The sequence below is a fragment of the Phyllostomus hastatus genome, unplaced genomic scaffold (assembly GCF_019186645.2).
Source record: "Phyllostomus hastatus isolate PE091 unplaced genomic scaffold, TTU_PhHast_1.1 phas_scaffold_755, whole genome shotgun sequence".
In the NCBI taxonomy this organism is placed as follows: domain Eukaryota; kingdom Metazoa; phylum Chordata; class Mammalia; order Chiroptera; family Phyllostomidae; genus Phyllostomus; species Phyllostomus hastatus.
The window spans coordinates 9,823,811-9,895,899 of NW_025334039.1; the positions used below are offsets into that span (position 1 = coordinate 9,823,811).

The 72,089-nt window shown below is 37.6% G+C and overlaps 1 long non-coding RNA gene across 1 annotated transcript; it reads right to left on the bottom strand.

Moving 5' to 3' along the window:
• Positions 1–44,842: 44,842 nt before the first annotated feature.
• On the bottom strand, positions 44,843–55,316 carry LOC123810730. Its single transcript, XR_006784302.1, has 4 exons — positions 55,063–55,316; positions 52,990–53,105; positions 48,894–48,987; positions 44,843–45,138 (listed from the first exon to the last, which is right to left on the bottom strand). It is a non-coding gene; the product is annotated as an uncharacterized LOC123810730 (long non-coding RNA).
• Between the last annotated feature and the right edge of the window lie 16,773 nt (positions 55,317–72,089).

Here is a 72,089-nt window from a genome sequence, read left to right on the forward strand (position 1 = left end):
TGAAATGGATTGTACTGCACTGAATTATCAGGATTAAAGTAACATGAAGACAAAACCCTGAATTCAAATCTTTCTAGCACTTTGAAAGCTGCAGCCTTTAAAAAAATAGATCTTAAGCCCTGGCTGGCGTAGCTCAGTGGATTGAGCTCGGGCTGAGAACCAAAGTGTCACAGGTTCGATTCCCAGTCAGGGCACATGCCTGGGTTGCGGGCCATGACCCCAGCAACTGCACATTGATGTCTCTCTCTCTCTCTCTCTCTCTCTCTCTCTCTCTCTCTCTCTCTCTCTCTCTCTCTTTCTCCCTCCCTTCCCTCTCTAAAAATAAATAAATAAAATCTCTAAAAAAATAGATCTCGGTCTCCAAGGTTGCTTGTTTATACAGATTATCCTATTCTTATACCATGTTCATACTTTTAAAAACTACTTCCCTGAACTGAACATATAAGCACATCTGGTGGGAGGCAAGGTACATTTCACGTCCCCATTATGTACAAGGAGTATACACCCCCCAGGTGACTTGCTTGTCGCTTGAAAGATACACCATTCTCGTTATTTTTTTATTAAAAACTGCTCACGTGAAACTATTTTTGTAAATGTCACCACATGGAATTTCTTCTAAAGATCAACAGCATCATCATACAACACACCAAAAATGGAATGATGTTATTCATGTTATCACTTATAGCCACTGACAAACTAAGTCCACTGCCAACCAGCAAAACAGAAGACTTAAAAAACTTAAAAAAAGAAAAAAAAACCCTTTTGACCAAAATGGGTTATTCCCTTAGCATATTTTCAAACATCTTTTTTTGTTTCTACATTCAAATTGATATGCAATATCCCCCAATTTGCTGATATGAATTCAAGAGCGAGCCAAAGGTTTTATCTTCACAGTGACAAAACAACCAGTTAATCCAGAGAAAATGAAATCTTCAACCGACCCAACTGATTGGAACTGTGTGGAGAAACTGGCTGATTAAACATTTCCCTTTCCAACTGCATGTGGTGTCTTCTTATGGCAAATCGCAGAGGCTAAATATTGTTCTCCATTGTGCACCCAGGTGGCAGTGAGACACCAACAATTACACACTGTGGCTAAGTGCCAAGGTTCATGCCTGAAATTAGTGTCAAAGTGAAAGGACCATCAAAAGTTAGGGTTAAAGGGGAGACGAGCTCATCCTCCGTGTTTTACTGACATCAACACAGCATGCAATAAGCATTTGGGGCACAGTTTCCGTTTTGGAACTCGCGTGGACGGTTCAATGCTACTATTACAATACAAGCTGCAGAAATATGGCTTGTTTCTTAAAAGCAGAAGATAGCTCCAAGCCTCTGAGCCAAAGCTTCATCCCCACTTATCACAACTAGCAGGTAGAAATTCCCACAGGATGGGGCTACTTCCACAAATACTCCCATATAAATGAGTGCACACAGGCTACATTCACTGCTTTAGGGTGTGAGCTTTCTAGCTCATTTCACCCAGGACAATGAGTACATGTTGCATATATAGAAAGTATTGGTAGTAGTTTCTTTTTTTTTAAAGATTTTATTTATTTATTTTTAGAGAGGGAAGGGAGGGAGATAGAGAGAGAAACATCACTGTGCGATTGCTGGGGGTCATGGCCTGCAACCCTGGCATGTACCCAGACTGGGAATCGAACCTGGGACACTTTGGTTCCCAGCCCACGCTCAATCCACTGAGCTACACCAGCCAGGGGGTAGTAGTTTCTTGATATAAGTCCTATGTTTATATCTATGTATACAAGTCATGGTCTGCACAGCCAGTAAAATACCTCTATAGCAGAGATCTGATGTAGTAGTTGCTTTAAGAAATACCTAGATTTTCCTATGAAATAAAATTTCCACCTTAATTTTACCTTAAGCTCTGGGTTTAAGAATCATATAAACCTATTTTTTTCTTGAGATTTCAAGACTACACTTTTGCATACAATTGAGCAAAAAACATAAGTAAAATTAACCAAAAGAGCTACTTGTTAACAGAAGAGATTTGCACTAGGATTTTAAATGTTAAATTGCCTTTTTATTGAAAGAAATTAATCATTAAGTATTAACTAATAAAACTTTATGATGGTTAAGAAGATGGCTCTTTTGAGCGAGAGTGTGGTCAGTAACTTCTATGATACTGAACAATGTCTAAAGGGGTAGAGAAATAATTGTGTATGGCATAAAATAATAAAACTAATTTAGGGTCAGCTACCTCATGGACAAGAAGAGCGATGGTGAACATATACAAATATAATATAACTGCACTTAGGAAAACAAGAAAGCTTATTCTATGTGTAATCTATTAATATTGATGAATGACAATTTATTCCCAGAAGAAGCAAAACTATGTTTGAAAGTAAAGATTATTGTGTTTAACTATTCCTTAATAGAATCTCCAATTCTAAATAAATATTTAAAGATCTGTGAAAGTCCTGGGCTATTAATTTAGGAACATTAGTTTCTTTCCCTGCTAAGCTTCCTCCTGTTGTCCGGCTCCCCCCTCCTCCCCACCTGTCTTCCCCTCTTCCCAGCCTCAAATGTACATTAACTGAATACTCTATGCCAGACACTGGGGTAGGCAGTGGGGCTCTTGCTTGCAAACCCTCCAGTCTTACTTTTGTTACGCTCTTCTTTTATTTTCCTGAACTCTTGGCGAACGTGCGAGTCAGGCACATCTACAAACACCGAAGCAGTCGGGACACAGGAACTGGGTGGAACATTACCTAGCCTGACATCACGTCTGCTGCTGCAAATGTCATGGGGCAACTGATCAACGCAGATGAAAGAATTTTAGGGTTTCATTTCTGAAATGGGCTTTGTAGGAGCTATGGGCATTGACCCAGACACTGAAGGATGGGAGGCCTTGAGAAAGCAGCAGCAAAGGTTTTCAGGGGCAGCAGTGATCAGAGAAGCTCACCCTCAGCATTTTGGGGGAAAGCAGGGGAAAACATAAGATAATCCTCATGAGGGCAATGAACAGATCAGCCTTCCTGCACAGAAAATTCCTATTTAGAAATCAGCAATAATGCAGGTGAAAAGATGAAAGCCAAATGGTGAGGAGTTCAATGAAGTTCTCGAATTTAAAATGTTTATACTATTGGCTCTGGGGAATACATAGATGCAAAAAGAGGAAGAACATATTGAAAGTATCAAGGTTTGTCTGTGAGCTCATCGTCTAAGGGCAAAGGCTTCCTGTTACAGCCACTGCTTTATTCTGGACACCTCGAATGGGCCTAGGACAGTACAGAGGCTCAAAGATATTTGTTGAATGACTAGAAGGATGAATGGGACCTGAAAGGCCTGGGAATTGAGTCATCTCAGAATGCTTAGTAGCTCAGATGCTTAACTCCCCTCAAAGGAGTTACTTAACTTCTTAAAGCCTCAGTTTCCTCATCTACAAATAAGGATAGTGTTACTGTCTTTCTCATAACGTAATTGAAAGGACTGAATTAGAAAACAAAGGTGAAGCACTTAGCCCATTGCCTGGCATATAGGGAATAAATGTTAGTCATTAATAATTAGAATTAGAGGTCCCTTAAGTATAAGAAGTATAAGAAGCATCAGAAGGAAGCACAAAAACAGTAAAACCAACTTAGTGTCTGCTGCATTATGGGCCTGAATAGTGAGGGAAAATGCGCGATAAATTTAGACATTTCTAAATACACATTAATAAGATAACGTCTTAAAACGCATTCTGTTTTATCAGTGTATTTTTTTAAATCGGTATTTATTCCTAAAATATATTTAGAGCCATTTAAACAATAAACAAGAGAAATACAAGTTCCAAACATATATGGATTGTGATGTGATTAGTTGATGATGTACGAATAACTGGTGAGACTCCTATAATCTGCAAAATCAGGCCATGATGAATATTGAATTGATGGTGACTATTCAATTAAGAGTCACAAAAATAATGTCTAGCACAGGGTAGGCACTTAATAGAAATGTTTGTTGAGTGAATGAATGCATTTTTCTAAATCTATATGGCAGCACGTCTTTATAATAATTTATTTGATTTCCATGTTTCAAATTTAGCTAGCAAATTGAATTCGTCGAATATTTCCAGAAAATTCAGAAACTTCAATAATGCCTGAAGTAAACTGCGTTAAAACCTTTGAGACTGTGGTAATTAATGAAACACCATATGTTCCTGACCTCGGTATGCTACCTTGCCTTCCTTTCTCCAAGGAAACTCCCAGCCTTATGGTATATTTTGGTCTTTGCAGTGGGATTGTGAATTCAACTGTCAGAAAAGTATAGGAAATTCAAGGATTTATGAATCACAAGTACATGTGCCTAAATAATGCCAAGCAACATTAAGAATATAAATGATGGCTTAGATGTTATTAAGGATGTAAAAAGTTTCTGTTCTCTATATGGTGTAAGATCATAAAGTCTAGCAAACTTTAGAAGGACTCGGGGTCTTTACCAGTCTACACAGGCCATCTCTTGATTAAAAGAATAATAAATCATGAGCCCCATTAAGCAAACTACAATCTTCACATTTAAAATTATGAACAAAATTTTAACTGTTTCAATTAATCATTAGTGAATGCCAGAGCATATAATTAAGCTCTTTAGCATAACTTCTATTTTCTTAAGTTACTCTGACATTGTTTAAATGAAAGTATCAGACTGATGGCCATGCAAATTAAAATCTGCTGTTGGATCTCAGAGGTGATTAAAACACGAAACAGCAGTAGATAAAACTTTACCATGCCTCCTGACAACATGCTAGAGTAGTAATTTGGGGGGATACCTTCACTAGCTACCTAAGAGGGAGGTCCTCCCCTGACAGTTCTTTCTCTGTGTGAAATTTTCTAGATGGTGCTTCATATAAATCCAGAGTTTGCCACTTGGCAAACTATTCTGTGTGAAATAAATGAAGGCCGCTGCAAGACTTTATTGAATTAGGCAAGTAACTTGCTATTACCAAGAAAATTCTATATCCTAATACCAACCCAAGGCCAACTCAAACTTCTCAGCATTTAATGCACAATTTCTAATGACACAAGTTTGGGGATTCCCCCCAGACTCAGGCCAGTAGGTCGGACACACAGCTTCAAAGTCAATACAACTTTCTAGGTGAGAGAGAATGTTGGCACACTGAAAAGACAAAAACCAAAAGTACAGTAGCCAGAAAGAAATTGAGAGTAACCAATTGTCCTGCCACACTAGTATCTGGAAAAGAATATTAATTACAAAAAGAAAGTGAACTTGGAGAAACTTAGGAAACATATTAGAAGAGGAAAAGAATTGGATACTAGAGCTTAATTTTACTTTTATAAAAATTTGCTGAATTAACACACGATCAGTGATTAACACACTGATCATGTGTTAATTCAGCCATAATATTATATCCTGACTTTAAATGTTCATTACAATCAAGTTAAATTGCATAAAATATTTTCTAATTAGCGAGTTTAGAACATCGCAGCTAGGGCATTAATGGTTTTGTATAATTTGCACAGAAAGACTGATTTAAGGATTTCATTTTGACTTACATAAATTGATCTAATGTCACAACTCTAGTTCCCCAAAGATTTGATTCTTTAAAAGCTATGTGAGTAACTTCTGTGTCTACAGCTCCTGCAAGGACTGAGGTGCAAAAATCTTCCTGGTATCATTGGCTGCAATCATGTTACCTTTATATATCTGCGCTTACCCATTCCATAAAGATGGATGTAATAACTAGATATTTACATACATATGTATTACTTCTCAGGCCGATTTTAAATTTTAAAAAGTAAATGGCATCCGAAAGCACTGTCAATGTTGTGATAGTTTATAGTATTTATTCCTTCTGTTTTCCCAGCCTTCCCTTGACTTGTATGCCTCTTTAGTTTTCCTCATTAAACCACAAACTAGCATATCTAATATTCATCCTTTTAAGATATACCTAATTCTTGTGAGGAAGTACTAAATTAAAATAGGAGGACTCTGGAAATACCATTTTATCTCAAGTTTAATGCAATTGCTTCAGCTGAGATAAATGCATGAAGACTTTTATGAAATAACTTTTACATAAGGATAAAATGACTTCTATGTAAGAAACAATTACCAGCCAACATTATCATCACCAGAAAATTGTAAGCTAGAATGAGCAATAAAAACATTGTATTTGAAATGAGATATTAGAGAATAGCTATTAAAATATTTTACTCAATTTCTATTACACCTTAAAATGAAAGTCATCAAAATGTCATTACAGGCCTTTCCCCCAGATTCTTCAGAGACTGAATTTAATCATTTCAGGAAATTGAGCACTATCCGACATTCACTTAAATCTTTTGAAATAACAGTGAGGCAAAACACAATGTTAAATGTATACATTTCATATGAAAATATGATCACATACATATATAGATACATACCACAGATCGGGGAATATCTGTCTTCTTCGGACACCTAGAATTAAATATTTCTTTGGACATTAACCACTTAAATAAAGTATTATCTTTAAGAAGACCTGAAGATACCCAAGTTAAGGAGACACAACTGAGCTTTGCAAAACCCCAGTTTTAATAAAGCGTTAAAGAAGCAGTTTTCAAAAAAAAATACCTTCAAAAATTAATTGTTTGGAAATTACTTCCATTCACAATGATTACCTGTACAACAGAGCATGGCACTTTTTACTGCTGCTCAGGTAAAGGGCCAAACAGTAGTTGAATATGTGTGGTTATGTTAATAAAAGCATCGCCATGCATTCTTTCTGAAAACTGGTACTCTATCAAGAATTTTCAGGGTGTAAGAGACCTTCCACATCACCTACTCTTGGTTTTTATTTACCAGTTTTTGGAAAAAAATCTATACACAATAAAGATTATTTTATTGATCCCCCAAATTATCATTTTCTCTAAAATACGAAAATCTGCTTATTTTCAAGACTAAAAGTAAACAAGATACCTGATTGTAATTTGTCAATAAAAGCTAGGCAATTTTAGCAAATCACTAACAATAAAATTCCCAAAGATACTCTCTTCCTTAAACCTTTAACGTGAAATAGAATGGTTTAAATTTTAAACAGTTTTCTTTAGAAAGCAGTTTTCTAATGCTATTGGCAAGAAGTACATGAAATGGTTTCTAAAACGGCACTTTAAAAAAACGTTTAATTTTTACCTTTCAATTCGAGGAGGATGTCACTTCTTATGGAACCCATTTTTCCTGAAGATGCTCAGAGCTGACCAATTTAGAATAAAAACCATTAGCACAGTCCTATTAAAAGAAAAAACTACACTACAAAGCCACGATCTCTGAAGGAAGCTGATGGTGTTCCTAAGCAATAAATGCCTTTCCTGACACCTTCTCTGCCACCATCATCTTATCAGCAGAGTGTATGCTCCCTGCAGAATCAAATAAGCAGTTTTTAAGGGAATGGAGAAATGTATGACGGCTCCTCTGCTGAATCCGGCTGCAGCCTCCACAGCCTCTTAATCACCACGATTCCTTTCTATAGAGGTTCTAGAATCCAAGGACGTCCTGGGACGCCTAAGCGTTAGTAGCACACCAGCAGAACATTCCTGGGAGTCGCCACAATTGGACAGAACTTTCCCTCAAACCATCAGCGTGAGACCGAAAGCAGCAAAGCCACAGAACACCTGCCCGCTTGTGCCTCAGCACTCGGTGCTTGGGAACCAAAGACCAACCCCAACGCAGAAACTCCTCCTGAGTTCTCAGCGTCCCGGCAGAATCCGGGCACACGCAGCCCCAGCTAGAAAGAAAGTACAGGGAGGTTACCCTCTCATCCTCGATCCACCGATCCACCTAAAGCCGCGCCGGCTGACTCACAAATAAAATGCTAATGCACGAGAAAATGAAAGCCAATTTCCTCCACTTTGCTCCAAGTTCCAGAGGCCCCTCCACAATAAAAGATAGCTGTTTGTGGAGGCTGCCTTGTTCCGTACCATTAACTCAGAACAAAACATATTTTTAGTGGGACAGCGGTGTTTACTTGTAAGAACTGTTGAATTGTTCGGCACCATTTATCACTCGCAGACAAAGACGTTCAGCCACAATTTTGGACACAAATCAAGGTACATGCTCCTCATTAAAAAAAAAAAAAAGGAGAAGAAGAAGACAACGACGAAGAACAAGAAACTGCTTAAGTCCCCAAAACTATAGAGATTGAGGTCAGACTGGCCATAGCAACCAAGAACAGGACTCGGGTCTCCAGAAGGACCTAGCAACCGATAAATGAGTTCAGATCTCTTTTCATCTCCACTGGTGTGAAAGCCAAAATTAAAAAGATTAGATCACCCTGCACCCATTACAAAAGGTGCCACAATGAAAAAGTCATTTCCAGCCTTTGAATCACATCAAATAAATAACATTCATCCCTTCTATAATGAACAACTTTCAAAGTAAATTGAATCTCCATAGGACTGCTTTCCCTGGCTGCACAGTATTTACATGACAATATATCACAGGAAGCTCAGAATGGGTCTTGTAAATGGGGAACTCGGGATAAAAAGCATCTTTAGCCCCGATTACTGTATACTCAGACTGCTTTTCAATCCCCCGCATTGAAACAATGTGTTGTATCAGGAACATAAACAATGTCTTTAAATTGTGGGAAATGAAAGTTTGGGGCACATTCTTAAATGTCTGGACTCACCCCTTTTGAAGGGCACTAAGAATGTAGAAATCACTTAACCTCCTAAATCCATGCCCTGGATTCATTTTTGTGACAAAGAATTCTCATCTATGGGCACACTTGTTTCTTTGTTTGTGCCAGCAATTTTTCACCCTAAATATCTCCTGAATTTTTATTATCTTACTTATGCTGAAAGCACATTGCAGATATTTTTGAGCATGTAGCTCATTCATTATTTGTGATTTCCTCGAAAGTAGAAGGTATTCTCCATTATAATAATAATGTCTCTTAAGTTTTAACAATGTCTCTATACAAAATAATCATTTTCTACAGTCTAATTTTCACAACATTTCTCCAGGTCATTAAAAATTTTTTTAAGGGCTAATATTCTCAAATACCTAGGCTTCCATAAACTAATATACAACTCATGCATTTCAGATGGAGATGTTCAAAATGATACAGTTAAGTCTAAGTTTAAAATATACCAGCATAATCTTATCTTTTTGTGGCAGCTCACATAGACATTAGTATTTGAACTCCACAGGGAAGCTCATTAATTTTTAAAACTCTCTGACCTCAGTACAGTTGAGTGTAAAAATAATTACAAATTAAGAATGAAAGAGCATCGCTTGAATTCTACACGGCCATATGCTCTATGCTGCACAAAACATTGCTAACTATCATCAAACAGAATTTTTTCCAGATATGACTTTAAACAGCATGATAAATGCCACCAGGCAGACATAAAAAGCAGCTCACCCTTTCACCCAGCGCCGCTCACACCTCACCTCCAAGGATTCTAGTAACACAAAGCCCCGAGAACACAGGTTTGCAGGCAAGGGGCAGCAGAGACGATACCCTCACGAATATATTTCCCTTCCGAGACTCGCTCTCAGCCACAGGGAAGCAAAAATACAAGAATCGAGGCAGACAGATTTTCTTACCTAAAACTTGTCAGAAGGGCGGTCCTTTGAGTCCTTGTCATTGTTGTCACCTCCGGTGTCCCCTCTCGCCATCGTGGAAATTGGCTCCACTGTGTTTATTGCTCTGTGCCTCAGTTACAGCTGTGGCACTCATCTGCCTGCATAGAACCTAGGAGGGGAAATGAGAGAGAGAGAGAGAGAGAGAGAGAGAGAGAGAGAGAGAGAGAGAGAGGGAGAGAATAATATGTGTATGTGTATGTCTCTGTGTGTCAGAGAGAGAGAGGGAGAGAGGGAATGTGTGTATGTGTGTCAAAGAGAGACAGAGAGAATGAGAGAGAGAGGGAGAGAGAGAGAGAGAGAGAGAGAGAGAGAGAGAGAGAGAGAGAGAGAGAGAGTAAAAGGGAGAGACTGCTGACTTGAGACTAAGAACCTAAAACCTCCGGCCAAGACAAGCTTGAATAAAAATGATCAAAGCCCTGTCCTTCATCAAGGGAATAGACAGATATTTTTTTCTCCTCCACTGAGAAGTGGAGCTGTCATTGGGGATTCTCACCAGGAAAGCGCAGACAGAGGCAGACCTTCTCCAGAGTGTCAGCGCTGCCCAGCAGTCCGTGCAGAATACAGGTACCTATTGTTCCAGAGACAGATATGTAGCCAGCCAGTCAGACTCTGACAGATCTCAGCAAACCAGTGAGCCTGCCTTCAATTTAACTCCTTATTTACTAGGGCTTTTTGGTCAAATGCAAAGGTCTCCTCATCACCCTGGAGAAATAAATGGAGATGATGCAGATGAGCTCATGGTAGGAACTAATCCTGTATCTTTCACAAAGAGGGACTTGTCACTACTATTATTGAAATGCTACATTTAATGCAAATATCTTATTTTTTTTCTGGGAAGAAATAAAGCATTAGCTTACATGGGGAAGACAGCAAGTAAAAGAAAACCTTGACATCCAGGATGAATGGCGCAGCCAATTATAAAAGGATGACAGAAATTGGGTTTTTTTTTCAAAGCATCTTGGATATAAATACATATTCTTCAAAACATGAATGGGGTTCCCTAAGCCAAATGAGTCCCAGTCTTTTGCATAGGGGTGTGGCACACTGAATACTTTCCACACAGAAAGCTACCCCCTCCCCGTGTTTCTAGGGGCTGGTGTCATTTTGGTCTCTCTCTTTCTAGACCCCACTGCGTTCTCAAGCACCCCCAAAACATTGCACTTCCACGAAGCCTCACTAGTGTCTAAGTTATGCCTAGGGCAGTAAAAACAAAATTAAGGAAGCCCAGAGAAAACTAACTTGTTCTACATTCTCCTGCTGAATCCTGAGCTCCAGAAGGTACATTTCGTTCTTTAAATTCCTGGACCTTTCTAGATGACGGTGGGTTTCCAACCTTCATCTTTGCGTATTAATTGAATAATTTTCCTGTATGGAGGGAAAGAAGGCAAAATGCCTTGCATTCGATTGTTCAGCACTATCAGATGACGGGGAATATGAAAACAATAGGAAAGGGAAAAAGAAAAAGTAGCTTCTCGTTGAGTCAAAACAAGATGGACTTGTGCTCCCCCAAACACTTGATGTACAAGCACGTTGGCCTTTTTTTCTAGACCAAACGTCAGTTTCATTAATTGTTACTACTTTCCCAAGAAATGCTGCATATTCTGCAATAGTAGGTGTGTTGCAGAGTCTATGAAATGGTTATAAAATTTCTTTGTAAAACCTACACCCAGACATCACTTTACAAAGCCAGAGGGAAAATACTCAGCACAGTCGTGGGAGGTTTAACCATGCGTGGCTGTTAATGGTAATGAGAAAGGCAGCATATATCTACTCCCTAACCAACATCTTCTAAAAATCTAGGGTACGTTTTATTTTTTTTTGAACACCTAATAAGAGATTTCATCATGACTTTTCAAAACTCCATGAAAAAAAGGACCTAGAAAATATCGCTCCCTCCTTTCACTACTGTCTCTTGTCTTAAACCCCCAGCATTTTGAAGACAGTTCAGGTCATGCTGATTTCACTAGAAATCTGTCCATTTAAGGTAGGCTCTGGAAACTCTTTTTGAAATTAAAAGTGCTTGAATTGGTGACTTCTGAAAGTCTACTTAGTGTAGACTTTGTATTCAGGGAGAGCTTCTATTACACCCTGAAGGGAAAGGATGTCAAAAGACTTTACCTGGACAGGGAAAATGTATACAAGGTTTCTCATTAAACTCATCTTAACCTATGAGCCAGCAACAAAACAAAGGGATCTCATAGCCTATTTAATCTAAGTGGATAAACTGATTTTTTTTCAAACCTGGTTTAAGGAACATGCATATCTTTGTAAGCTATAGGGTTAACATCATTTATCATGACCTTTAATGGCAAAATAGCAGAAGCCCATCCAACGAAAGAAAGTAGAGGACAGAGCTGGATCACAGCAGGCGTGACTGTTCCCAGCCAAGGCTCCCCTGACTGCCTCCAATGCTGCAGTTAGAAAGGGGCTTTGAAGCTCCCACTCCTGAGCACGTGATAAGACTGAGGTGTAAGTACATTTAATTAGAACATTATCAAGGCCCCATCCAGATGTCATTATTTTTTACGGTGCTTTTGCTTTCCTTTCTTTTTTATTCTTTGATCTTTCTTTCCAACTTCTGTTGTCTTCAAAAAACCAAGCTTGGTGTGCCAAACAGATTTTAAATATTCAGCTCTTAACACATTTGAATACAGACAGTTCTCACAGTTGGGGTCCATTATTTTTGGAGGCATGTGCAGAGGGTTATCAACATTAATGAGAGTCACGTGCCCATGTAAATAAAAAACAGGATACAGTCCTACAAAGTGTGTGTGTGTGTGTGTGTGTGTGTGTGTGTGTGTGTGTGTGCACACACGTATGCACGCACATATAAATGACTACTGGCATTGGGGCAAGGTACACATTTTTTGTTGTTTCGTGAGCAGGGAAAAAGATTGTTTTTTCTCAATAAAGTTTTTTGGTGGAATCCCCATGAAGATGTTTTTGTCCAAGAGCTCCCCTTAAGCCTATTATGCAGCCTGAAGTTTATCAGTTACACTTCAGTCCCCAATTTGCCAAATAATTCATGTCAAGCATAAGTCCAACCTAAAGTGTCAACTATTTCTTGAAAAAAATAAACACACACAAAAAAAACACAAAAAACTCCACTGTTTCATGGGCTGGGTTTTTCAGGAATAAACGCATGAAGCTGGGGGCACCACTCATGACCAGTAGTGAGGGGCAGACCACTCCCCCGGGCACTCCTTTGGGTATTTATCTCGTTTCACCCACAGAGTTTGAACTAAGAAACATGAAATTAGGTTTCCCAGAAGCAATGTGAATTACAGAATATTGCAGAATAGGCCAGTGTTTATAATCTCCCCCCAGGACCTGCTGCAGACACAGCCAGTTACTCATTCACACAATAAACTTCACGCTGATAGAACTTCTAAGAGACTCTCCGGGAACATTGCAGGTAACCCGACTCCAGGAAAGTTAAAAATAGTCTCTCCACCAAATTAAACATTATCTAAGTTCTCCACACAGTTATTAAACACAGAGAAGATCACCTCTGTGCATAATCTATAAATGGCTTGGATTACATATTAAAATTCTAATTAAAAGTGTTTGTGTCATCTCAGTTGGGCCATTTGAGATTGGAGACTAAATTCTGGTTCAGAGTGAAAGCCCATGTGGAAGCGAGATTTCCGAGGGCTGCAAATTAGAAACTCAAGGCAGTGTTACAATGTAATTCTAACAGAAAGAAAATAATGCAAAACCAGGAACTGCTTTCAAGACCCTGGTCAGACCGTGTGTATTTCATGCCAACGAAGAGATTCCCTTTCTGTGGAAGAGTGACTCAGGCCATAGAACTTTACTTTCTGGAGAGTTGGAGAGAGAGAGACAAGAGAGATGAGATTTCTGCTGAGTGTGAGAAGGGAGTATTAGCACGATTGCATTCAAAACTCAAATCTCATAAGCCTGATGGTGCAACTTCACTAATTGGAAAATACATCGTGAAATATATAAACAAAAGCTTTTCCATATTTAAGATCCAAAATGAGGTGTGCTGCTTGGGTTTATATTTAATCCACTAAGTAAGTGAAAACATTACTTCTGACAGCACTGTTCAGAAAAGTCAGTGAAAATTTAATGGAAAATATTAGGGGCTATTTTACACCATCCAAACCCCTGCAATATCTAATAGTTTGGTCATTTTATAATTAATAAAAGAAAAAGTATGTATTTTCCCCAATGATCCCCTCATTGCAGTATTATTTTATATATATATATATATACACAGACACACATATATACATATATACATACAGTATATATATACATATATGCATATGCATATATACATAATAGCATATGTATATATAGTGTATACATATGCATGAGTATATATATAGTATGTGTATATATATATTTGGTTTCAGAAAAACTCAATGAAATCTTTTACTTATCAATTAGTAAGTAATCAGATTTTTTTTAGTTAATGGTATGTTGTCTTTCTTATTCTAGAAGAGCTCTGAAAGTCAGTTCTGAGAACGTGCATACAGAAAATAGAATGCCAATATTCTGAACAGTAACAAAGGGAAAGTTTTTGCATTGTTGCATGCATAAATGAAACAATATGTTTTCCATGTTCCCATAAATGTCTTCTTAAGTGGTCTCAGACTTAAAGCACAATGAAAAAAATTAACATGGAGCTGATTTATGAAAGTTGATATTCAAAGCATTTCATGGACTTTGGGAATCTCCCTGAAGGGAATTAAGCAGAAAAGTTGGTAAAGATTTCCTTACATTTATTTTGTACAGCATTTTAAACATCACAGAATATTTCAGAACATGAATATTCCCTTCACAATCTACAGTTTGAAAGCAAGTTTTGTTAGTAGACATGTATAACCCTGTTCCCCACTCTTTGAGTGAATTAAGACCTACCTGTCTTCTCCAACAGCGGTCTCCAGAGCTTCCTGGGGACTGGGAGAGTGGTCTGCTACACACAAACCTCCAGCTGAAAGTGCCCTTCTCTCTGCCTTCTGTTGTGGGCAGTCTTCTCCATCCAAATCTTTTGATAAAAGTCAGGATAAAGCATGATTTATTAATATAGCAGAGTCATTCCAATCCTGAGCTAAAACGTTATTGGAGCTTTCCCTAGCTACCGCTGTTTAAGAAAGTCTTTAAAAACCAATTTAATTTCCTTCCACCCAGTCAAGTTTTCTCCACAGATAATTGGTTTTTATTATATGCACAAAAGCATCAGTGAAGTCTGTATGTGTGAGGCATTTAAATATTTCCAAAGGGAAATATGCTTGTATTTATGTTCATGTGCCCAAACATACACTTCCATTCAACTCTGCATCACTGACCATTAACACTCTTCTAACGTGAGAGAACGCACTGGAAATTGTAAAGGCTGCACAAATAGCCAAGTTAGTCTTTAGTAGCAGTAGAAGTTCAATAAAGTTAGTATAGTGGTTGTCATGTTCTTCTATTTTAAAGCAAAACATCGTCCCTGTTAAATGTGCTGAATTTTTGCAAGCTTGCTTCCAGAATACCTGTGTTTTTAGTTTCAAAGCCTTAATCATTCCACTGGGGGGGAAAAAAAACTCATCTTTTTCCAATCATCATTTACACAACAGCCCTTCTAGGATTTATAAAACCTATCTCAGTGTATTATTAGCATCAAAAGTGTGTTTGAGATGTTAGAGCAGAATTGCTAATTGTTCATAAGTACCCTGAAACATTAGATTAGCAATGTTTATAATTGTCTAAATACAGCATGACGATATAAATCAATTACCATGCACATCCGTCTTTGACAATTCAATGCATCTAACTGTGGTGAAGTTGCCATAAACTTAAAAAAAAATAGAAAGCCACAGTTTTTACTGCCTGAAAATCTATCTAATGAAGTTGTATTCAATTGTAAACACTGCAGAAATAGGTGCAGTGGCAGGAAACTGGTCTACTTACTTGAATATTCATGTTCCTCAGAATTAAGGCTGTCCTTCACTTTGCAGAATTTCTCGCATTGGAGAATTTTTCTGTGTCCTCTTGACCCCACAGCCCGTCCTCCACAGGTGAACGATTAACAAATAGAAAGCTCCCTATTTCAACAACCATGTGCTGTCTTTTAAAAGTCACTTAACTTCTGAGAACAGATGATTTATCCCGAAACTTCTCCAGTGACACAGGTGTCTGTGGCTGTCTGCCTTCTGATCAGATCCATCAGAGCTCATGGAGTCCCGGGTCACCTTCACTGTGTTCCTCCTGGGGGTCCAGGGTGCTGAAGTGAGAATGACTTCTCCCTGGTATTTATTTGTTTTTTGATTGAAGGAAGAGGGTTATCATTTCAGTTTTTGTTCTTTTTTCCTCCCTTCAATTCAAAGTCAAAGGCAGACATAATTTTCTAAGTTGAATTTAGGTCTGAGATATGCTTCATTTCTGAATGAAAAACAAACCAAAATAAAACACAAAGCAGAACAATGCTGTGTGCCTGATTCCATCAAGTCACCGTGATATAAAAGAAAAAGACAATCAAGTGAGAAAAGAAAGGAAACATTCTAAGCAAATTAGTTCCTTCGCTCACTCCCGCACTATCCCCTGAAGCCCCCGACCTCTCTGCCGACCACGTCCTCCTCCTGTTGAATACTAACTCTTTCTGAATAGATCGCACTTAATGAAGCTAAGGTCAGGCGGCTTCCAGTTGGCATTTGCAGTGATAACAAATCAGAAATGATAGCATCATACAGATTTATGAATTTTTTACCCCTGCAGACACAAACATCAGACGTTTACTTTATAAAGAGAGCTTTTAGATCCTTCCTGCAGTTTCCATAGTGATTTCATTTTTTTCCCTTTTATCACAGATTGGCTGAAGAGCTGCTCCCCTTTGCACGTTAAAAGGCTTGTGCTACCAACTGTCGATGTAAAAGGTGGCTGAGGCAGAGACGCAATATATACTTCCAAAAGGAATTCAAACACAGGCATGTTGGTGAAAGGTTCCAGAAGAATTTTTTTTTCGTCTGTATCACTGTGATAGTGCAGGAGAAAATAATTTTGCCTGAATTCTTGTAATTACTTTGAGTTAAATGTAGTTGTGTTTTACGCCGTGTAGCATACTTATATTAAAACACTCATCATACAAAACATAATCCTTTCATAAAAGGGTTTAATATAGCTTACACTGTTCCAAGTGTCTGGGCTTGTTAAACATAAAAGTTCATTATGAAATCATTTTCACTCCAGTTACTTTAGTTTCGGCTGCAATGTTTATTTCAATGTTTATTCTTCTGTTCTTATGTCTCAGTTGATTCACTTTTATTTTTTTTCTGTTAGGAAAAACTGTACTTCATTTTAAAATTCATTTTAAAATTAATCTAGACTGTCCACAGCAAAACAGCAAAAGCTCATAGAAGACATCTGTGCGTTTCTATCTAGTACTTAATCAAGTTAGGGCTCAGTACTTAATTTACTTCTATGCTGTTTTCTGTACTTCTCCTTATTAAAATCGAGCATTTGAGTGAATTTTAAATATTATACTGATTTTTCTGTCAACTCTTGTATCATTTAATAATGTTAGCACCTGAATAATCCTCATCATAGGTTGTTATAATCCTGAAAGAAATGTCTGTTCTCTAATTACTTCTTAAATACAGGGAGGGGCAAAAGTAGGTTTAGAGTTGTGAGTACCTGGGACACAGAGTTTATTCTTGTATTGTTATTTATTAATTATTGTATTATTTCCATAAAAATAACTGTAAAACTAGTTATGTCCCTGCCTCTGTATTTTGAATTCTTGTCTTGATGTAGATGTTTTACAAGTAAACTTTTAGCTCTGAATGTTTTTTTAAGACTGTGAGGAAAATAACACCACTGCCAATTAGCACTAAAGTTCATGTTCTATTTATATATTTTAAATTAATGAAATGAGAATTCATATCAAAATAATTGTCATTTTAGAAGAAACATTTCCATGAAAGTACTTAAGAAATATTATTATATATTTCATATTAAAACCTTTAAATTTCTGTAAAATACAGGGATCTATGGGCTCTACCTTATTCTACCTCATGCTTTATTTCTTAATTTCCAAAGAATATATAGCCTAAATAGACTAGCTATTTCTTTTTTTATTCAGTGAGAAGAAAATTATGTATCATAATAAGGTTTCTTCTTCCCCTTTTCATTATACTTCCATCAGAGAAAATAAGCTATATATAAAGTGGCTTTTGAATGAGAAAAATATAAATTGACTTAATATGGTGAGAATTCCAAGAGATGGTGAGGTAGGAGACACATAAAAATACACTATTTTAGTCAAGTTCTTTGGAGGTCAAGGAAGAAGGATTCTTTTGATTTACCTTGGCTAATGGCATAGTTAAGTGTAAGAAGACATGAATTAATAATTAACATGGAAATCTCATACCAATTTACAGAATCATACTTCTAAACCTCACAGAGAGAAAAATGGGATTCAGTGAGGCACAAGAGACCTTGTCCGCAGCTAAAATTTACGAATTCAGTCATTGAACAAATTCCTATTGAACATGTCACATACCAGACACTTTGGTATGAGGCGTATCTCCACTATGCACGAAAGGCATTATCCTTGTCTTCATGGAGCTTCTAGTCTGGGGAGGAGATGGGGAAAAAAGAAGTAGTAAGCAGATAAAGTATATAATTGTGTTAGAGAAGATAATAACATCTCTGAGAAAAACATCTGTAATCTCAGACCTGAAGAACAAAGCTGCCGGACACAGGCTGTGTGGGAGGGGTGTTCCAGACACAGCAAGATCACTCTACGTTTGAAGAGTAACAGGAGGCCAGAGTGAGCGCAGCGGGGTGAGCAAGAATGCTGACAGCTTAGGAGTGAGTGAAAGAGGGCATAAATTGTGGCTGGAGGTCAATTTATTTGTAAGCATAAGGGAGTATCATTGTAGGGTTTTAAACCAAGAAGTGATACGATCAAATTTTATTTTTTAAGATCATTCGGGATGCGAGTAAAATAGATCGATCTAGATAAATGAAGAAACAAGGAAATAAGTTAGGAGATTACTATGCAGACCTCGTAAAGAGATGCCAATGGCATGGAATGGGAGGGAAAGGGTCGCTGCTAAGATGAGAAGGGGGAGATTTGAATACATAGTGGAAGTAGTATTATCAGCACGTGGGTGGTGAGTCAGAAGGAGGAGCCTACATTTTCCTGGTTGGAATGGGGAACATGGACAGAGAATACAGAGGAAGGGAAATGCTTGACAGGATAAGAAAAGCAAGAGTTAAATTCTATACATTGCAGATTTTAAACACGTACGGATGTCTCAGAGATAGGGTGTAGAATGAGAACAGAAATTAGTGAGTTGTCAGTGTATAGACAGCATTTAAAGACATTTCCTTCTTTTCTAGAAAAACAAATCACCTAGGAAAAATCTGTATGGAAAGAAAATGAGTCCTAAGCTAGAGATCTGAGCAATGTCAACATTTCAAGGTATGACAAAAAGAGAAATTGAAACATAACCAAAGAAGTTGCAAAGAAAAAAAGATCATGGTGCCTCAGAATCTGAGGAAAGAGGATATTGGGTAAAGGAGAAAAGGGCAGACTGTGCAGAATGTTGTTTAGAATGAAATACAAACAGAAAAAGAGTATGTTCAATTAAGTAGGAACAATGAAGTGTTCACTGGCGACATAATGGAATGTTGGAATTAGAAGTTACATTAGAATGGGCTGAGAGATGATTGGGAGGTTAGAATGTGGAGAACTCATGTTTAGATGAATCTTTGAGAAGTTTGGCCATGAAAGAAAGTATATGACACCAAAGCTTTGGGGATGACATGGAGCCAAGGGAGATATGTATGTATGTATGTATGTATGTATGTATGTATGTATGATATGGAAAATTCTGGAGCACGCATTAATGGTCATGAGATTAATTTACTCATAAAGAAGGGTTTATTGGTTCAGGAGAGAGAGAATGAGGAAGAAGTGAACTTTTTGACAAGGGAACAAGGGATGAGATTTGGAGCATCAGTGGGAGGCCTGACTTCTAGGAAAGAGACATTGTTACCACTGCAACAGGAAAGAAGAAAGAGGGGACAGGTGAAGAAGCGGGAGGTATGCACATTGGGTGGAGAGAGGGGAGTGAGTTTTGAGTGACCCAGAGCTTATATATTCTAGATGAAGCGTGAGTCAAGGTGATCAGCTAAGAATGAGGGGAGAAGAGAGGATGTAGAAGTTTGAAAAGGAAGTGTGAAATATGTCACCTGGTGTCAAAAAAATATATGACTTGTTAAAATATGACTAAATATATGGCTTTATTTGAGAGGGACTACTGAAATAGGGGTTTTCAGCAGGGAAGAGAGATCTGCTCACCTCAGAGTCCAACAAGGACAAGTGGGGATTTATAGCCAAGTATCAGGGTTGTGATCAGCAGATGGAAAATTACTAAGAAGAAACATCAAGAGTAAGGGGCACTTTGGCTAAATCAACTTGACAGGATCCTTGCTGAAGGCAAGCCAGGGTGGTAAGGTATCAAGCAGGGAGGGATGAGGGATTTGATCAGATATTGAATGTGATCATATACCAACGGTGCTGAATTTTTGCTAAACTGACTCAGCAAGGTTCTTCCAAAAACTAGACTAATGAGACGAGAAGAGAGCACAAGGTCACAACTTAGTCATGAAAGGGCTCAGAGAAGCCTGTCCTGAGTGAGTTTCATCATGAAGAGTGTCCTTGGCATTGGTGGAGTAGAAATGTGAGCTTACTGGGTAAGTATTAGAAGGATTGTCAGGCAGATCTGAAGTTTATGATCTTTAATTTAAAAGGAAACAAAATTCTGGATGCACATTTGAATTTTTTTTTCCTCATGAACTTTAACTGTTTGATTTGTGAAGGTTCCAGCCTAGGGCTTGACCAAGAAAAACAACAAAGAGAATTTCATAAAATGAATTGGGACCAATTGTTAGACCATGGTTCTATTAATGTATTGTGGAATCCTGTCTTGGGAAAGAGGGAGCAGAAGCCTTCTCTCTCTCCTCAGGAATGAGAATGGTTAGGGTCCATGAATTGCATGTCTTGACAGAGCTGCAGATTGAATGCAGATTTGCGATGGAAGGGTGGGAGATGGAGGTCTGAAAATGAGATATTTAGAATTGAGATGTCAGAGGTAGGATGTTCTCCATCAAGGTTAAACGTGATGACCATGAGAGTGCATAACTGAAGCTGAGTGCGCAAATAGGCCACGAGCAACAGGGAAGTTAAGGACTTTACAGGTATATGAGATCAAGGAACAGCGTTGGCTTCCTGGAACATGATAAACATTTCCTGAATAAAGGACTCTTGGTAAAGAATAATGTGTTCTGTAAACAATGTTCTTAGCAGACACTTTCTGACCAAATCACATTATAAAGAGAGAAAAAAAAAGCCCTGGCTGGTATGGCTCAATGGGACTGAGTGCTGGCCTGTGAATCAAAGGGTCAATACCCAGTCAGGGCACATACCTGGGTTGCAGGTCAGGTTCCCAGTCGGAGGAACATGAGAGGCAAACATATATTGATGGTTTCTCTCTCTCTCTTTCTCCCTCCCTTCCCTTCATTCTACAAATAAATAAAAATATTTTTAAAAAAAGAAAGAGGAAAAAAACCCAAAATTGTAAAGAAAATCTATTTATGCCTAATAGTGAACAGTAGGAAAGAGGTACTTAAGTTCTCAAGTAACAGGAAATGTATCACAAATAAATGTACTTTCCAATAAGTAGAAGTCAATGAGCAATATTTGGAAAATGGAGCATTCAACCAAGGAAGAAAGTGTTATTCTGAAGGACTCCTGGCGTTTGATGTGTTAGCAATCATGATTAGACTATGACAGTGAAAAGGTGTGCTTTGTTCAAAATCAATAGATTTAAGGAAAGTGAAAGTAAAACACAGTATTGTCAAGAAAGGCGATGCCAGTAGAGAGCTGCATCCACCTGCAGGGAGAAATGACTCAAATGAAGACGAGAGAGGAGAGGAAGAAAAGAACCATGCCACTGGGTGTCCTGCAGATTTTCTCTCTGGAAAGCACGATTTATAAAATAAATAATGACAGAGGGAAGACACATGATGACGACTGACTCCAATGACCTGGACTTGTTCAGAAAGTCTCCTTCCACTCACAACAGAACAACCTGAGAATTTATAGTCAATCCTTACAACATTTTACCTCTCAGAGGACGGAATAAGCCATGACTGGGGCTGACTCCTTGAATTTCATACTGATCTATAAGGAAGCATTGAATTCTTTAAAAACAAATGGTTTTGAGATGTTATTATGTGTTTTACTGGAAACCAAAAGTGGACCTTAAGAGCCAAAGGGACTGTTTGGGGGAGGATTAAAATGATGGTAGCCTAGGAAGAGCATCCCTGTTTCCTGTGGTTTGCAGTAGCCACAGAAAGAAAGTGTGTACCTCATGCATGCAGATTTCAGAGTGCTTCAAGGAAACACAGACAGGAGTCTTCACGCTGTACACAGAAGGGAAGAGTGAAGATGTCTCAAGGGTGATGAGAAATCCTTAGAACCTCAATTCTGGCAAAAAAAATGAAGAAGAAAAATCAATACAAAGTTGAAGAAAGCAGTATTGCTTGACAGTGTACAATTTAAAAGTGCTTAACTGGATAAAAGCATTCAGGGATAGGCAAAAGTAGATTTACAGCTGTGAGTATGTGAAACAGTTTATTCTTGTGTTAGTGTTTATTAATAATTATATTCTTTATTTGTATGACAACTAACTATAAGCCTACTTTTTCCCATCCTTGTATATAAAGGGAAAAAAAAGCATTTATCCTTAACTAAACTGTTCAATATCACATAATTTATATAGAAGGGGCAGGGTTTAAATCCAAGATGCCAACCTATAAAATTCACAAATCTCTTATCAGAAACTCTTAGAGCCAGATAGATTTTAGAATTCAGAAACTTTTGGACTTAGAAATAAAAGACAATGTGCACACTTTTATTTCATAACATCCCCAGTATAATATGGGGCAGAGATTATGGTAAATTTATTACTCGTTTTGTAGTAAAACATAATAGTTTAATGATAAATGAATAATAAATAAAGATGATAAACTCCATAAATCAGTTCAGTTTAAGATTTATGCTCCAATGAGTTTTTAGTATAAGTTAAAAGAAAGAAAGAGGGAAAAAAAGAAAGGAGAGAGAAAGGAAAGAGGAAGGAAGGAAGGAAGGAAGGAAGGAAGGAAGGAAGGAAGGAAGGAAGGAAGGAAGGAAGGGAGGGAGGGAGGGAGGGAGGGAGGGAGGGAAGAAAGAAAGGAAAGAAAGAAAGAAAGAAAGAAAGAAAGAAAGAAAGAAAGAAAGAAAGAAAGAGAGGGAGGGAGGGAGGGAGGGAAGGAGGGAGGGAGGGAGGGAGGAAAAGGGAGGAAAGGAAAGGAAAGGAAAGGAAAGGAAAGGAAAGGAAAGGAAAGGAAAGGAAAGGAAAGGAAAGGAAAGGAAAGGAAAGGAAAGGAAAGGAAAGGAAAGGAAAGGAAAGGAAAGGAAAGGAAAGGAAAGGAAAGGAAAGGAAAGGAAAGGAAAGGAAAGGAAAGGAAAGGAAAGGAAAGGAAAGGAAAGGAAAGGAAAGGAAAGGAAGAATCTTGGTTTTCAAGTTTTGGAATCATGGATAAAGTATTGTGGACCCATATTCTACATAAACCACAGAGGGATGAAATGGGTGAAATTAAATAGATTAAACAACAGTATAGCTGGGGCACATGCCAGTCAAAATGGAAAGACTAGAAACTAGCATTGGGGTGGAATCCTAAAGTCCCCTGCCAAATCAATGTTTAATGTTTTAGTTGTTACATTTTAAGAAAAGTCCAAAGAATATTAGAGATGGGATTGAGGTTGTCAAGGAGACAATAAGTGGAAACACTGTGTGGAAAGGTGACCTTGAGACAACAGCTCTTTTAAACAAATCATAAGAAAGATTTCAACTTAGTATCTTGGAGATAGAATATTACATTATATCATTTCCGCATTGGCTGTCATAAATATACACATAGAGTGCTATAGCAAAGAGAAGGAACATCTAGTACATGGGAGTGGTTATAGAGGGCAGGAAAAGGGCAGATAATATTTTGTCTTTGCACATACTTTAATAAAAATGATAGCAAACACTGAGATCTTATACATGCAAATCATATTCTAAATACTTTATATTCATTAACACTTTAATCTTTACATAAACTCTGTAAGGGGGAATACTATTATTGTCCCCAGTTCACAGGTAAGTAAACTGAAGCACAGAGCAATTTAAAAATGTTTTGTGTGCTAAACGGTCCCTGGGTGTTGGGTCAAGGGTTTGAACTTATGCAGTCTCTGGCTCCTGAGTCCATGTGCAAAACCACTGTACGCACCTCACTGTATACATTAAGTGCAGCTTTACATATCACTTCCTCACACTACCCCGAGGGTCTGAGATTGGGACCAGGTTTTCTTCATTTCCATGTCCTCTGCACAGTGCCTAGGTCACAGTAGGTGAACAGAAACAGTGTTTGTTGTTGCTGCTATTGTATGAAATGATGTTGGAAAGATTCTGAACAGTTAAGAGAAGTAGAGGAAAGGATTCTAGTCCAAGAGCACAGTTGAGCAAAGTTAGGAAATCTTTGGCAGCATCTCCTTTTGTGATTCCTTCTTCACTACGAAGGAACATAATCTTCAAGTAGAAAGGGGTAGAAAGAACAGGGGCTGCAACCTCAGCACACTTCATGGACCACTCCAGTAGTGTACCAGTAGTAGTGTACACTATAAGCAGTAGTGTAGTGTAGTGTAAACGCTAAGTTAAAAATGTAGAAAGATTAATGAGGGTTGGGTGCACTGGAGAGTGAATGCTCCATCCAAAGGCATTCACATTCAGGCTTCCTGAAGGACTAGTTTTGCATTCTTTGACTTGAAGCGATTTAGAGATAATTTTTAAAAGGGCATGTAGGTACTTTGAGAAAGATTGAAGTCAGGAAAATGATGAACAGGACCATTTTTGGTCGTCTTCCTATAAATAGATGAGTGGAGGAAAATCCAGAGTATAGACGAAAGGTAAACAGTGTACTCACACCCAAGAAAACGGAGGGAAGTTGGATTTCTGAGCTTACACATCAATGAGTCTGATGTCAATTTCTAGGGAACATTCTGGTAGAGATGATGGACTACATAAGTTATGAGTGATTAGCAAAGGCGATGAAAATAATTGGAAGCACCCTCAATTCTTTTTTTAAAAATGAGTTATCCTGAACAAAAATACATTTTCTCATTTGGTAAGAGCTTTCCAGTATAGCAGATCATTGTCTTAAGACCTCTTGAGGACAAGATAGAGAACTTGAGATAGATCTCTAGCTAAGAAACTTTGCCCTCCATCCTCTGCCCTGGGAAAGTTCTATAAAGAGTATTATGCACTCCTGGCTGGCATGGCTCAGTGGATTGAGTGCCATCCTACAGACCAAAGTGTTGCTGGTTTGATTCTCAGCCAGGGAACATGCCTGGATTGTGGATCAGGTCCCCATCTGGAGGCGTGCAAGAGGCAATGGATGGACATTTCTCTTGCATATTGATGTCTTTCTCCCTCTCTCATTCCTTTCCCATCTCTCTAAAAATAAATAAATAAATCTTTTAAAAAAGAGCATTATGCTAAAGTCAACGAATCTCACTGACAAGGGGACCATGAGCAGTGGGAGTTTAATCAGAGGACACAACAGTTTTGGGAAAACAACTTGAAATCATATCAGTATGTAGAGTAATAAGGATATTTGGCCTAGAATAGACAAGAGTGTGGACAGGGGACCGAATAATGTCTTTAAAAGCTTTAAGGTGGTTGTGGGTTCAATCCCCAGTCAGGGCACATATAAAAGTCAACCAGTGAATGCATAAATAAGTAGAACAACAAATTGATGTTTCTCTCTCTCCTCTCCTTCCTCTCTCTATTTCTAAAATCAGTAAATAAAATAATTTAATACAAAATAAAAGCTTTAAGATGAGTTATGTGAAAGAAAAGTATAACATGTAAATAAATGTATTGTAGATTACCTTTTGGACAATGAGATCCAGATGCTGGACCACTATGGCTGTTGGCGAAATATCTTTCTAGTAAGTACAGCAGACTCAGAATTTTATTCCTATAGTGAGAGTCTACCTCCAGGTCTATGATTTTATTAATTAGAAAACTGAGAGTGGATGGTGATAAGTGGTTTTGTCCAACGTCATATAGTGCTAGAAGAAAACCTATGATTCTGAGACTTTAGTTCAATGGTTTTTCAACAAAACTCGGGTACCTGGAGTCTAATTCAGTTCCTTCTTTATGGTTCTGGCTACTAGATGAAGACAGTGTTAATTATCCCACGAAATTCTACTGCCTTTCCCCAAGGCTGCAGGGTTCTACATAGAAAATGTCAGAATGTACAGGCTTGAAACAATATTTCAGCTTGAAGTGGCATATTCTTCAAGTGTCATGTAGCAATTGCTTTCTTTTGAAGAATTTAATCTGCTTCATAAGGCAGACTAAATTTGACTTGCTGGTTTGTACTAAAAATCTGTGATTTTCTGGTTGATAGTCAAATCTATTAAACTGACAGAACTTTCAACCTAATATGCAAATGCTCTCCATCAATACATTAACAAAAGTTTGGTGTGCCAGCAAGCAGCAATTTTCAATCACAAGAGCATGCATGTTTTCTTGTCATTTACAGCAGCAATCACTATAGGGGTCATTTTATAAGTACTCAGTGCAAAAAATTTCTCAATACATGTTCCATGTCAGGTAACACTGACATGAAATATGGTGCCTTCCTGAGAGGTCTCAAATTGCCTGTCTCTGTAGGATGCAAAGCAAAATTTTACTCAAGCTGACCTGAGTGGCTCCAGTAGTTTTAGAAGAAAGGGAAATTAAGATTTATCACAGAGCCTTTATATGCCAGGCACTGTTGTATCATCTATGCCTCATAGCAATTTGTGAAGTATTTTATTTATTAAAAGCATATGTATCTGCATACAGACTTACCAGAATTATTTCCGGTAGCCTATGAAACATGTAGTAATATTTTAATTTTGCAAATAAAGACACCAAATTCCAAGTGTAAGTAATGTGCCCAAGGTTTTAACTACTAAGTGGAGGAGCCAAGAATTGAGTATACATATGTTTATGCCCAAGCTCCATGAGCTCCTTCTGCTGTATAGGGACCATATGGATGAAAAGTGGTACCTCCTATATGATATAGCAAGACAAAAATTGAAATGATTTTATGTTATTATATGGTGTCTATATGTAAAACCCATGCATTTTCAAGATGTGATTTATTTCATCATTTCATTTTCAAGCCAAATCAATGAGAAAACCAGTTCTGATGTACAAGTAAGGTTCAAGTCTTTCTCCTGGCCAAGTGTGGTGGGAAGTGGACTTTGGGGAGCATGGAAACCAGAGTTCTCACCACTTTTCTAACACATGTGCTTTCCAGCTAGCCATTTCTTCATCTGTAAAAGGAGAGGCATTGAGCAGATCATTTCTGCAGCCCTTTCTATCTCTAATTCTGTAATTCTTAATTTCTTCACTTTCTTCTCTTAAAACTCCAAGTAGCTCTGTGTGGAAGCATGCCCAGTAGGCACTACAAAGTAGAATAAATATGAGAAATTAAAAATCAAAACCCAAGCGAACAACTGCTCATTAGATTCCAAAGACAAAGGCCTAAATTACAATGCATTTTAAAAATGTATCTCCCCCTTGCTACCTTGAGCTTTCTGATTTATTATATGATCAAGGGTAGAAGTAAGAAATGTGTGGAAAAATTTGATCCGCTTGTAATTTTAATCCAATTACAAGCAGAAAATGCCAAATATATCTTCTAAAAACCTATCATTAGAATCCTTGCTCATTTTTATAAGCTTAAGAGTTTAAATCGTTTTGATGCAAATTCTAGACTCCTGGGTACCTTTCATATTCAACCAATGTAAGCAGTAAATATGTAAAGCTTTATAAGATCAAAATTCTTCCTCAAAGACACTTAATTAGATTCATCTCCTTCCTTCCTTCTTTCTTCCTTTCTTCCTTCCTTCCTTTCTTTCTTCCTTTCTTTCTTTCTTTCTTTCTTTCTTTCTTTCTTTCTTTCTTTCTTTCTTTCTCTGTCTTTCTTTTTTCTTTGTTTCACTTCATATTTTCTAAAAGACAGATCTATTCTTGTGATGAGATAACACAGATGCCTGAAATAAAGTGAGCACTCAATAAATGCTAAATATAATTATCAGTTCTTTCAACAAGTATCTATAAAGTGTCTACAATGTCCTAGGGACTGTGATAAGCACTGGGAATAAAATATTGTGCAAAAACAGCCATGCTCATGGACTTAGCAGCTTGTGGAGGAGACAAGAAGATTGCAAAGGAAAGGTGTAGGTATAGATTCTTTAGAAGATATAATAGGGCATCTAATCAGGGATGCCAGGGAAAGCTTCCTGGAAGAGAAGACACCTAGGCTAAGATCTAAAGCATGAGTATTGGTTAAATAGGCAAAAATGAGTTGCATGTTTCTGCTGGGAGAGGGAAGAGCAGGTGCAAAGACCCTGGGATGAGAAAACACACACTAAGTATGAGGGAGGGAAGTAAAGATTTTCTCTCTAGAAAAAGCAATGTAGAGTTATGATGTCAGAGGAAGTAGGTAAGCGTCAAGCCACAGGGAGGTTTGCTTGTTATGAAGTGTTTTGATTTTCATTCTAAGAGGAATGGAAAACCATTCAGTAGTTTTAAGAACCAGGGTGGGTGGGAGAAGGAATGCGATAGATTGTCTTTTCTGAATTTGTTATTATAATTTGATATTATTTCTGAGAATTCTTTTCAGGTTTTCCCCTTTATTTTCAATTCATATAATTTAGGAAGAATTTTTTATTAGAGTCTCTTCAATTAGACATGACTCTCCAAACAAAATTAATCATTATGATGGACTTGTTAATTTCATGCATTGATGATGCTGATCTAACCATATGCTCATCTCATATAGCCATAAACTCTTTTGACTAACAGACTCAGAAACCAGGTAGGTTATCAAACACTGTAATTCTAAGGTACTATATTTCTTCTCCTTTTACTAAGAGAAGAAAAACACACTTGAAAATTAGTGTTTAATCCTCTCAATCTTGGGGACCATTAGTTTCTATTCTGCTTTTGAAATAATAGGTTGAAATATGTGCTTTATAAGGCAAAAGCCTGTTTTACTTATTCAAGCATTACTGAGAAGAGTCCCAAAGAATGTATTGATCATTTAAACTGGTTGAAAAAGGGATCAGAATAACTGTTTAGTTAATGAAAACATTGTCAATTTGGGTTCTGCAAGATCTGGTTATTTCTGATCAAAATGAAAAGACATGGTTGAAATACTTTAAACAAGTGTTTGAGTCAAAACTACCAAAGTAGCAGTATTTCTGGTTTTAATAATGGTGATATAATTAGTACTTTCCCAGATGGAAATCTCTCTCCCTCAAAAAAATTAGGTGAATAAGAATTTTTAGCTCCATTGCTAATAAAATTCAATTACAACTGAAACCTTAAATCAGAAAATGGATAGAGTGGTTGCAAACAGTGGCATAGATCATATGGCATTACATGCAGGAGGATGAAAAAGAGAGGTCCCTCAGGTGCAGAAATCAGAGAGAGCTATTAATTTTTTCCCCAGGCTCAAGGTAAAAACCTAAATACTTGCTCCACTACTGTATGAGTGATCTGCATCAGTTGGAGACAGGCATTCCTTCAGATCTGACTTGGTCCTGGAAAGCAAAAGAATCCCAGATGAAGAAGAATAGCAGAGAAAAGATTACTTTTGCAAGAAGCAGCCTGTGGCACTGGGGAGAAAAGATAATTTGCATCCTAAACTACCTGACAACTGGCTGTCGCTGGTAGCTGGGGAGACTTAAAGGCTAAATAAAGTCCTGTAACATTGACTTGGGTCAAAAAGAAAATTCCAACAAAACTAAAGCATGGCCTTGGGTCTACCCTACCTATACATAGAAACCACCTGCAAATGGTGGGTTCAGGAAAAAAAATCTACTTCATGATGAAGAATCAAAAAGGAACAGGGAAGGAAATTTTATAGAGATACAACAATAAAGAAAATAGAATCACAAATATAATGATACAAAAAGAACACTCACCAGAAAAAAACTTGTACATGTTTTAATGCAGCAAATGAAAACTTTGACAAATATTTATTGTGAATTAAATACTACTACTAAGAATACTATGGTAATCGCCTCTCCAAAGCAAGAAAACAACCTAGAACATAGGATCCCAGGGAAGAGATGGTTAGGAAACAGGAGATGAAATCTGAGATCCCAGAGGGCTGCAGAAAACATACATGAAAAATAAAACCAAAAAATGAAGGGAGGTTAGAGGGGCATAAAAGAGTATAGACACTGCTGAAACACAGTAAGAGATATACGAAGAACAGAAACAAGCGAGCAAAATCAAATAGAAGGGTGTGAAGGAAGAATGGAAGACAGTTAGGGAAGAAAGAAGAGAGGGAAGGGAGGACAGGGAAGAGGAAGGATAGAAAAGAAGAAAGTCAAGAGGAGTTAGAAAGAGGCAAAAAAAAAAAAAAATCCAACATACACATAATTGGAGTCTCAGGAAAAGGAAACCAAAGTAATCAAATGGAGGAAATGTTAAAATATATAAAGACAAATCTCTAAAACAAAAGAATTTAATCTTCCTACTACAAAGTTACAATTTTCCCAGAAAAAAAAATGACATAATACTAAGGAGTTATTAGAATACAAAGAATGCTTTCAAGGCAAAATGATCTCAAGGCAAAATGGCAAAGTAATTTGTATTAGTTAAAACTTAAAAATCAGTTTGTCCTAAACTTCTCCAAAGTAATACACAAACTACAAAATCGTAATGAAAAGATAGTGTTACCTTACAGGGGTGTCCAACCCGCAGCCCACGGGCCACACACAGCTCAGGGTGGCTATGAATGTGGCCTAACCCAAAACTGTAAATTTACTTAAAATATTATGAGATTATTTTTCTGACTACACATCACAATGTATTTAATGTGTGGCCCAAAACAGCTCTTCTTCCAATGTGGTCCAGAGATGCCAAAAGGTTGGACACCATTCTACAGCTAGCCAAAATACTATTCAAGTACAAATAAAATCAACAGTTTAAAATGTTAAAGAAATCAGAGAATTTTCCAGATAAGAACTTCATGAAGAATCTACTAGAAAATAAACTTAAGCAAACTCAGAGATAATTGGGAAAAAATTACAGCAAAAGACCACTAATGAACATTGACTATATTTAACTGTAGGATTAAAATGGAAACAATATGAGAATTGTGTTTACAGAAGAGAATATAATGATATAAACATTGGAAATCAGAAATGCTATAACTAACAAAAGTTTGGAGAAGATAGGATAAAAGGTGAAAAGTTTAAGCACGGTGTTTTTCTCATGTTTAAGAGGCAGAGGTCAAAGAAAATCAGTTAAATCTGACATATCATGAAAAAAGAAATGAAAGTTTAATCTTACAAAGATAATAATAAAGAGATAATATAATTATCTACAACTGGGTAGTGAGAGAGAGGGGGAGAAGAGGGAGAGGACAAGCATTAAAATTTTTATTGTTACTCATGGTAGTAATAACAGATAATGCCAAAAGAAATGGAGACCAATAAAAATACAGCCCTGGCTGGTGTGGCTCAGTGGATAGGGTGCCAGACTGTGAACCAAAGGGTAGCAGGTTCAATTCTCAGTCATGGCACACGCCTGCATTGTGGGCCAGGAACCCAGTAAGGGGTATAAGAGAGGCAACCACACGTTGATGTTTCCCTCCCTCTATTTTTCCCTCCCTTCCCCTCTCTCAAAGTAAATAAATAAAACCTTTTAAAAAAGTTTTAAAAATTATTAAAAGTTGTTATAATGATAAGTGTATATATATATATCTTCAAATTTATCAGAAAATATAGCAATAAAAATAAGCTACATGGTGAAAGAATTTAAAAGTGATAAAAACAGAAGCTAAATAAAGTAACAGACCTAATTAAAATCAAACCTATCTATCATATCATTAAATGCATGGTCTAATCTCATGTCTTCAAAGATGCGTAGGTCAGATCACACAGAGAACTCTATGTATGCTATGGAGAAGGCAGAGGTAAAGCAAAGGGATGCAAAATGGCTGAGAATAAAAAGATGGGAATGTATAGCAATAAGTATAAACAAAAACCAATCAGGGTTGTGGTCTCAATCTCAGACACAGGTTAGTTCAGCACCTAAAATATGAACTAAGACATATAACAGCACATTATAATACCAAAGGGTACAATCCACAAAAAAGTCTTCAAATCAACACCTATTTATCAAATAATATATTAACATTCCTGAAGCAAAAATTACAAGTGACACATAGGAAATAGAGCTACATTACCAGTTGTAGACTTAACTCCACATTAACCCATAACATATCAAAAGTACAAAAAACCAATAAGTATGGTGGCTCTAATGGACACATATCAAGCCCTGTAACCTGAAAACAGGGAATACCTTTATTGTCAGGTATCAAATAAAAAGCCATTAAAAGAAGACATATTTTGGACCACAAATAAAACATAAAAATATTCCAACAAACTCAAAGTAGCACTGATCCCAATGCAGCATAACAAAGCCAGAAAACAAAAATCACCCACAACCCAGAAACTTAAAAAGCTCTCTCGTATAACTCTTATGTCAAAGAGAATATTAATAAATGAGAATCACAAAATGTCTAAACACTAACAATAAAATGCATATGTATAAGAACTGCATGATTCAGGTAAAAACAGAAATCATTACTGAAGACATAACTTAAAGATTCATATTAATAAATAAAAATAAATTAAATGATGTGAGTATCCAGATCATAAAAGTAGAAACAGTTAATAAAATAAACATAAAGAATCACAAGATGAGTATTAAAGCAAAAGTTAGTAAATTAGAATGCAATACATTACATAGAGATCTAACAAATAAACCAAAAGATAGTCTTTAAAAATAATGCAGCACACCCACATACAGTAAAATAGATAAATGGAATTCAATCTAGGAAGGAGGGGACATAAACACAGAAAATGAGAAATAATTACAGATACAGAGGAAATTTAAGTAATCACAGATGACTTTAATCAACAACTCTGCAAATTACTTTGAAAACCTGGTCATATGGGTAATTTTCTAGGAAAGTGTAACTTATTAAAAACTGACTTCAAAAGAGAGAAAGAATCTAAACTGATCAATTACTGTAGAAGAAATTTGTTAAATAGCTTCATCTCTCCCCTCCCTACAAAGATAGGTCCAACGCTTACTTAGTTCAAAGGAGAAGTTCTAACAAACCTTTAAAAAATAGCTAATTCTCATGCTATTTGAAATTGTTCCAAACCATTGAAAAGGGAAGAAAGCTTCTAGTTTTTAAAATGTAGCAATAAAAACCCTGATTCAAAATGCCAAAAACAGGTTGCACAGAAAGAAAACTACAAAGTACAATAAGGTTTATGAACATATATAAACAAATCCCATACATAACATCATTTTGGAGAACCAGCGGGTTTATTAAAAACAATATACTATAAGCAAATATGGTTAATTTTAGGAACATAAGATTGGTTCTGTATTTGGAAATCTATTATTATAATCCATTATGTTAGTAAAATCTAAGGAGAAAAATCATAATTATTATCAAACATGCTAAAATGAGTGTATGATTAAATTAAACATATATTCTTCAGAGGCATTCTTAATAAATAGAAATACGTGAAAAAATATATTAATATAGCCTCTTAGTTCCATCTTTGCCCTCTCTCCTAACAGTCTGTTCTTCAGATGTTGACCATAGTGACGGTTTTTAAATGGAAGTAAAATCCCATTATTCCTCTGCTGTACACCCTCTAACATTTCTTCATCTCATGCGGAGTAAAAACCAAGTCGTCAGGATTGCCATGGGCCACCCTTGATCTGCCATACTGCCTCTAAGTCATCATCTCCTGTCCCTTTCTGTCTTGCTCACAGCTCAGTCTATACTGGCCTCCTTATTTTTTTTTTGGACGTACCAGGTACACTTCGATTTTAGGCCTTACTTCCAGCCTTTCCTCTGCCTGGGAAATTCTTAGCTCACATAACTGTATGGTTCACTCCCTTGCTGTCTTCAATTTTTGTTCAAATATCTTTAGTGGGGCCCTTCCTGGTCTAAACATTTGCACTCTCACACTCTACCCTCCTTGTTAGCTTTGTTTTTCTCCATAGCATTTATTGTCTTCTCTATTTTATATAATTTTCTTATTTTCTTATTCTTTTTTATTGTCTGCTCCCATATGAATATAAGTTTCATGAGGTCAGATATTTTTTTCCCAATTCAGTTTTTGTTTTGTTCACTGATGGCATGGCATACAAAAAAACACCAACTGTTAATTTGTGGAACAAGTAAATGGACAGAATATTATGAAAAAGTCCCATATATTACTTATATATGAATTTCTAAGATATATTTTAAGTGAAAAATGTAAGATGCAGTAATATAAAATATGCTATTATTTTGTGTAAAAGAAGAAGAAAGAGTGAGGGAGGAGAAAGAGGAGGAAGACAATGATGAAGGGATGAGGTGATAAAATCCCTCTTTTATAGTCGTAAACTCCTTCTAGAACTCTATACAAGAAATTGTAAGACTTGTTGCCTTTGGGGAGGACAACTAGGTGGGTGAGGAATGGAGATAGGAAGGAGACTGTTCATAATATAACCTTTTGTATCTTTTAAGTATGACATATGAAAATATTTCAAAAATAAATACACAAATAATGTAAGTGACCAAACAAACATTATAGAGATAGTTTAATGCCAATTAAACACACAGACACACACATGACAGACAAATATATATTAGAATGAGTGACATAATGTCTTGGTTTTCCATATCCTGAAATAGGAGAAAATTATTCCGAAAGATATTTGCATATTATATAATTTCATATATATTTTGGTATTTTAAGGTAGCTTTAATGGATACACAAGTTTTGGATAATTTTGTTTTAATTTTTGTTTCATTTTGTTTTATCTTACTTCTCAGCTCACTGTCCAGTCCCCTTCTTATGGTATACCTTTGATTTAACTTTGAGGAACTATCCTTCCCAACTCTTTCACCGTGTGCTTCAGGATGAGAGACAAAGTGTATGATGCAGGCTAGAACAACGAGTACATCCCCCTACCCTCACCATGGTTACTTGTTCAGATCTGGACTCCACCAGCTGTGGCAAATCAATGAATAGTCAAATGAATAGATCAACTTTCGGTCGATCTACAGAGGAAGCAGATTCTTGAACTGGTCAAGTGTTAAGGCAGAAGCAAAAGGGGCCCCTATTGGACCTCAGAATATATTCAAGCACAGCAGAAATGAATCCTTGGGAAAACATTTGAAACTTAGATCAAATGCTACCTGAAGGCAGACAGATTTACTCATGGACTTTTTAGTTCATATTAGCTAATGAATTACCTTTTTCCTTGTGTCAGCTTGAGTAAGGTTATATGTCACTCATAACTGAGGAGTCATGACAGATAGATAATGTAGCCATTACTCTCCCGACCCATAAACTCTAGAAGGCTAAGTTATTGGGAAACTAGGATCTTGCCCAATGTCACAATGATAGAGTTGTTGAAACCAAGATTTGAGTCAGGATTATCTGGCTCCAAAGCCCTTGTTCTTCCTATGATATCTTGATGCTGAGATCTCAGATACAACTAAGGAAAGCCCAAGAGTGAGAAAGAAAAAGACAGAGAGAGATATAGAGATGAGAGAGATAGATATAGGGGAGAGAGAGAGAGAGAGGGAGAGGGAGAGAGAGAGAGAGAGAGAGAGAGAGGGAGGGAGAGAGAGAGGGAGAGAGAGGGAGAGAGAGGGAGAGAGAAGATTATATTTTTGGACAACAACATCACACATGAGAAAAAATCAACAAGTAAAGGGAGAAAATTTCTGAACAAAGCTGATACAACCATTAAATGAAATGTCACACAATGTTTAAACACCTAAAGGCTATTTCATGCACCCACTAGAACTCTTGCTGCTGAATGAATTTAAACCACCTTTTAGGTTTTCTCTTATAGAAGGTGACTAAAGACTTTAGTATCAAGAGAAGGGTGAGATTTCATTGACTATTTCTATCACACTTTTCCCCAGAGACCCCTGGAGAACAGTAACATAAGAGTCAAGCTAATAAAATACAGTTAATAATTTAAGTTATGACTTATTCTTTACAGCCAGTATTTCTTTTGACATTTTCTAAAGGGGAAAGAAAGTGAACAAAAAACCTACCCCAGGATTCCAAACTGCAGGAGGCATCAAAGGAGCTAAAACCAAGAGGAATGCTCCATTCATCAGCTTCCTGCTGGCCAACCATTCCTTCTACAAGAGCTTGTGGAAGATCACTGTACAGCACCATCATCCGCTTTTTCATACTGTTTTTCCTGGGGGCGACAAAGTTGATTTTATGAACTATATTCTTAGGGCTTTGTACACTATGAAGGTGTAATAATAACTAGTCTCATTATTAGAAAAATGTGGGTTAGAGCAATGATCCTCAACCAAGAGGGTGATTTTGCCCTTCAGGAGACATTTGGCAATGTCTGGAGTCACTTTTGGTTGTCACAGTTGGGGAGTGAGGGTAGTGGCACTGGCAGCTAGTGGAGAGAAGCTAAGGGTGCTGTTAACCATCCTACAAATGCACAGGACAATCTCCTACAACAAAGAATTTCTGGCCCCAAAAGTCAGTAATGCTAAGGTTGAGAATACCAGATTTAGAGGCAGTGCAGTATTTATTAATATTTTGTGCAACCACAGTGATGTGTTTGTGTGTTGTGTATGTGGAAGGGTGAACCACGGGGGTGTTCTTTGTAGAGTGAATTTATTCTCTTCTATCACCCATGCACTTAGGAGACATTCAGATCTCTGTGGCTGGACCTTGTCCTCATCAGTGTGTCTGAGGTAAGCATGTTGCCAGTGAAGTCATCATCACCCAATGACAAGTTCAGGCTGCCCTTGGGGAAGGAACAGCAGATGTTTATGTGCAAAAGGCAGTTTCAATATTACATATAAAATTAGCTTCTACTCTGAGTCATTCACACATCTCCAGGTGGGCATTTTGGTTGCTGCAGTTTGGGGTAGCCTCTTGTCTTCATTTTGGGAAAGCCAATTAAGCTTCTGTTCGATCCCCAATTTCAGCACTTGTTCATCTGACAAAGATGGAAATGACTCTCTCTTTGAGCCAGCATTGCTGTGGACTAATTTCCTAAGGCGTTCTGTTTCCTCGTGCATTATGTTGTCACTCATCACCATTAATAGGTAACTAATCTTCCAACCATCTGTGACCATACTTCAACACACCTTGAGAGGCTCTTAGAAAATGCATTTTAAATAAATTTATTAGCATAATACATATAATCAAATAACATGCTTAAAGGAAACAGAAATGCTACATAAAGAGTGAGTCTCCTAGCAAGCATTTCAGTTTCTTTTATAACCTGAGAGGTCTTTCCTATGGAAGTGGAGAGTGATGGTGTGAAAACTTACCACTCTTCCTGTCCCGCACTCTAACTTCTCTAAGGGAGATGGTAATTTAGCAAAGATAAATTAGTGAATAGTAATTGCTTCCTAATCAAATCTGAATGTTTTGGCATGTTCTACATTTTAATGATAAAGATAATTCCGACCCACTATTTTAAAAAATCAGCTATGCAGAAAATAAAGTAAAAATAAAAATTCCATTTACCTAGTTGTTATAGTTATTTCTCTATAGAAGAGACCAGTGTAATGAGTTTATTGTGGATCCTTTAATATCAAGTTTTTTTTCCTTTATTCAGCAGGTAGTTACTGAGTAGCTACTAGGTATTAAGCAGCTGGGGTTATAATGGTGAACAGAAGAGACATGATTCCTGCTTTAGGTACGTTATATTTTAGTGAAAGAAGGGAATAGAGAGAAACAAACTTCAGACTAACATATAAATAAGAAATTATAAACTGTGATCAGCTCAAGGAACAAAACAAACCCACGACTGGAACAGAGGATACTGAGAGGGCCTACACTAGGGAAAGGGATCAGAAAACACTCTCAGAGAAATTAAAACCAGAAGGATAAGAAAAGGCACGTGAAGAAGAGGAAGAATGATTTTTTCATTTAATATATAGTAGATATTTATCCATGTTATTTCATAAATATTTATTAACTTTAATTGTATTTTCCATTACCAATTAACTTCCATATATCCTCCTCCTCCCTACAATCACCACACTGTTGTCCATGTCCATGAGTCCTGTTTCCTTTTGGCTCTGTCCCTCCATCCCAAATTCCCCCATCCAATAGCTGTCAGCCTGCTGTCTATCTACGAGTCTGTTTCTATTTTGCTTATTAGTTCAGTTTGTTCATTAGATTCCACATATGAGTGAAATCATGTGGTATTTGTCTTTCTCTGACTGGCTTATTTCACTTAGCATAATGTTCTCCAGGCCTATCCACACTGTCACAAAGGGTAAAACCTTCTTCTTTCTTATGGCCAAGTAGAATTCCATTACGTACGTGTCCCACAGTTGTTTTTTCCACTCATCCACTGACAGACACTTGGGCTGCTTCTGTATCTTGGCAGTTGTAAACAATGCTGCAATGAACACAGGGGTGCTTATGTTCTTTTGGATTAGTGTTTTGGCTTCCTTTGGATATATTCCCAGAAGTGAAATCACTGGGTCAAAAGGCAGATCCATTTTTAATTTTTTGAAAATTACTCTGTACTGCTTTCCACAGTGGTTGCACCAGTTTTGCATTCCCCCAATAGTCCAAAAGGGTTCACTTTTCTCCACGTCTTTGCCAACACTTTTGGTTTGTTGATTTATAGATAATAAACATTCTCACAGGTGTGTGGTGATCTCTCATTCTGATGTTAATTTGCGTTTCTGATGATTAGTGATGTTGAGCATCTTTTCATATGTGTATTGTCCATCTGTATGTTTTCATCGGGTAAATGTCTGTTCAGGCCCTTTGCTCATTTTTTAATAGGATTGTTTGGGGTTTTTTGGTGTTCAGTTGGTGTGAGTTCTTTGAAAATTTTGGATATTAACCCCTTATCAGATGTATTGGTGAATATGTTTTCCCATTTTGTGGGTTGTCTTTTTATTGCGTTGATGATCTCTTTTGCTATGTAAAAACTTTTTAGTTTGATGTAGTCCCATTTGTTTTTCTTTTGCTTCCCTTGCCCAAGGAGATATATCTAATAAAATATTGCTACAAGCAATGTCTGAGATTTTGCTGCCTATGTTTTCTTCTAGGATCTTTACAGTTTAGGATCTAACATTTAAGTCTTTGATTCATTTTGAATTTTTTCTTGTGTATGGTGTAGGAAGGTGGTCTAGTTTCAGTTTTCTACACATATCTGTCCTATTTTCCTAACTTCATTTATTGAATAAACTATCTTTAGCCCATTGTATGTGCTTAATTCCTCTGTCAAATGTTAATTGATTATAAAGCTGTGGGTTTATTTCTGGGCTCTCTATTCTGTTTCATTGATTTGTGTCTCTATTTTTATGCCAGCACCATGCTATTTTGATTACTATGGCCTCATAGTATAGTTTGATATCAGGTAGTGTGATTCTTCTTTGTTCTTCTTTTTCATGATCACTGTTGCTATGTGGGGCCTTTTGTGGTTCCATATAAATTTTTGAAATTTTGTTCTAGTTCTGTGAAATACATAATTGGAATCTTGATAGGAATTGCACTGAATCTACAGATTGCTTTGGTTAGCATGGATATTTTAATTATGTTAATTCTTCCAAACCATAAATGTGGTGTGTGCTTCCACTTATTTGTATCTTCTTCGATTTATTTCTTCAGTGTCTTATAATTTTCCATGTACAGGTCTTTTATATCCTTGGTTAGATTTATTCCTAGGTAATTTATTCTTTTTGAAGCAATTATTTTGTTTTCTTAATTTCCCTTTCTGTTAGTTCACTATTCACATAAAAATGCAACTGATATCTGGATATTAATTTTGTATCCTGATACTTCACTGAATTCATTTATCAGTTCTTGTAGTTTCTTGGTGGAATTTTTGGTGTTCTTTATGTACAGTACCACATCATCTGCAAATAATAAGATAGTTTCACTTCTTCCTTTCCAATTTGGATGATTTGTATTTCTTCTTCTTGTCTGATTGCTATGACTGGGACTTCCAATACTATGTTGAATAAGAGAGGTGAAAGTGGACATCCCTGTCTTGTTCCTGATCTTAAGGGGAACACTTGTAGTTTTGCCTATTGAGTAGGGTCCTGGCAGTGATTTTGTCATATATGGCCTTTATGTATATTCTGTCTATTCCCACTTTGCTGAGAGTTTTTATCATAAATGTGTGTTCAATTTTATCAAAAGCATTTTCTGCACCTATTGATATGATCATGTGATTTTTGTCCTTCATTTTGTTTATTTGGTGAATCACATTTATTGATTTGCAACCTTACAATGTATTACCTTACATACCTGTAATAAATCACATTTGATCACGGTTTATGATCTTTTCAATGTATTACCATATTCTATTTGCTAATATTGTGTAGAGGAGTTTAGCATCTATGTTCATCAGTAATATTGACCCGTAATGTTTCTTTTTTTTTTTTGTAGTGCCTTTATCTGGTTTAGAAATTAGGATAATACTGGCTTCATAAAATAAGCTTGGGAGGCTTCCTGCCTCTTAAATTTTTTGAAATAAATTGAGAAGAAAAGGTATGAGTTATTCCTGGAATGTTTAGTAAAATTCACCTGTGAAGCCATCTAATCCAGAGCTTTTGTTTGTTGAAAGATTTTGTATTAACTGCTTCATTTTCACTAGGTGCAGTCTGTCTATTCAGACTCTCTCATTCTTCCTGACTGAATTTTGGAAGATTATAAGTTTCTAGGAATTTATCCATTTTATCCAGGTTGTCCAGTTTGTTGCTATATAATTGTTCATAATATTTTCTTACAATCCTTTGTATTTCTTTGTTTTCAGTTGTTATTTCTCCTCTTTCATTTTTTATTTTATATATTTGGGTCCTCTCTCTTTTTTTCTTGATGAATCTGGTTAAATGCTTGTCAATCTTGTTTATCTTTTCAAAAAACCAGCTCTTGGATTCATTGATCTTTTATATCATTTCTTAGACTCTATTTCATTTATTTCTACTCTGATCTTTATTATTTCCTTCCATCTACACACTTTAGACTTTCTTTGTTCTTCTTTAAGTGTGAAGTTACATTGTTTATTTGAGCTTTTTCTTATTTCTTGAGATAGTCTTGTAATGCTATGAATTTTTCTCTTAGGATTGTTTTCCTGGTCTCCCAGAGACTTTGGATTGTTGTGTTCTCATTTTCATTTTTTTAAGGTAACTTTTGATTTCTTTCCTGATCTCATTGTTGACCCGTTCATTGTTTAATAATATGTTATTTAACTTCCATGTCCTCAAGTACTTTTCAGTGTTCTTCCTGTGATTGATTTCTAGTTTCATAGCACTGTGGTCAGAGAAAATGCATGATATGATTTTAGTCTTCTTAAATATTGAGACTTGTTGTGTCCTAATATGTGGTCTATCCTAGAAAGTGTTCCATGTGCACTTGAAAAGTATGTATATTCTGTTACGTTGTGGTGAAATGCTCTGAAGATACCAATTTAATCCATTTATTTGGCCTAGTGTGTCATTTAAGGCCACTGTCTTCTTGTTGATTTTCTGTCTGGAAGATTTATCCATTGAAGTCAATGGAGTGTTAAAATCTCCAGCTATGACTGTACTTCTTTCTACCTCTCTTTTTATGTCCATCAAGATTTGGTTTACATATTTAGGTGCTCCTGCGTTGGGTGCATAAATATTGACTAGGGTTATATCCTCTTGTTGGATTATTCCCTTTATGATTATGTAGTGTCCTTTTTTGTTTCTTACTATAGTCTTGGTTTTAAAGTCTATTCTGACAGATGTAAGTATTGCCAGCCTAGCTTTCTCTTTCCTTTCCATTTGCATGAAATATCTTTTTCTGTCCCTTTACTGTTAGTCTGTGTGTCTTTCTATCTGACGTGTGTCTCTTGGAGGCAGCATATATATGAGTCTTGTTTTCTTATTCCTTCAGTCAATTATGTCTTTTGGTGGTAGCATTTAAGCCATTTACATTTAAGGTGATTATTGATATGTATTTATGCCATTTTATTTTTAAAACTATTTTGCTCTGTTTTTCTTTTTCTTATTCTTCTTAAAGCATTTGACATTTAACATTTGTTACAGTACTAGTTTGGTATTAACAGACTCCTTTAGTTTTTTCTTCTCTGGGAGCTCTTTATTTCTCTTTCAATTTTAAATGATAGCCCTGCTTGGTAAAGTAGCCTTAGTTGTAGGCCCTTGCTTTTCATTACCTTGAATATTCCATGCCAATCTCTTCTGGCCTGAAATGTTTCTGTTGAAAAATCAGATGACAATCCAACTGGTGTTCCCTTGTAGGTAACTGCCTACTTTTCTCTTATGGCTTTTAGGATTCTCTCCTTGTCTTTAAGCTTTACCATTTTAATTATGACAAGTCTTGGTGTAGGCCTGTTTGAGCCCATGTTGTTTGGGACTCTCTGTGCTTCCTGGACTTGTGTGTCTTTTTCTTTCACCAGACTAGAGAAATTTTCAGTCATCATTTCTTCAAATAGGTTCTTGATCCCTTGCTCACTCTCTTCTCATTCTAATATTCCTGTGATGCAGATGTTGTTACACTTCATGTTATCTAAAAAATTTCATAAGCTTTCCTCACTCTTTTTAATTATTTTCTTTTTTTCTGCTCTACCTAGGTGTTTTTTCCATCTTGTCCTCCAAATCACTAATTCAATACTTTGCCTCATCTAACCTACTGTTTATTTTTTTCAGTAAATTATTTATTTCAGATATTACATTCTTTATTTTTGGATAGTCCATTTTATTGTTTCTATGGTTTTTTTTTTCCATGCTGCTGGTTATCCTTATAATCATTCCTCTAAACTCCATAGCTAATTAATGTCTTGCTTTCCTTTCATGTAGTTCTTCTTTTGGAGGATTCTTTTGTTCTTTCATTGGGGGTTTGTTTCTTTGTCTGCACATTTTGGCTGTGCCTTTCTGTTTGTTTTTAGGTAATAGTTAGATCTGCAAAGACTCTGGTGTGGACCTGTCTCAGATGCTGCCTGTGACTGGCTCTGGGCAACCTATTTGGAGCTAGCAACAATCTATAGCTTGTGGATCCCTCTGCTAGGCCTGTTTTAGTGCAGGGAAAAAAAACAGGCTGTGCACCAAGGCCAGCGTTTACCAGCGCCAGGCCTGTGATAGGGCCAGCCAAAGTCTCAGAGCTCCCAGAGATCCACCTTAATTGTTAAATTTAATCAGTGATATAGCCTCAAGCTGTACTCAGCAGTCCAGCTTAAATTCCACAGGGTGGGGCAGAGTAATTCCTACCAGTAGGGCTGTTGTTTCCCCTCAGGCTGATATCTCTGCAATTCAGGGAATGACTCAGCACAGGGATTCTGGCAGCTGTTTCTTCAGTTCTCTCCCCAGAGTCACCATCCCCAGACTCTCCTCAACCATCACTAGGTCACCCTGCCCTCCCTCTGCTGCAGCCCAGGGTAAGTGGCTGCAAATGAAATTTTGTGCACTAGCCCTTTAAGATGCTCTCTACATCTCCAGCTGTCTCTCCCTGGTTGACAGAAACCTCACTGCTTTTCATGGCTGGATGTTATCTGGATTATTTTCCTGGCTCTGGTGCTATAGGCTGGGGAGTCCAACTTGGGGTTTAGACCCCATGCTTATCACAGGGAACCCATCAGCCACTGAAATACCCTCTAGAACTTCAGCTGCTGCCCACGGGAGCCCAGCCAGCCCCGTCTCTCTTTCTCTGCACTCTCTACCAGTCATGTTCTGATGAAGCAGTTTTTCTGTCTGTCCTTGGTGCCTTGGTGCTAAAGGCTTCTTTCCAGCTAGTGTTCGGTTGGTTATTCAGGATGATTTCTCTACAACATAGTTGTAATTCCAGTTTTGTCCTGGGAGGAGGTTTGTTGTGCAGCTCCCACCTACTCCACCAAAATGGATAGGTGGGAGCTGCACATAAATATTCTCTATGAATTGGAGAATCTCTCTAATTCATAAATATTCTTTCTTTTAATTAGTAATTACTGAGACTGTAATTATAATTAATAATTACATGTGGCTCAGTGGATTGAGTGCTGGCCTGTGCACCAAAGCATCACCTGCTTGATTTCTGGTCAGGGCACATGCCTGGGTTGCAGGCCAGGTTCCTGGGTGTGGGGTGCATGAGAGGCAACCACACAATGATGTTTCTCTCCCTCTCTCTCTCCCTCCCTTCCCCCCTCTCTAAAAATAAATAAATAAAATCTTTAAAAAAATAATAATTAGTGAGACCTATGTGGCAGTCTTGCTCCTAGAGGATAAAATAATGAGCAACACTTTAGTCTTCATTGACCTTACAATCCAATGAAATGTTTCAATACATCTGATTACTTTTAATGGTTATACAACATACCACAAGAGCAATGCATTAATTTTATTTTGTTATGCCACCATGGATGGAAATATTGGTAGTTTCCAGTTTTTCACTATTATAGTCAGTGGACTATAGTTCCTGGAACATCTTTACTCAGATATGACTGCATATTTTTGTAGGACACTTTCTAACATTAAGTGTTTACTACATGACAGCACAATTGTCAAATCATCATTCACACAATCCTTACAATCATACTTTAATGTATATGAGTTCTTATCCCCATTTTATAAATGTGGAGACTGTAGCACAGATAAGCGGAGAAACTTACCAATGCCTATTATATGGTACTTGGCAGAGGCTGGATGTAAAGCAAGACAGTCTGACTTTGGATCTGTATTGCCCCTCCCAAGGGATAGAATAATCTATTTTATTTTCTGGTTATAAATAAATTAATACGTTTTTATTTTTTAGAATTTGAGAACTACAAATAAAATTTTTAAATCATTTTTTAGCTTTTTAACAGTAATTCATAGTATTATTTGTCACTGTATTTACTCAGAAAGTAAAAAGCAACTAAAAGCAATATCTTTGTAAAAGAGTCTGATTAGGGAATCCACAAAGAGAAAATCTTTCTTTAAAAATATTGTATATGTACATATGTATTTATAGCTGTGAATATGTGTGTTTATTCTCATTTATTATTATATTATTTTTCATACAAAAATTGTAAACCTACTTTTGCTCACCTCTGTATATATAGGTACACACACACACACACACACACACACACACACACACAATTCCTGTCTTCCACCATCTTCATCATTCCCTGGGAACAGGCAGGTAGACCGCTGAACATGGAAATCCACAAGTTTCTTGCAATGAATGAGTAGCCAGGTTTCTGGGATTTCAGCTCTCACTTTAACTGTTTCTAGCTGCTCCACTTGGAGACTGCAAGCTTGTTTAACAATCTACGAGAAGTAAAACAAGCCAAAAGATGGTCCAAAAAATGCTTCCAAGATATAGGTCAGTGTCCCAAATTATCACACTTCAGGGTACCCCATGGAAGTTCTGGTACACTGTAGGTCAGAAGTATGGAACAGAGGTTAAAAATACAGACTCTAGAGCCAGATGGCTGAAGTCCAAAGATATATGACCTTGAACAATTGGTTGAATCTTTCTATGTGTTGCTTCCCTTATATGTAAGATGGGGATATACTAGAACTTACTCCATTAGTTATTAGCAATAATTGTGAACAATATGTTTGATATATTTAAAGCACTTAAGATAATGTTATTGAGTTAGCACTTAATAATTGGTTTTAGTTATTGTGTTACACAGTCATCTTTAGGTCTCTCTAAGATTTCTTCCTTAGTTTTAAGAACTTAGTACTACCGAAAGATAAAAAATGTGAGCATAGGAGAAAAAATCTTGAGGGGCCAAGTACTAATGGTTTTCTATACCTGGCAGAATTAGGGTGATATTTTCTCCTTCCTTTTGCTTCCATGTATTCTCTAAGTTGTCTTTACTGAATATGTATTACATTTTGAAAATTGGAATAAAAACCCAATAATTTATTTTGTGATCAATTGTCATCAGTTCAACTGGATGAGAGAAACATTGAATGAGCAAGCCCAGTTTTCAAAAACAGATACTACAGATCTTATTTATGGTGACTTAATTCTTATTACTTAGCCTCTCTTGACTGTGAGGTATTTCCATCGTGACTGTGAGGACATTGCTGTCCTCATCACCAAATGCTTTTACTAGTGCTGATACCTTAAATAAGCAAAGTAATTCTAGTGTTAGTCATATCCTTTTGACACTCAGTTCCCTCACACATCATAGGAGGTTAATAAAATCTGCTCAATCAGTCCAAACACGTCACAAGAGGATGAGATGATGCAAAATATGATGATGAAATAATGATATTGACATTGAGCATCTATTAGGAAATCGTTTAATTATGACACTCATAGTTACACTTCATATTATTTTCTTCTGACGAGGCAGATAGATAAGAACACTTATCCCAGTTAAGGAATGAACGAATGAGATACAGAGAACTGACAATGGTTTTTCAACTCACACTTGGGATAATGGTAGAGATTACACCAGAAAGTGTCCTCATGCCCAAACAGCCCTCAGTGGTCTCCTAGTTTGGCTTTGGTCTGACTTAACCCGAAGAAGCCCTCTTCCAGAAACTGACCTCTTCCGTACCTCTGCTGACTGTGGTTCTAACCCACAGCAAGTCTTAGAGCCTCGGGGGAGCTTTAGCACCCTTTAGAGATGAGAGTAAAGTCTCAGTGACTTTTGAGTCCAATAGCACTGAGAGACAAACCGAAAAGGTTTAGAAAACATGGTGCAAACAAGGCATGGCTTGCAACTGTTAATGTCTCCCGCCTAAGTCTACTCCTCAACTACCTTTGAAATCAAGTTCTCAGTGTTTTGGGGAAAGGCTTCCAATAGTGCTCGGTTGAAATGTAAAACAGAATATAAAACTGAAGACAGATACCCACACTGATAAAAAGACTGACAGACCCAGATATTGTATAGTCTGAGTGATGCATCTTTTAAAAAGATTAAAAGAAGATTCACCAAATGTTCATGGTTAGTTAACATTAGGCTTTTATTAGTCTGGAAGGGACTTTTCAAATGTTTCTACAATGAGCATAAATTACTTCTATGGTTACTAAAAGTAAAAAGGGAATAGATGGTAGTACAAGTATTTGTTTGCTCTGTAAATACAGGGCATGGGTGGGGGTTGGGGAGTGACCCTAGGTCTTCCTCCAACTCCAGGCACAGGCCCTGATAGTCTCACCCGGTGAGTTTTACCCACAGTTCAACCTACAGTTTTATCCACCTCCCTGGCTGCTTGTCAAATCAACTCAGCCCTAAGCAACAACCTATGTTGTAATTCTGGCCAGAGGTATTGGTCCAGTTTAAACATGAGGGGGGTTTTCTGGGGGCTTCTGAGAAAGAAGGTAACCTGTTCATCTGAGGGAGCCAGAATTTTCTTTTTTGATCTGGTTGGTATATATATATATATATGGCCTAAAACTGCCGAGGAATTCTGCCACTATGGAAGAAGTCAGCTTCAGGATGAAGCTCTCAGTGAAGAAAGATGGGAAGGAAGGAAGGACCTCTGTGACAGCTGGGAATGGCTCAATCAAACTGCTCTTGAAACTTAGCACATCTTTGGACCTTCCAAATACAGGAGCCAATAGATGTTCTTTATCATTAAGGCCAGTTTACATTTTCTGTTACTTATACTATAGAGTCAGACATGTGGATGTATCACATACATGAATTTATATAAATATAAAGAGACTCTTCTTCATTATACCCCACATATTTAAGTAAATGCTTTATTAAGAGTAACTTCCCAAGTGAAATTTTTCTTCAATATGTTCTTTTGAAAAAATAAATAGGGATTGGATTAGATCATCTTTATATTTACACTCCAGATCTAAAAACCTATGCTTCTTTGAAAAGCCAAACTACAATTACATACAACTTTTAAATTTTAGATGTCTCAAAGTTAAGCTTCAGTTGTTTAAGCTATTTCCTTTATGACAAACTCCCCAAATTTAGAGAAAATTCTGCCAGTTGTGGTTTTATGCACATTTATAGTCTTCAAAAAGTAGACAGAACAAACTATAATTCTAGTAAGAGAAATGGAAAATGTAGACAAACCTCATTAGCCTTGTCAGACATTTGATAAATAATTATCAACCAACTGTGGCAAGATGTATGCATAAAGCCAACCTTTGATCTCTTTGAAAACAACTGTTCCTGCAACAATTTAAAATTTTAATCACACGTAATGTATCTTCCAGGATAGGACAGGGAAATGTTCTTTCAGTTCTGCCTGAATCTGGATATTTTCCACATGATTGTTAGTTAAGAAGCAAATTCTACTCTATACCGCATTTAAATAATGGGCTAAATAGTTAGCATATAATTTGGGGATTAATCAGCAAAATGTTTCTCATATACTGAATGGAATCTTTCCCACATTAACACTGTTGTTAGACTGTGGAAAGATTAAGCACGCTAAAGAAATATACTCATTAGCTTTTAATGATTGTAACAGACAGATACCATAGCTTTAAATTGCTTTCAAAGTCTGGTTTCTATTATAATCAATGCTCCAAATAAACATTCATCATTATGAAGACAAATCCTGTAAGTCATACACATATTTCTGTCTCCCTATGACAGACATTGATTTAGAAAGGAGAGAGAAGATCCAACCTCCGGGAAACAGCTGGTCTCCTTAGATAAGGAAATCACTGAACTGGCTTTTAATATTGTAAGAAAAAAAGGAGAGAGAAAGGAAAAAAGGGAGACTGGAGGAGCCGACAACCAAAATCTGAACTACCATAGATGAGACAACATAATTTATGATTCACAGAACATAACCAGTTTCACATTTCTTGACAGTGACTTTCATGTCTAGGTTATTTTTTCACCCAAATCAAAATAGCCAGCTTTGCAATTGATAGCAAAAGAAACATTCAGAGAAAATCAGAGGCGTGAAAGGGTTAAAGGAGAACAGCTGAAATGCTGGGACATAATGAAGCTGCAAGACCTGACAAGCCATTCAGGAAAGGCACAAATAGCAGCAAAAGCTTGAAGAAAGCTAAATGCCCAGGATAATGCTTTCTTTCCCTCTTACGCCAACAGATCCCTGTTGCACAACGATGTAATACGTACAGATTCACGATGTTACCAGAACATGGGCAAATTTCCCAAGGTAATCAATGATGGAACACCATTTGTCTGAATTTCAAAAGTTTTAGAAATGAACGCACATTTTATTTTAGTTACCTGGAATGTTCCCTTTTTAAGAAACAGATGTAAATCAGATTTCTTCCCCCTTTACCTAGCTTCTTCGGCTCAAGTCTCTACAGGAATCTTCATACTGTCAACGTTAAAAGAAAAAAAATCATATTATCCCTTCCATTTGGAACTAAATGTTGCCTTCAGAAGTAAAAATGTGCATCAATGAAAGAGCATTTAATTTCAAGTGGCTTGATTCTGTTTAAAAAGTGATTTCCTTGGTCAACCTCTTTTTATAGAATTGGAGAACTTGGAAGTGACTTCTCTTTCCTAAATGTATAAAACACCTGGAAGCTCTGAGAAGGGAAATGTTCACTGGGTTTTACGAAGAAGATACTGAGAAAATTTCCATTAGCCCTCAATGGCTCCTCACTGTGCACAGGCTCCCAGGTAGCAGCAGTAAAGACAGCGGCTGCTTGCATTGTGCATCACACTATTCATCCTCAGTATACTCTTTGCTTTCTTATAACCAAATGTGGTTTTAGGAAAGGTACTTCTGGGATTACAGGAGCCAGTTGCTAATTTTCAATTAGCACAACTGCTGCATGGAGGAGTTCACCGGCATGGATAATACAAACCTGCAGACAATCCCCAAATCCTTGTTTTGGGGAATTAAAATGTATTACATGATTTAAAAATTATTTGACTTTCTAATTATATTTACCCTTTCATAATATTAAATAGGTTTGTTTTTCCAGGCCACATACATCAACTTCTGAACAGTTCAATGATGAAGGAAACTTTCCTGGGTTAAAAAAAATTATGAATAAACACAAAATGGCTAATTCTGACTTTTAGAGAGAACTGTCATTGTATAATTCATCATTATATTTTATTGAAAAACACATATAACTTTAGAATGTGTTATTAGTCATAAAGTAGTAATAAAATCATCCATAATCCTGCCATGCAAACACAACTACAGTATTGTTTCCATATTCATTCTTAATTCACACACTTACCTTTTTTTTAAAAAAAAAGAAATGCATGAAGAGAGCTAGAGTGGATAATAAGGAGAAAGAAAAGAAAAGAACTAAAGGCCATGAAAAGTGGAGGTAGAAAAGGAAAGGGAGAGGGGAGGGAAAAACTCAGGAGAGTGGATGCAAAGAAGACAGGCTGAGAGATGGATAAGTCATTACAGAAAAATTAGGGGGAACGAATGTCAAGTGAGACCCACATTTTAAAAGGCTATAACAGGCGTCTTTTGGACATTCCAAAAATGTCTTTAAAAAAGTCTGGAGGTAGACAGCCTAAGGCTGGTATGGGGCTTTTATCTTTGTCCTCCACCATCCTCATGAAGCACACGGCTTTTCCCTCAAGGTCACACTATCATGTGCTTAGGCCAACTTTCACATCCAAGTTGCAAGCCTTAAAAAAGACAAGCAGAAGGAAAAGAGGAGATGCCTCTCAATCAGAGCAGCTCCCTTTAAACAGTCTTCCTGGGATTCCCAGTCAACACTTCTTGCTCCCCACTGTTGAGAGCATGGCCATTATGGCCAAATGTAGCTGCAAAACAGGTTGGGGGATGTAGTCCAAGATTGGGTGGCAACGTGAGCAGCTGACATTGGGGTGATGTAACCAAACAGCAAGGGGATATAGGAAACGCTCTGTCACACAGCAGATTCTTGAGTTAGCACAGTTTATCACCTGCACTAGGAAACGGTAATCTAGACCCAGATTATCTCTAGTGAAATCCTGGCTCAGTCCCTTATGAAGTGTGACCTTGTGCAAGATTCTACTTATGTTCAATTGGTATGAGGACTAAGTGAATTAATATATATATAAAGCACTTAGAAGTGTGCCTGGCACACAGTAAATACCCAAGATATGCTAATTAGTAATAGTTTATTTTCAAGTACTAGTTTATTCTAAAAAGGATGGCTAGGTGCCTTGAATATATGTGGAGAAATAACTTCAATTTTAGAAAGTTTCTTTAGGATCTTAGCTACATTAGTCTATTTGCCAAGAATCCACTAAAAGTTCCTTGACATTCAAAATGTGTCAGGTTTTCAAATTCCTTCTGGCGGTAACATTTTGTGATTCTGTGATTGCTTTATCTTTGTTATTTAAGAGATTAGGTAGGACTGCATCACTCCTTAATGCATTTATATGTAACATTTGAAAATTACACTTAATGTCAAATGCACTTTTTTGTAATCGAGTTTGGGTCTAGTGGGAATAATGTTCATAAAGGATGGGGTTGGGGGAGAGAGAGAATGCTTAAGAAATAAAAAGAATAACCCCTGTTAACAACTCCTGAACTATTCCTAAGAACCTGTGAGTCACTGCCTCAGGTAGTGATAGGTGGAGGCTATGGCCTTCTTAGACCCTGGTTGGTCACTTCCATCCTTATCTAAGGGAGCAGAGAAAATGCTAGGGATTTGCTGATCACATTTACATTGTTGCCTCCCTTTATCCACCCTCAGGCTAGTGAGGTCCTACCCGTCATTTTAGTCTAGCTATGAAGGGACAGATTAATCTTCTTACTTGCAGAACTGATTGTTCAATCACTTCAGTAGGTATTGATATCAGGCGTTGACATGCATGAATGGTTAATTATGGGGTGGACAGAGGTTTGTTTTGTTTTGACTCAAGAATGGGAATTTTATTGATGCTTTATGTTTGTGTGTGCATGGATGTGTATGTGTGTTTAGGGTGCCCAGGAGAGGACAAATGAAGTAGGTGTTGGACAGGTTGGCAGGATACCTGATGCACACTAGCTGAAGGATGCACTTTTAAGCTTCTCTCCTGGAAAGAATAATCAGGCCCAGAAACTGAAGAACAGTGTTCCTGCAGGTCTGTAAAACTAAAAGCACAAGCAACACTGTTTCTGAGACTTAAATTACTGAGCATACTTTCTAATCAAATCTCCAGGGAAAAGGATTCCATTGGTTAAGATGTATGAGTACATAATGGTCTCATACTTAGCAGGCTCATACTGAAGACCTACTACGTGGTATGCCAAGTAGGAAAACAACTGGGTTTGGCATTAGGTTTCAAAAATAGCTTGACTTGGGAATATGAGAGTTCTGGGTCTATGATGGGACAAAGCTCTTAGACTTTGGTTGCTCATCTAGAAGACATCATCAATACCCATGAATTTTTCTATATGAAATGGGGATATCCATAAGTGATATGTAGAGGTACTGAAGTTACATTGATCAGTACAGTCCATTACAATTCCCCTAAACACATGAGCATATGAGGTAGGGAAGGCTGAAGGGGTGAATAAGAATGATCTAAATTAAATAACAATACATTTACAATAACAATAAATAAATCCTTTACATACATGTACAATTCCAGTCCCTATTCTAAGATCTTTGTGTGCTTTAACACATTTGATCCTCATAACATCCCTGTGAATGATGAACCAACAAATACCCACCACTACAAACCCCACTGCACAGATAAGAACACTTTGACACAAACTTAACACAAGTTAAGCAACGTGTCTAAGGCCAAACACCTAGTAAGGAAGGAGGAGGGATTTGAACCAAATAGCAGGCAGAATAGGTTTAAACCATATTCCTCATGTGATGGGCGAGCCTCATCCCATCTGAGCTCTCTAGCAACTGCATGGACAGGGTGGCAGCTTATATTTTCCTCATCACCTGTGGCTCTACTTTCATGTCTTTGCTGAGTTATCACAGTTCATAGATTTTCCTACCATCCTCTGCATATTGTTTCTGTTCTGTACCTCAGACCTATAGATTTGATTCACAACTCCTTTTTCTTAACATGCTGTGTACTTATATATGCACATCAGATCTCCACATGATTCCCCTTAACTGGGTAATTTTTAAGAAATTGTAGAACAAAAATTAGATTTATAAACAAAGTCAGCTTTTTCACTCCATTATGCTTGATATTAGGAATCATAACTATAAATCAGCATTCACAAAATGATAATATAAATGTGTTATATTTGCCTAGCATAACTTCTCAAAATGTGAATTTGAATACCTGTAGATTAGTCAAGCACTTTCCAATTTACCCCAGACTCCACCCATCCCTATCGTTTCAGGCAGATTATCTTCATTTGTGTGCAAGTGCTTCCATTTGCCATCCTAATAAAACTCACGCATTAAGCAAGTTCAATGCTTGGGTTGTCAGCTTTCAGAGTCTGGAGTTGAACATCAGGAGTCAGAATGTAGGGTATGTAGTACCGGTAGTATAGTGTAGATTTCATCCATACTTCTAAAGCAGAAAAAATGTCATTGTCAAATAAAGTTTATTATTTTATTATTAATCATGTGTTAATGATAATAGAAAAAAATCATTGCTAACTGAATTAGCAGAATCAATGAAGACATAACCTTTTTTGCATAAAACAAAGCAATATTCAATTTGGCACATGTAGCTGCAAGGGGCCACAAATTTCTTCAAGTAAAAGCTAGGCTACTGGGAAAGAGAAAATTGTGAAGAGGAAGGACTGCTACAGCTTTAAAGTAACTGGAACCTTCAAATGATACCAATCAATAAATTTAAATAAGGTCACATTCGGTAGGCCATCAAGTCGGCTTTGGGTCTCCCGCAATTTTTCTGAAAGCCTTAAGGGTAATGGTAGCTCTCATTCAATCACTTATTCATTCACTAAAAAATATATACGAGGCCCTGGCCAGTGTGGCTCACTTGGCTGGAACACTGTCCTGTACACCAGAGGGTTGGGGGTTGGATTCTCAGTCAGGGCACATCCCTAGGTTGCAGATTTTATCCAAGTTCGGGGCACATATGGTAGGCAACTGATCAATATTTCCTCTCTCTCTCTCCGTATATATATGTGTGTGTGTGGTATGTGTGTGTGTATACACATAGATTATATACACGTATATATGTATACATATATACATGTTATATATATTTCTCTCTCTCTCTCTCTCTATATATATATATATATATATATATATATATGGATTCCCTGTGAGTCAGGCACTGCTTAGGTCCTTGGACTATAGCAAGAAACATAGACAAAGTCTACTCATATAGTACGAAAAGCCAGACAAAAACCAAAAACATAGATTATACAGTTATTTGGGAATGTCATAAGCGGTCTAAAATAAAACAAAACAACAACCTCCCTCCCCACCCCCCAAAAAACTCCAAGACATGGACCTAGGGAGCTGAGAGCCCAACAGCAGTTTACTAAAGGTTCTGAGAGAGTGAGGAAAGTTTATATGACAAATGTGCAAAATTCAATACTCAGCGTGCTGTTCTTAAAATGACCATCATTTCTGCTGCTCAGAAACTTACTCCTCACCAGCTCCCTCAGCCTTCCTTCTCTCCTCTTCTCCTCCTTATCTGCTCCCTTCCACACACCCCTATTCCTATGTATTATGTATTTCATTAGTTTAGTTCTTTTGTGTTTTTACTCTCTTGCCAACCTAGGCCCTCAGCTTCTTCTCCTCCACCCCTATGGCATTTATCAAGTTATTTTTCTTACCCAGCTGAGAAGTGTTTAGCAAATTACCAAACCATCCTGAATCCACAATTCATTTCCATTTTCTTCCTATTGTTCCCCTTTCCAACTTGGTTCTTAAATGTCTGTGCTGAGCCATTGTGTTCTAACCGGAAAGCAAACTGGAATAAGGCCATTTACTTTCTATGATACTATTTGCACAGGGACTTTTTCACCCAAGCAACAAGAACTTTGCTTAATGATATTTTATTTGAACTGTGAGAGAGATTTCTGCATTCAATTTCGGCTAAGGACATAATATGTATCCTGGAACACAATATAGGTGCTGTTATCCGAGGGAAAAAATGACTTTGACAAAAAAATAACACCTTAATTTTCAGAAGAACTATTAGCCAATAGACCCATTCAGTGAAGAACTGTAGCAGGTAATTTTTTAGTTGTGGGCGCTCCAGAGAATGAACTGCTTCTCTTTTGCTTATCACTGGAAATGGCCAGTTCATTATGGATCTTGGTAGTAACTAATGGTTCAGACAATGGGGTTTGGCAAATGAGTATTTTATAGCTCAGTGACTCTTTGAATGCAGGCTAGACCATTCAGGTATTTAAGCATTATCCATGGCCTCTTAAATTGAACAAATGGGTCTATAATAATTAAAATACTGTAAACACCGTTGACACAGTCCCTGAGTTTTCAAAGACATTCTTCCTTATTCTGAAAGGAAGGAAATGAGGTGTTACCTTGTTAGGAATGCACTGCTTACATCTGGAAGCATCTTGTCAAGCTGGTGGAAGAGGCTCCTTTGTGAATCCATAGCCGCTCAGCTGCCCTCCCCACTGCGGTTCCCAGGGAGTTTCCAGGAAGGGGGCATGAAGGTGACAGCAACCGAGCTCACTCTAATGCCCCTTTCTGGGGCTTTCCATCTCAATGAGCAGCACTTTCACTTCCTGAGTCAGACAGACCTCGCCAACATGTCACACTCCACAAGATCTCCACACATCTGGGAAATAAAATGTAGCTTCTATTTTTAAAATGATTGGAGACACGCTGTATCGAGGGATGTCTTCCTCCTCCTCACCATTGGGCAGATATCCCATTTTCACAAGAGGAAATGTTATTGCAGTCTCTTCTGGAGCAAGGAAGTTCAAAAGAAACTATCTTGATACATAACTGTTTTAATTCTGGGCAGAGAATACTGATTGAAGGGAATTTTCTATTGTTTTAGACCATTTACAGAACAACAGCTATATCATTAATTATAGCTATGGAAAATTTTGTTGACCTTCTGCTACGGTGTGTGAGAACACTGAGCCACAGTAGAAGAAAACAGCCCTGAAAGAAGGTCAGGCAGTGGGGTCAGGTGTTACCTTGTTGAAGTTTAATTAGTTGTACCTCTGAGGTCTGAGAGAAACTACCTGAGTAACCACAATAAATTGGCTTGCAGGAAATAGAAAAAATATCCTTACAGGGACACTTTTATGAAAATCTGACCTGAAAAAGGATGCAGTTGAATTTTGATTGACTGTTTCGGGAATGTCACCTCCTAGAGGAGAGGAGTTGTGCCTTTCTCCATTAATTCCAGAGTGCATCTAGCCCAGGGCACCTACAAGATGAAGGTCCACGCCATTCACTGAGTCACAGACTGCAGGGAGTTCAAGAGACCATGGCTGAAAGCCCCTTGACTATAGGAAGTACCCAATTCAAAAAATTATATATTTTAAAACATAAACTCTTATCTTTTAAAAAAATCCAGAATAAGACATTACAAACATTTTCTTAAAGGTAGTAAGAATCATATTACAGCAGAATCCCTCTTAACTTGTCAAATATAGTTGCAGAAAACAGCTGCTTAAAATCATTCAGAGTGTCCTCATTTTCTTTCCATGAAGATGGCGATTAAGATCCTTCTCTCTTCGGGGTTCTCAGACTGGGAAGATAAACCCAGTTCTTTGAAATTTCTTCACGTGACTGTTTCCCAAATCATTAATAGCCTTTTAAAAATGATCTCTTAGAGATCTTTTCCATGTTCTCCTGAACATCCTTCCATTATAAGATTTATGCTTTTGAAGGATTTAGCTTTTAATAGCCTTCCCTTCTTATTTTAACACTTTCTTTTCAAAAACCATTGTTCTGTCCAGTATACTATGGGGTGACCAGCTGGCCTTGTTTGCCAGGTTCTGAGAGAGCTCTGGGGATATGAGTCTTAAATTGCTAAAACCAGTAAAGTTCCAAGCAAACCAGGAAGGATTGGTCATCATACACATAGCATCTAGCCTGTTCTGACTGCTGTGGGCAAGAGTAGGGGCTGTGGGGCCCTAGCACCCTCCCCCAGACCTCACTCCTGACCCACAGTGACAGAAGCTCCAAGGAATGCAGACTGAAATCATGCTCTGGAGAGTATTTAGAAAAGTGCTAAGCACAGAGCAGAGTTTCTCAGCAGCAGCATTATTGATATTTGGGGCAGGACACTTTTTTTGTTGTGGGGAGGTGCCCTGTACAATGTAGGATGTTTTGCAATGTCCTTGACCTCTATCTACTAGATGCCAGAAGTACCCTCTCAACTGAGACAATCTAAAACATCTCTGGAAATTATCAAATATCCTTTCCCTGCTGAGAACCACTGGTATAGTGATAATCTGTCCAACCTTTCCAGATTGCAGGCTGCTAGGTGGAACATAAAATCAGTATAGTAGGTCACACCAGCATTAAAATACTAAATGAATGAATGAATGAATGAATGAACAAATAATAAATTAATTACTTAAAAGCAAATAGAATAGCCCGGAGTGACGTGGAATGGAGTAAAGTGAAGTAGAATGGTATGGCAGGAAAGGGAAGGAGAGAGGAGGGGACAGCAGAGGAGGGGCGGAAAGGAAAGAGGAGAAGAGAGGAGAGGAGAGGAGAGATAGAGTAGACTAAAATAGAACTAGAGTGTCTTCATGTAGTAAAGGTACTATTTTGTCAAACATTTGTTCCAGATTTATACATGCGTGTGTGTGTACATGTGCTGGGTCACAATGTGAAATTATATTTTACTATGAGTCATGATCAAAAAGTTTGAAAACCCTCATCCTAGTCTCTTTCTATCATACTTGCACTTCTTAGTCCTTCATGCACTACTTTCATCTGTTTTTGATACCTAGCTGTCAGTCTTTTGCCAAATCAATCTCATCAGTGGCTTATATTTATGTCTGAATTCTTCTACAGGAATTACCTGTGAAACTGCTTCCTGTTTGCATATATCCACTTCCCCAAATTGTCAAGGTCACCTTGAATTTCATTCAAGTTCACCAAAGCAGGTGTTGCTGACAGATTTAACATGAATATATTTCATTCCACTATATGAGTCACTCACTGTGATTGTGTAGGCCCTCAGAAATAGTTGTGGGGTGCAAGTTTTTCTTACCTGGTAGCACAGTTCATTTATGTCCACTCAGATTCTGTGAATATAGAAGGTGCTCAAATCTGAGCCACTTCTCACTCTAGGTTTCACTTCTCTCCTTTCTCTGAGTCTGCTACTATTTGGGAAAGTTAGTGCATCCACGGCACTTCGCTTTAAATCAAGGTTGTCCAGCATGTAGCCGACTTTCTCAGATTATGCACAGACCACATCTCATGGACATGGCAGATAAAATGAGGACCCAAGGGACCCTGACAGAGTGCCTAGTAAGTAAAATCACTGACATTTTTGTCTTCCTGAAGCTGTGAAGACTGAGGGCCTGATAGATTTGTAGGCCTTGATTAGGGATTAGTTGGGGCAATAGAAAGAAATTATGGCAGGTTTGATTTTTAATGTAAATAAACCTTGCTAGTAGTCCATCAAAGATCATCTGTCCTGTTCCCCATTCACTTATGGTCAAGAGCTAAAAGTCAGCAAAATGGAAGGATTTTTGTTATTTGAAAGATGCAGAGCATAATCAATTTGAGCTGGTGTGACTTCAAGGCCAGGGAATAGTAATTTTCAGGATTATTTGTCTACAACTGTCCTAATCTAATCCCAGGGAGGTGTGGGGATCATAGCAAGGGGGATTCAGGGACCCCCATATCCCTCTTCTCATTTGCAGTGTACTTCCACTGTGGATTTATGGTTTGAATTGACCCCTCCCTCCAATTTGCATTTGGAAGTCCCAATCCCCAGTACCTGAGAATGTGATCATTTTTTGGAGACTGGGTCTTTACAGAAGTAATCAAGTTACAGTGAAGTCCTTAGGGTAGGGCTTAATTAATATAACTGGGGTCTTTATAAAAAGGGGATATTTAAAGACAGAAACACACAGACAGAGAAGACCATGTGAAGACTGGAGCTGGGTTGCCCCAAGCCAGGGAACTACCAGAAAGGCAGGCGCAGAACTTCCCTCACAGCCCTCAGCAGGAACCGATTGTACAGACACTGGTTTGGACTCCAGTCCACAGAACTGTGAGGCAGTGCATTTCTGCTGTTCAAGGAAACCAATGCAGGGTCCTGTGCTACATCAGCCCTAGCAAACTCACACAGTGGGGGAGGGAATTTTTGTTCTCCTATCACCATGAACAAAACCACACATACCACACACTCACTAAACGTACACCACACACATACACAGCCTGATCTTTTCATTTCTCTTAATTATTTTTCTATTCATCTTTGTCACTAAAAGACTTGTTTACAATTAATTTGAACCCTATAATATAAGGTATTATTTAAACCAACTCTCTTTTTCTCTCTCTTTTATTCTTTCTCTCTCCCATGAGGAAGGAGTAGAGAAAGCTGAGAAAGCACATGTCCTAGGTCACAGTTTGCTTACAGCAATTTGAGAGCTCAATCTAGATTTTCTGCTTCAGGGTCAGAGTTTTTCACAGAAGAACTTCTGAAACGTTCATATGCTTATGCATGGAGATCTGGTTAAAATATCAATTCTAATAAATATAATAGGTTAAGAGTGAGGCCAGAGACCTTGCATCTCTGCAAGCGCTAAGGTAAGCCCCATCTGCTGGTCTGCAGACCACACTCTGAGTAGCAGGTTTTATGGGAAATAGGGTTTCCCCAAATTGGTCAACTATCAAGTTCATCTCAGACCTACTAAAATCAGAATTTTCAGAAATGGGGCCCAGGGACTTTACTTTTTAAAAAAGAAAGATCCTAGATAATTTAGGTCATCATCAAGGTGATCACACTGCCCTTTGACTGAATTTTGATACTATATGAAGAAGGAGAGAATAAAGTCCTAGAAATAAGGTGCCCAGGCCCAGACATCATGGTGACAAGGCCCCAGGAGGATTCCTGACCTTACAGGGTGTTAGAGTTCATAACCATAACAGCAAAGTTGGGGAAGCATTCAGAGCTCTGTTTGGGGAGGGGGGTGGCAATAGAACTGAATGAACGAAGGAAAATCCAATTAGAAATCTATTATGTCACTGACACACTTTGAGTTTCTAGGGGTATAACCAAGGTCACAAATAGAGTGAGATCCCATTCAATGTTGGGAATTGAAGAACTCAAAAGTAATAATACAATATTCACACCAGAACCAGGAGATAGCACAGATGCAAGCTTCCCAGGATATGGATGCATTTCCATACCAACCTTGTGAATGTGCCCACAGCAACAATAGCTAGAGATCAGATTTAATGCCAGTTTCTGGATTACAGATAATTCGTGGAATGTTTGCCAGTATGAAGCTCTTATTAACTATGCTTAAATCTCCTACCCATAGAGCTCAGTTGTGAGAAGTTACGGTTTATGCCTGGGGTGCGGCTCAAAGTTATGCACCCTGTGGAGGGTGCTTGATAATACTTGTTGACTATCTGATTTAACCTCATCATGAAAGCTGAGCTCCTCTGTTCTTCCTAAAATCATGTCAGATAGATTGGAGCCAAAGAAGCACCAGGGTGGGAGAATTCTCCCATCTCTACTTCTCTGCAAGAACTCCCTAGGCTGATTATAAATCCGCTGATCCAAACCTGCATCAAAGTGAAAATGCATTTCCATATTCCCAGTTTCCTGTATGATCAACGAATGCATCAAAGAGAAAATACATCTCCCTCATTCCTGTTTTTCTTTTCATTCCCAACTTAGAGGTCAAAAATGATTCACATTTAGAAATAGAACAAACAGTCCAGGTAGGGGCAGAACCCCACATGAGTTCAAGATAAAAGTATTTTCAAAATCTCTCCCCAGATGTACTTTCAGGGATAGAAAAATGTCTTACTTCTTTAATTTAATATATTCTATTTTATTAAAAGGCAATAATGACCATTTTTACATTTTGGTACTTGAAATAAAAAGAAAAAGTATTGCAGGTCTCAATAGAGTACATGATTGCCTATTAAATTTCTGTCATACTACCTAATTCAAAAATAACATTTTAGGATTTCAATTGCATCTTAAGTATAACTAAGAAATGAAAATGAATTGCTCCCTTTAATTAAAAATGTTCTAAGATGTAGCTCAAAACTGACTCACTTCCTTGGTCGTTTAATTGATGATGACTAGGTTAAGTTCAAAAATTTTAATTGTTGAATATTCTCAATATTTCCACGTTATTTCTTTTTGTTTTAGTTTTACAGATCCAGAAATAATAACCCATGCTGTGAACATGAATAATGTTCCTAAGAACTTAGTGTGAATTAAAAGAAATTAAACTTTGCTGTTGTGTTTGTTGGGACAGCTTACCTAGGATTATAATATTAATGTTTCTGTTTTCCTTTTGTGAAGATGCTATTGACCCAAAAACAATCTTATTATACATTGTAAAGAAAGTGCTTGAATAGAAAAGAAATAAGCTTTTACCTCACAGTTCCCATTAGATAAAAAACTTGGAATAAATTTCAATATGTTAAAACATTTCATTCCACTTGTTTTATCTTCATTGACTAAGAGTGAACAAAAGTAAATACAATTTCTTAATTTATAAAAAGTAATTATTCACCCTATTGGTAAAGGTATCGCTAAACATACCTTCCTAATTTGAAAAAGAAAGGAAGGAAGGAAGGAGGGAGGAATGGAGACCTGCAAGGAAGGCATGAAGGATAGAAGTCCTAAGAGGCCATTTACTGCTTAGATCAAAGTTCTCTTCTGCTTTAAATAAAGCAAGTGTGTCACTACAGCCACACCTTGCTTTCCCAAGAATGACCTTCTAGAAAAGGAGGCCACTGGATCAGAGGGCATGGAGATCCTTTTCAGCTCTGCCATTCTAAGATTCTATGCAAGAAAATCAGACTCAGAATGTTCACAAAGGTTTCCTGATAGATATTCAGTACTAATGTATTATACTTTTGAGAGCCAGAATTTCTAGAGCTCTTCCACTTCCCTTTGTGGTGTTAAACAATATCTCCAACTTTCACAAAAGGATTTTACAGCTCTCACTGCGAGGTCAGAGCAGAAATTTTCCGGGTCTGAAGCACTATCAGTTCTTTCTTTAATGAGGACTCTTTACTTGAAGCTTCTTCGCAGTTCATCACGTGGAGACTCAGCCCTAAATGAACCCAGTGAAACTCCCTGAGCCTATCCTGCTTCCCTCCACAGCCCAACAAGCATCTTTTCCCTCCTTCCTCAGCACCAACCGTGGCACCACAATCTTTCTGGTCTCTCAAGTTCAAGTTCTCCAGCCCATTCATTACTGCTAAGCTTCTTGCTTGAACCTATCCTTTCTTATGTGATTGCATAGTCATCCATAGCAACATCACCTCATCATTGCTGAGCATATTTCCTTGGGACTTAAACACACACACACAATCGTACTCTTTTACTGAAGTATAACTTTCATACAGTAAAATACAGAGCTTGATGAATTTTAACTAACATACTGTAAAATATACAGCTTCCTGGCTTCAAAAATTAACATATACACTCACCAACATAATCACCAGTCAGATCAAGACAAAAAACATATTCCAGTTCCCCAGGATGCTTTCTGATGCCACTTGCCAGCCCTGTGACTTGATTTTCACAGGTCCAAACATCCAAACATGCTTGAAGAAAGCATCTTCCCCACACAATATTTGGTCATCATGACCTCCTAAGATTGTCTTGGTTATCCTTGTCTACTTCTTAACCTTGTTATCTTCCATGTGGCTCAGTGACAGCCAGCCTGCTCCAACACTCTCATTTCTTTCTGTGCAGAGCAGGCCCTGTGCTTAACAAGGTGAAAGTAGCAAACATCCCTCCACTGGGTATCAGGCCCCAACTATGGGCCAGCTTTGCACTTGCACTTAATATTCTTTTTGTCATTCAGTCCCCACACATAACTTGTTTTCTATAGACTCTGCTAACGTCTTTTTGGAATCTCTACATACTCACAACTTACTCCTTCAGAAAGCCTTTGTGATAATGACAATGGCCATCACTGAGTGCCTGCTGTATGCTATCCCCCAGGGACACATTAGTCTCACTTCTACAGTTCAGGAAGGGGTGACACATACAAAAACAATTCTAGACTGTAATAAAGGGGGGTGGTCTTCACTTTACAGACGAGGTCCACAGAGGTTAACTGTTTTGCCTAGAATTACCCAGAGAGTAAAAGGTGGAGACAGGTCCTCTAAAGCCTGTGTACTTTCCTCTCTTCCTCTAGGTAGTGCCTTCATTCATTTATTCAACAAATATCTAATGAGGTCTTAGTAGGCATCGAGTGTTCTATACACTGAAAATGCGGCAGAAAGAAAATACACAAAAATCTCTGCTCTCAGGGAGCTTTCATTCTAGTGGGAAGAAGCAGCAAAACAACATGATAAATAAGTGAAATATGCAGTATCATTAGACTGTGTAAAATGTATCAGAAAAAAATAAAGGGAGAGGGATGGTGGGCAGCAAGAGTGGCTGATGTTGTGGTTTTGAGAAGAGTGGCCAAAGGAAGCCTCACTGAGAAAGTGATAGAGTCAAGTCTTGAAGGACATGAGGAAGCCAGCCATGTGGTTATCTGTGGGAATAGGGTGCCAGGGGGTGGGATCAGCACATGCACAGGCCCTGAGGTAGAAATGGTAAGGCAACCAGTGTGGAGTGAAAGAAGGAAAGAACAGTAGAAGGTGAAGTCAGAGAAATAAGAAAATTTGGCATCCACATTGTATAGGGCCTTGTAGATTACTGGGATGATTTGGTCTCTTTCTTATAATTATGGCTATAGGAGGATGCAGTGTGTGTAAGTGTGTGTATGTATTTTACCATATGGTTAGAAATCCGGGTTTGCTGTATGAACCATTTGAATGAATCATTTCCCAAGTAGATTATGAGCTTCTTAAAGACAGAGAGCACTTCTCATATTTCTTTGGGGTTTCTCTGAGATTCCAAAACGCTATACTATAGAGGGTAAATACACCATTATCACTTCCCACCTCTTAAGCCCACAGGGTCTGAGACATTAATCCTTTCATGCAAAATATTAATATAGCCTCAAAATCCTAAAAACTAATACACTTCATGCGGTTATCTGTTGGAATAGGGTGTCAGGGGGTGGGATCAGCACTTCAAAGTGTTTCTGCCTATCTCTAACCATTTTATTTTAGTTGTATTCTCAGTGGTAATCATTCAGTACATCAAAAACCCACTAAAGCCTAACATTCTTCTCCATAGAAATTTCTGGCTACATTACATCAACAACTGTGTGCATTATGTTATGAATAACACATATCAACAAGCATGGCAATATTATAGCTGTGTGATGCAATTTATAAAACACACTTTCAGGAATAAGAGAGCAATATAATGTTTCAGTTTTCAACAGCCATTAATGGTATCATTATAGATGGGGAGGCCACATCACACTAATTGCCAACACACGGTGCCAGTGCAGACATGAAACAGAATGCTTCTTGGATGCAAGCATTTCCAAGTCAAAATTTCCCACGTGTAATCCAAGGAACACAAGTTACTCATTCACTTAGTTGATAAGTATTTATTGAGACTATACTATGTGCCAGAATTGGTAACATGGTGGTGAGCAAAAATAGACATAGCTGGTGCCAAATATAAGGCTTTCATTAATCAAATGTCACACTGGTGCCACCATGTGTAGCACTTGCTGGTGATGTAACCATAGTCTTCTCATGGAAAACGGGTATAAAGAAACTGCGGTGAAAAGCACAATGTGTCTTGAACAATACAGAAAGTGGCTGCAGAGATCTGATGAAAACAGGAGCATGGATGTCTTTTGTCATCCTTTTCAGGCTGTTTTTTCTATGTCTGCTGCCCAAGAGGCCGAATTGTATTTAACACTTGAAGTGCTAGAGTATTTGCCTCCTTTCTGAAGAAACAGACAAACAGCAAGGTACATCTTAGTACTGAGTTATGAAGATGAGGTGAGAGGGAAAACGTGGAATGTGAAAGATGGATCCTATATCAGCAAGAGAGAGCTCTAAGAAAAAGATCTTCTGAATACCATATTGAAATCAGGATGTTACAGTGTCTAATGTACTCACTGGACTTAGCAAAATATTTCTTTTGAAAAGCATACAAACAGTTCTACTATCATGATTCTTTTTTCTTTTTAAAAATCTTTTATTTATTTATTTTTAGAGAGAGGGGAGGGAAGGAGAAAGAGAGGGAGAGAAACATCAATGTGCAAGAGAAGCATCAACTAGTTGCCTTTCGCATGCCCCCAGCTGGGGACCCAGCTAGCAATGCAGGCATGTACCCCGACCAGGAATTAAGTGGTAATGTTTTAGTTCACAGACCATCGCTCAGTCCACTGAGCCACACCAGCCAGGGCTATCATGATGATTTCTTGTAGCTAAAATTAATATTTTTGAGGAAAATGGCAGTAATTTAAATCAAAAGGCTATATTGAAAGGGTTTTTATGTACCTTCTGGAGTCCTGGATTATTTCAATGTCACTACTTTTTTGCAAACGTTCAATCACTCTTATTCAGCTTATAAAAATATTGAGTAATCAGCATGAGAACGACTTAGTTATCCCAGTCTTGAAGTTTTTTTGTGCGATGGATCTGAGACCCTGATGATATTTATTCATTACATTTTTAATGATGTATCAGGTTACCATAGCAATTCTTGTTCCCTGGAAACTTCTTTCTGCAGCACATATTTATTGTATGCTGCATTAACAGCCTGATCCTATTGTTTGAGCTGTCTCATTAGCTTGAGTAATTTAAACCTATTTAAAATATTAACCAGTAACATAGAAAATATGATTTTTTTAGGAATAACATTTATTAAGTAAAGAGCCCATCTTCAAATCACCCTTTGTTCATGAAGTTTTTCTTGACCCTGCAAATCATCATTTTTATTAAATATTTAAGGACTTATGTCATTTAGTTTAATGATTAAATATATACTCTTTTATATGGTTCATCAAGTATTTTTATATTGATCTTGTATTACCACATATTATAATTTCTTTTAAATTAGAAGCTGAGTCGAATTGTGTTTCCCAAAAGAATGTTGAAGTTCAATCCCCCCCATCTGTGACCATGACCTTATTTGGAGATAAGGTCTCTGCAGATGGTCAAATTCACATGAAGTTATTAGGTGGGTCCTAGCACTCATGACTATGCCCTTATAAAAATGGGGGATTTGGACACAAGAGAAAAAATACGTATAGTGGGAAGACAACCTGGAGACACAAGAAGAACATCATGTGATGATAAAAGCTGAGATTTGGTGATGCTTGTCTATGCCCACGAACACCAAGGATTGCCAGTAAACCACCAGAAGCTAGGAAAGAGGCCTAGAGCAGATCCCTTCTTCACAGCGCTCAGAAGGAGCCAGTCCTGGCACTACCCGAAAGTCTGCTTCTGGGCTCCAGAACTGGGAGACAAATTTCTGTTATATAAGCCTCCCAGTTTGTTCTATTCTGTCGTGGCAGCTCTAGCAAACCAATAGTACAGAAGGCAAGACTAATCACTTGAGTTTTTGCTTGTGTGTTTAAATATATTTCATTGATTATGCTATTACAGTTACCTCCATTCTGCCTTTTTGCTCCCTTCCACCCAGTACCCCAGTTTCCTCCAGCAATCCCCCCTTAGTTCATGTCCATGGATCATGCATATAAGTTCTTTGGCTACTCCATTTCCTCTACTGTTTTAATATCCACATGTCTATTTTGCATCTACAATTTGTGCTTCTTTAATCTCTGTACCTTTCCCCCATTCTCCCCATTCCACCTCCCAACTGATAACCCTCCAAATAAATGATCTCCATATCTATCATTCTGTTTCTGTTCTGCTTGTTTGCTTAGTTTGGTTTTTAGATTCAATTGTCAATAACTGTGAATTTATTACATTTTAATGTTCATAGTTTTGATCTTCTTTTTATTATATAATTCCATTTAACAGTTAACATAATAATGGATTAATCATAATGAATTCCTTTGGTTTTACCTTATCTGGGAAGTACTTTTTCTGAATTTTAAATGATGGCTCTGCTGGATAGAGTAATCTAGGTCATAGGTCCTTCCTTTTCATCACTTTGAATACTTCTTGCCAGTCCCTTCTAGCCAACAAAATTTCTTTTGAGAAATCAACTGACAGTCTTATGGGAACTCCTTTATAGGTAACTCTCTGCTTTTCTCTTGATGCTTTTAAGATTCTTTCTGTATCTTTAACCTTCAGCATTTTAATGATGATGTGTCTCGGTGTGGTCCTCTTTGGGCCCAACTTGTTTGGGACTCTGTGCTTCCTGGACTTATATGTCTATTTCCTTCACCAAATTAAGGAAGTTTTCTTTCATTATTTTTTCAAATAAGTTTCCACTTTCTTGCTCTTCCTCTTCTGCTTTTGGCATGCCTATGATTCAGATGTTGTTACATTTGTAGATGTCCCAGAGGCTTCTTATACTATCCTTATTTTTTTAATTCTTGTTTCTTCATGCTGCTCTGGTTGAATTCTTATTTCTTCCTTATATTCTCAGTCATTGATTTGATTCCCATTTTCATCCCCTCTATTGCTGGTTCCCTGTAGATTTTCCTTTATTTTACTTAATGGAACTTTCATTTCTGTCTGAGTTTTTTTTATGCTGTTGAAGTATCCAGTGAGTTCCTTGAGTATCCTGATACCTAGTGTTTTGAACTCTGCATCAGCTAGATTTCTTATCTCCATTTCCTTTAGTTCTTTTTCTGGAGGTTTTTTTTCTTTCATTTGGGCCATATTTCTTTGTCTCCTCATTTTGGCAGCCTCCCTGTGTTTATTTCTGTGTATTAGGTAAAGCTGTTTTGACTCCCTGCCTTAGTAGCATGGCCTAATGTAGTAAAGTACACTTTTAAGATGGATGGGGTAGAGTCTTAGGTAATCACCAGGACAGGCCAACCTGTGTCACTGCTCCGTGGCTCTGTGGGGGGCAGGGCTTGGAGAGGGGTAATGCTGCTGCCCCGACTCTGGCTTTTTGCCCAGGAGGAAGCTGTCTACTGGCACTCACCTTGTTGCCAGTCACTTTAGTTTTTCTTCGTATGCCACAGATGCTCCTCCAGCTGTTGCCCTGGTGCTGAAGCCCAGAGAGAATGAGTCTGCATATGTCCTAAGTCTCTATTGGGCCCTCTAAGAGGAGACTACTGATAATCCAGCAGTTTCTTCTGCTGTCCCAACCCCACTGATTTTTATAACCAGAAGTTATGGGGATTTATCTTCCTGGTGCTGGAAACCTGGGCTGGGTAGTCTGGTCTGGGGCTGGGATCCCTCACTTCTGAGGTATGCTTCCAGATTTTATCTACCACAGTAGATGTGGGAATACCCATTCTGCTTCCCTGCACTTCTCTGTCTGCATCTTGGCACCTCTCCATGCTTCTCTGCAATCTCGGTGTCTCTGCACCCCCTACCTGTCTGAATGAATGTGGCTTCTTTAATTCCTTGCTTGTCCAAATTTCATATAGCTTGATTTTCTGACAATTCTGGGGTGATATTTGTTTTGTAGTCTAGTTGTAATTTTTGTAGTAGTTGTGTGAGGAGGCAAGGCATGTTTTCCTATGCCTCTATCTTGACCAGAAGTAAGACTAATTACTTAATTTGTATCCTCAGTTTCAAATGCAATGTCTTTTATTTTTATTAAGAAGTAAAAGAATGCTTTAACAGAAAGTGTCTTAAACTATTCACTCATTCACTTGTTCATTTATTTATTCATTAAATATTAACCATCACAGCTATTGGGCAAGGCGTAAGCATGGGGGTGAAGATCAGTAATAGACTCTTTTTTCCAGTTTCAGTCATAATAATTTCCTTGAAGTTTCTGATTGCTGTTTAACAAAAATCTATGTTAAATGTTTTATGTGCATTTTCACAAAACCAACATATAAAAGTAGCTATTATTATCCCTAATTTTCAGGAAAAGACCAAAATCACCGAGGCTCAAAAAAAATTGAGTTAGTTATCAAAGACAACAAAGCAAGAAAGCAACAGAATTATTGGCATTGGAAGTCAAGACAATCTGACTCTGCTGCACATTTTTCTTCTATTTTATTTTGCTTTTGATGAAGTACTGGGAATAGAGGAACATGAGTGACTGTAACATAAGGCACACACATAATAAGAGACAGAAGAAAGAGAATAACAATGCACTATGGATGTTAGGAGAAGGAAGACATGACAACTGTTTGGATTAACTAGAAAATCACTTAATGGAAACTAAGAAAGTCTGGGTGATTAGAAAGAGAGAGTCAGTGACAGTTGATAGAGCAAGAAGGGGCCCAAATTAAGGCAGGTCATCAGAGATAAAGACAAGCAAAGCCAGGATGCTAGAGGCCATCCACACAGATGTTGTTATCAAGGAGGCCCTTGTATGGGATAGGGTAAAGAGGAAACTCTGGCACTAAAGTCTTTGGGTAAGACTTGTGAACCCCAGGTGGATGGTACCTCTCCAAAATACCGCATCCATTTTCAAGAGGAAGTGGATTGTTGAGTGGTGGTGACAAAACAAAGATCTGGGCATACTGGTGGGGAATAATAGCTGACTGATTCCTCTTCCTAAAAAACTGACTCAAGATGGACAAAAGGGTACCCTTCAATGCAGGAAGCTTCTAAGTAAATGGTATTGTCACAAAAAATACATTTTAATTAGGGGAATGTACAAGAAGCATTTGATGCAAAGGTAGGGTTAGAATTTATCCCTAAATGAATAAGAATTCCACAGGTTATAGTGGAAGGGGGTAACTGAGGGGCAGAAGATTCAGAGTGAACTTGGGAAGGACGTCTACTGCATCCCTAGGGAAGACCTTCTACAGAAGGGTCAGAATTATAAATCCAACAGTGAAATCTTCTGTCCTGAGTCTTCACATATGGTTAGTGGACAGTGATGAGTGCCACATGCTGAGCCTTGATAACTCATGATAACATCATAATTTTTTTTTCTGTACAGTTCCAACCTTGTGGTCTTCCTCATAAAATCTCACATTTCATTTTTCTTTTTATTGCTGAAGCTCTAATGATGATCTTCATAGTTCCTAATGAATCTGACTGAATGGAACGTAGCTTTGATTAGTATGATTAGGATCTGTGTTATATGATACGCTGGCCTCCCTTCTCTCTCTTCCTCCCCGAATATACTCATGATGAAAAGATTTGGAAGAAAACCAATGTTTCTAATATAAATATGTGATAATGTTTGATGACATTTGATAAGAGGAAGAAAAGTATTGGTCCTCCTTTCTGATCTAACATCAACAGGGTTACAGTATGATAACTCAAGCCTATCCACTTACTTGGAGGCAGAAAATAACGAGAAAGCTAACAATTACAAAATAAGAAGAGAACACAAACTCAAGTATGATGCCCAAATAGAAAACATCTTGGAGGAATATTTTAAGAATAAACACTGACTGCAAGCCCTAGTGGCAAAACAAGTGTCTCTGGCATCCCACTATCTAGGGTAGAATTGATTGACCCATTCTTGAGACATGGGAGAAAGAATAGGACCAGAATGCTGCATATGCTTCTAAGGAAAGCACAGAAAGGTAGGTTATTCCTGAACAGATTTTAAACTAGAGTTTATTTAATTTAAAATAATCTAAAAATTGGTGTCTAAATTGGAATATAAAAATTAGAGATTAGAAATTATACCATATTTACTGCTAGAGTTTTGAACCAATTAAGGGACAGAAGAGATGGAGATATCAGGCCTATGAGACCAAAATGCAAGCTTTCTTGGCCTGTGGAAAACACAGCTTAGGTGTGAAACAACATTGGACTTCTGAATTTGAAGCTGGGGATTATAAAGGTTCACCCACTGGACCACAGATGGCACTGCTACTGCAGACTTCCTGCTTACAACATGGAAAAGTCAAATAGGATGGCACATCCTGGCTCAGAAAGAAAAAGGAGAGAGAAGGTCATCACTGTGTGTTCTCTTCTTGTTTCCACTCAGATGGTTTAGTCTTCCACCTCGGGGAGGAAACAGGTGAAGAAGCAAATAGGAGGGGATGGCATGTGTGATGCCCCTCCCTACAGAAACAGGAAGCTGGGGCAAAAAAAAATGTTCCCGCCTGAACACCCTACCACTATACTCTGTGCACAATCTAAATGACCCATGTTGACCATGTGACTTAGTTTAGCTACTCTAACAAAGTGCCACAGACTGAGTGACTTAAATAAAAAAATTCATTTCTCATAGTTCTAGAGGCTGGGAAGTCCAACATCAAGGTGCCTCAGATTCAATACCTGGTGAGAGCACTCTGCTTGGTTTGTAGATGGCTATCTTCTTGCATCTTCATACAGTGGAGAGAGAGCACGTTCTAATCTTTTCTTCTTATAAGGACACTTATCCAATGTGGGGGCTCCACCTTCATGACCTCATCTAAACCTTATCACCCCGCAAAGGCCCACACCTAATAACACCACACTAGGGGGTTAGGGTTTCAACATATGAATGTTGGGAGACATAGCATTCAGTCCATAACACCCAAGGAAGACCTAAACATCTATTGTTTTGTGACCCTCCTTATAGGCGGTGACCTGAACTCAAGCAACAGTGAGAACCAACCTCCTGGGTCAGAGGGCGAGATATGAATAGAAATGGCAACATCATTTCTATAAAAGGCATTGTGGCTCATTTTCCACCCACTATTCTATTTTTCTTTTCTTTCACAAGGTTTGACAAAATAATAAAGTTAGATACCAACATTTAAAAACCAGGATGTTCCACTTAAAATGTGTGGTCCCTATCTTCTGTTGAAACCCTGGGTGGTCTGACACCCCTGAGTTTACATACTAGCAAGACAACATTCAAGAGGGAAAATCGTTATTGACCCTTCACCTCAGTCGCCGACCTGCTTGCTTGAGTCATTACTGTGTTCATCTGGCCCTTGGAGGACTTTGGGTTAATAACCTTTCTCTAAGTAATAAACTGATTGTTTGTTTTGTCTTTGGACTCCTGCAGAAAGGTATTAAACAGAAAACTCAAGAGGAAACAAATTTAGATGGGAAGAGAGGTGAAAGAGTTTCCATATGCAAATTAAAACTGATCCACTTAGAAGAACCAGGAAAAGCAATGGAAAAGAACCAACAAATGGTAGCTGAAAAGTCAAGGACCTGATAGGGCAAGAATATTAGGGATGAGGGACCGCTAGACAATTCACAAAAGGAAGCTATGGAGAGTAATGCTGAGAAAACCAAAATGTCCAGCCAAGAAAAAGATTACTTCGATAGTCACTAACCTTCTTGCCAGTTGGTCTTTGCAAAAAATACAATGTTCTCTATAATCAACTGAAATTTAAAAGTATTACTGTGGTTCAAGTCAATTCAGACAAAGTGCAAGGCAGGGATAGACTGCAAGGAAGCAAGGATAGACTGACAGAAATTCACTTCAAATGTGAGATGGATGTGTGTGGCTATGTGCTCTTGCTGACTCCATTTTTTGCTG